Raw genomic sequence first — 72,089 nt, forward strand, 5'->3', positions numbered from 1 at the left:
AGAACTGTAAACATTCCACTTATCGGCTGAAAGAAACCTGCACAGCGAAGCTATAGCGATAATCCCATACCACACTCCTGGTCATATGGCCATTTCCCGAAGGTTGAGTGTGGTTTGAATTTTCCGCCAAAATCATCGGAAATTTAAAATTCCCGGCTCTGTGCAGGCATGCGCATTGTCGACCCCACCTCCCCCTCCCTATCCCCTCCCTTCTTACCCGGCTAGCTCGAGCCGGACGTCGTGTCACTTAGCATCGCGGAACCAGACGAGTCGGTCACTCCACAACCCACCTTCTTTTCATGCCGGTAAGTCTGGTTCCTGCTCGTGCTCGTGTGTTCTCGTAGGGAGCCCTACCTGTTCTCCTGCAGTTTTTCCCCTTCGGTGTTGTGTCCAGACACCTTTGGGACACCCCTTCTATGATTATCATTATTCTATTTTCAGACCAAACGCTTGTGTGTGGAATCCGGCTGCACAGCCAGGATCTCGTCAGACGGCCACCACGACCTCTGCTCCCGCCATGCCCCTTGTTTCTCACAAGCTGGCTTTAACCCCCTAGCCTGCGTTGTGTGCAAAGCGCGGGTTGAGGAGATTCGTGCTGCTCCTCCCAAAACCCGTTCCAAGCTAGCCGCCCTCGAACTTCTTCGGGAGGCATGGCACAGAGCTCGGAAATTGAAATCCGCTGACGACCCCCCCCCCCTGGTGTGGGCGGATCCGGCGTTAGGCGTGGAATTGGGCCTCGTTCGCCCTCGCCATCCGTCTCCCTATGTCTCCGAGACTTCCGTTGGTGGACAACCTGGGCCTCTCGGAGTACAAGGGGACGAGTCTGATGTTGCGGAGTATGGTGTCCCCGAGCGTCCTCAGGCCTCTCGGCAGCCCCATACATCCGACCATCAAGGGTCCTTAAAACCCTTACGGCTTGCTTTGTCAAGCACCCCCACGAACTCGTCTTCCTCCCTAGTTCACTCACGTGAACCCGGCAGGAAATCTCGCTCGAAAAAGAGGTCTGCCTCACCGAGGTCCAGGACGCTCAGCTTGTCCCCACCCTCCACAGCCTCTCCCCCCAACTCACCCTCCCTTCCTCGCTCTCCTTTTCCTCGCCGTAAATCCCACAAGGGCAGGGAGCCGGGGGACGAAACGAGGGGAGAGGGAACTCTGGCTGCCCAAGTGGCTGCCCTCCTTCCGTCCCTGATAGGCCCCGTCCTTGAATCGGCCCTATCACATTATCCGGCCTTTCAGACCGCGCAAATCATAACGCACCCCTCTCCAGAGCAACCTCCTATTGAACCTACGGCTCTAGCCCCCCCTCCCACTCTCCCTCCTGGTCCTTCCCTCCGCCCCTCCGTGCCGGCGACAGGTATAGGACTAGAAGGCCCCTCTCCGGAGGAACCCCCCAATCAGACGTCCGTCGGGTTGGACGGGGTGGAGGACCACTACAGTTCTTCTTTACCTTATCCTCCTACCATGACGGACTCTTGAGTTCACCCCTTCTCATGGTGTGACCTTCCCCGGTCCTGGGAGTACTCGTTTGGAGAAGATCACAAGCTAGTGGCCTGGTCTCCCGACTACTCGCTACTGGAGGGCTGGAGGAGGAGAGATGACGTTATCCTAAAGTGGGCCAACGACGCGGAGGGGGCTAAGGTTCTATATAAGATTCGACCCCTCTCCGCCCCGGCCTCCACGCCCTCCAGGATTTCCACCTCTAACACTCTGGACGCATTAGGTGCTCTCCTGGAGAACCCTCGTTTAAACCCTGATGGGCATATGTTTGTCGACAGGTCGGGGGACTCACCGGCGGTAGCACTCTCCCCAAACGCCTGGTTCCCGCAGGAGAAAGGGGAGAAAGCCTTAGACATCCCTGCTCTCGAGCGGGCCCAAGACCAACCCAAGACGGTTCCTCCTCGACGGCATATCCCTTCATCATTCCCCGTCGTCCTGCCACCACCCTTCGCGCCGGAGGGCCTGCGCGATTGCTTGTGGCACTCGGGCAGGGACCCCGCCCTCCCCCATCAACTTAGTGAACCGAAGGCTAAGTTGCTGACGACGGAGGCCTCGACCAGACAAGACCTTGCCTCTACCATCTCGACCGTCACGGCAATGGCGATGATGAGGAACTGGCTGACGACGCTCGCCACGAGCTTTGAGGACTTCCCGCGGGAAGAATTGAGGAGAGTGGGATATTTCAATCTATAGAGGGTCCAGACCTGTCCTGGCGAGAGACGCTCAGGTAGCGTCTTCACCCAGGACGGAGCCTCTTGACTAGCGCCCGAGGACGAGGTCGTTCGGAAACGACCTCGGCTTCGCATATGTTATACGTTCTACAATTGAGCGATGTGACTTTATTACACCCTCCGGGGATCGGGATCCTTCTCGCCCTACTAATTTGATTCGCGTGTTTTCTGTATGCAGAGACACCCTGGCGGCACTCTCTACCGTGGCAGAGGGTACAGCCAACATGGCGTCATCAGCCCTACCCCCAGCAGCGAGGGCCTTCACCGCGGCTCGTCTGGCAGCTCGTCAGTCTGCAGCGCGGTCGGCCCCGGAGATAGCTCGCCGGGGCGTGGTGAGAGCAGCTCCCCTTTCCCGTGGTCTGTTCGACCGGGAAAGCGACAGACCGCGTCTTCGCTACGGTCCCGACCGTCATCCAGATCCAACAACCCTCCCAACCGGAGATTCCAGGACTTCCTTCGGAGACACGCGATAGTGACCATCTCCGCTAGCACAGTTCTGGACTTCCTGTCTTGGCTAGCTGACACCACCAACAGGGCACCGGAAGGCCGACCCAGGCCATGCCCCCCACGCCCACAACATCAGAGGCCTCGCGGCATCGCTGGCGTTTCTCCGCACCCACTCTGTGGAACGGGTGCAGGACCTCGGGGGCTGGGCATCAGCAACTTCCTTCAGGACACGGTATCTCTACCACTCGACCGAGGGGTAGGGGAAGGCCCAGGAACCGCTGAGCAAGATACAATATTCTACATAGAATTTATGCACTATGTGAATTGTACAATATTATTTTTATAAAAAATAAATAAATAAATGAATATATATATATATATATATTGATATCGATATAAGTAAAAAAAAAAAAAAACAGGTCGAAATGGACATGACTTCTCCTATCCAACTTAAGCTAATCTATAGTCATGATGGTCAAGAACTTTACCATGTTGAAATTAATTTCAACGCTCACTGTGACTCAGGTCGAAATGACCATGACTTTTCCTATTCAACTTGAGCTAATCTACAGTCATGATGGTCGAGAATTTTACCATGTTGACATTAATTTCGACGCTCACCGTGACTCAGGTGGAAATGGACATGACTTTTCCTATTCAACTTGAGCTAATCTACAGTCATGATGGTCGAGAATTTTACCATGTTAAAATTGATTTCGACGCTCACTGTGACTTAGGTCGAAATGACCATGACTTTTCCTATTCAACTTAAGCTAATCTGTAGTCATGATGGTCAAGAATTTTACCATGTTAACTAATTCAACGCCCACTGTGACTCAGGTCGACATGAACATGACTTTTCCTATTCAACTTAATTTAATCTACAGTCATGATGGTCGAGAATTTTACCATGTTAAAATTAATTTCGACGCTCACTGTGACTTAGGTCGAAATGACCATGACTTTTCCTATTCAACTTAAGCTAATCTAAAGTCATGATGGTCAAGAATTTTACCATGTTAAACCAATTCAACGCCCACTGTGACTCAGGTCGACATGAACATGACTTTTCCTATTCAACTTAATTTAATCTACAGTCATGATGGTCGAGAATTTTACCATGTTAAAATTAATTTCGACGCTCACTGTGACTTAGGTCGAAATGACCATGACTTTTCCTATTCAACTTAAGCTAATCTGTAGTCATGATGGTCAAGAATTTTACCATGTTAAACTAATTCAACGCCCACTGTGACTCAGGTCAACATGAACATGACTTTTCCTATTCAACTTAATTTAATCTACAGTCATGATGGTCGAGAATTTTACCATGTTAAAATTAATTTCGACGCTCACTGTGACTTAGGTCGAAATGAACATGACTTTTCCTATTCAACTTAATTTAATCTACAGTCATGATGGTCCAGAATTTTACCATGTCAAAATTTATTTCAACGCTCACTGTGACTCAGTGATATCACGGTATGATGACGTCAGTGATAAATTGACGTCACCATGTAGTCCTATGACGTCAATTTGTGTCCCTGTGACGTCACGAGACGATCCTATGGCGCCATGATCAATCCGGTGACGTCACAGTATAATCACATGATGTCACTAGGTATTAAACATATAGAAGTCCGCTTGTGGGTGACGAGACGTCACAAATTGCCATAGCACACTATTGGATGAAGACGCTCGCCACGGGCTTCGAGAACTTCCCGCGGGAAGACTTGGGGTGAGTTGGATACATACCGAGGGTCCAGGCCCGTCTTCGTGGGAGACGCTCAGGGAACGTCTTCACCCAGGACGAAGCCTCTTGACTAACGCCCACGGACGAGGTCGCTCGGAAACGAACTTGGCCTCGCATACTCCCTTTCGGTTTCTCGCTTACCCCGAGGATTTTCACGTAACTAGTGAGAGTGGTAGGCGTACGTTGGACGGAAGCAAGCGTCTCCACACTCATGTTCCTAGACGGCTAGTTGATGCATTTGCCCACCGGGGAGGGTGCATCGGCCGACATCTCAATGGCTCTGAGTGTGTTGGCGGACGTGGAGTTCGGGGTGGACTGGGACGGGTCTGCCCTTGCTCCCACACAGACTTTATTGGCTCGGGATTGAGTGGGACACAGTCAGCGTCCTTCGGGTGCTCCCCTGCGCCAAAAGAGCGTGCTTCTCTCACACGTCCTCCCTCCTTCGGTGGCGGGGGGGGGGGGGCCTCAACTTCGCGACCCCGGCCCTTCCACTGAGCCGCTTGGGGCGCCGACGGCTGGTACGGGAGGTCGACAGGAGCATACTGCTTCTCCCGCGTGACCTGCCCGGGCCGATACCCTCAGCACTCCACAGGTTGTTGCGTCCCTGGCTTCGGTCGGGGGCCCTACGCCGGTCGCTGGAGTTTCTCCGCACCCACTCTGTGGAGCGGGTGCGGGACCTAGGGACTGGACATCGACGACTCCCTTGGGGACACGGTGTCTCTACCACTCAGTCGCCCCTGTCCCATGTGTCGCCATGGAAACGGCTCCACCCCTCTCATCTCAAAAAAGTGGAGGGGGCAAAGGGCGACCGAGGAGTGGGGAGGGGCCAGGAACCGTTGAACAGGATACAAATTTCGTATAACAGGATACAAATTTCGTATAATTTACGCATTGTGTGAACAGTGCAATGTTGTGCATGTCACATTCTTCGGCGTGGGTACTTGACGTTTCTGTCTCCCCTCTACTGAGTGATAAAATGAATAAGTCTCCCATAGGAAAGACACACGTAATAACGGTTTGATTCAGGCTTCACCTCTCCTCCCACCTGTCCTCGTCTCATGCATAGCTTCGCTGTGCAGGTTTCTTTCAGCCGATAATATTTCTTTGTCGCGGCTCGTGCCGCTTAAATTCTTCTTATCGGCTTAAGAAACCTGCACAGATTTAGGGTCCCTCCCTCCTCCCACAGGCGAAGCCTTCATTTCTCATTGAAGTGACACGACGTCCGGCTCGAGCTAGCCGGGTAAGAAGGGAGGGGATAGGGAGGGGGAGGTGGGGTCGACAATGCGCATGCCTGCACAGAGCCGGGAATTTTAAATTTCCGATGATTTTGGCGGAAAATTCAAACCACACTCAACCTTCGGGAAATGGCCATATGACCAGGAGTGTGGTATGGGATTATCGCTATAGCTTCGCTGTGCAGGTTTCTTAAGCCGATAAGAAGAATTTAAGCGGCACGAGCCGCGACAAAGAAATAATTTCACGAGGGAATTTAGGGAGGCAGCCATGACGACTCATATCTGTCCTCCCTATCAATGTTTCTTCAAAACATTCAATAACATCTCGAGATTCAGTGCTTTATATGCGTCGACTACTCTGCACTGGCACAAAGGCCAATGCATCCAAAATCCGAAAGTTTATATTACTTATGCCGAGAGAATTCTTAGACTTGTTTTAAATTACAACGAAGATGATTGTGTCACTGAATATTTGAGAGGACTAGCTCATAATTTTAGTATTTAAACTTTTAATGATACTAGTTAGCACAAAATCTAAATGCTTTCATTGTCGGTATATTTTGCAACCTTGTATTATGTATTATTAGATACATTCTTAGGAAATTTCTTTATTTCTCTTATTTTTCATGGTTTTAAAACGTACAACTAAAGTATTATTGTTTTTTTAATAATGATTTGAAATATACGGTATATATATGACATTAGAATAAGGACTGTGAATGGATAAAGGTTTGCCATTATTGTTTTGAAAATACTTATCATATTTCGTTAATTAGTTTTTCTTGTATTATCATATCCTTCTTTACAAAACGCTTTGCGTTGAACTTTCCTGACGGTCAACTTTCCTGACGGTCAACTTTCCTGACGGTCAACTTTCCTGACGGTCAACTTTCACCACGACGGAACTTTCCTTACGGTGAACCGATGGAGGTGAATTTTCGGATAATCGAATGGGAGTAACTAACCCCCGCCAAACGAATCGGATAATTGCAAGAGACTGCCGAAAATTGGCCCACTATTATCTGCTGACAGTCAACTTGAATGTTCAAATGAAGGATTGTGTGATATTTTAAACACCTATTTTAGTTCAGTATTCGTAAACGAAACACCTCAAAGTCAACTTTAAACTGAAACCTGTGAAAAGTCTAGGGTGAACTTGTATCAAGGTCATGCTTTGAAGAATTCGTTTTCTGTAGAATTCAGTACCATAAGTAATTTCTATTAATATTGTCACCTTGCTGGAACTTGCATTATGGAAATATAACATTATTAATACTATTGCGTCTCTCATATCTATGTGTAAATATCTATGAATATTAGTACAATTATTTCATAATTTCTAAATTGTATTACGTAAACGAAATTAGTCGTAGTGCTATTAAATGTGTATTATATCCTTGCATAAAGAATTATGTCCCACTGTCAATACAGCAGCTTTTTTCACCTATACTCGCATTTTAATATCAACAAACTACATGTTTACTAACAGATAATCCACTCCCACAAACACGGAACACACTAGATTACCGCTGAGCTTCGAAAGAACACATAGCGGTAATCTGACCACACCCCAGTGCACACTTTAAACATAGGAACGGAATCACGACTGAGGAAAGATTCCTCCCCGTCTTTTCAGACGTAATCAAACACCCCTTTTCAGACATAACGGTGCCCCCCTCATGAATAACAAAGCAAGCATAAGCACAAACCTTAATAACCGTAAAATTAAAATGAGCAAGAGAACCGAAATTTAGTTAGGTAAAAAAAAACAACAACGTAGATTTAAGTTAAGCTTGATCAAACACACTCACACACACACACACACACACACACACACACACACACACACACACACACACACACACACACACACACACACACACACACACACACACACACACACACACACACATACGGCCCGGTGGCGGATTGGTAAGGCACTGGCCTCACAAGCCGGAGAACCGGGGTTCGATTCCCCGGCCGGGCGGAGACAAGTTGGGTTTGTCTCCTTTCACGTGTAGCCCCTGTTCACCTAGCAGCGAGTAGGTACGGGACGTTAGTCAAGGAGTTGTGACCTTGCATTCCCGGTGTGTGGAGTGTGAGTGGTCTCAGACCTACCCAGAGTTCTGCTAATAATGAGCTCTGAGCTCACTGCCGTAGGGTGGTGTCTGGCTGTCTCGAAAAGAGGCTGCAGCAGATCCGAGGTGAATACACATACACACACACACACACACACACAGAGTAATAGACATTTGGAACAAGTTAGATGAGAAAGTAGTGTGTGCAAAAACAATGCATGAATTTAAAAATAGCTTAGATAAAATGATATATAAAGACGGGACACCACGAGCATAGCTCCCCTTCCCGTAAAATACAACTAGGTAAATTCACATTCGTCGGATGCAGTGTTGCCATTCTGCGGAAACTCGTCATCGAAACGGATAGATACGTCATCCAACGGACATGGCGTCATCAGAGGAATTATGTCCGTATTGTCCTTTTTAAATCCAGAAGTATATGGCAGAAAAAAAAAATTACAATTCGATATGTCTTGATATTGTATTCCCTAAATTAGAATAGGTCTAATCACGTACGAATATTACTATGAATGGGCGACAAACACCAGCTATTATCGCCCACTTCCGTTGCCAAGCGCAGTAACAAGGTCAGGGTCGGAACGCATTCGTGTACTTCCGCGGTAAAAAACAAACCCGGAAGACACAGTGTTATAATAGCAATATGTCTGCTATTATCTGGTGACATTCATCAATGCCCTGGCCCTGTGAGCAGAAAGAGACAGTCTAGATTCCCGGGCACGTGTTGTGAAGTAGGTGTGAGATCCAACAGTAAAGCCCTGTCCTGCGACCAATGTGACAGATGGACCCACATTCGTCGTTGTGATTTCACTGCTGACCGATATGAGAAGCTACAGTTATCTGGTGAGGACATTTCGTTTATTTGCCTCAGTTGCTCTTTGTCTGCACTGCCCGGTGCAGTGGATGACACTCCTGGAACAGACGCAGATGATATACCCGCCACTGTTCCTCAGACTGAGTCTGTTACTCAAACTCAGTCCGCAGAGATGGATGCCAAACTGAACTGTTTTTTGAGCAAGGGCCTACAAATTGTTCACTTGAACGTTTGCAGCCTGACGTCAAAGTTGGACGAGGTACGAGAGATTGCCCGGAGGACGGCCCCTGCAGTATTGTGCTTCACCGAGACCGAGCTGGACGATACGATAACGGATCCGGAGGTAGAAATCAACAACTACACCATCGTGAGGAGAGATCGTAACCGGGATGGTAGCGGCGTGGCTGTCTACATACGCAACGACATCGCATTTGATCAACGGACTGATATGATCAGTGAGTTAGAGGTTGTGTGGATAAACATTCTCTTGCCAAAGTCTAAGCCTATTCTCGTAGGTGCCTGCTATAGACCGCCCTGGCAACATGACTTCTATAGTAGGCTTGAGGATGTGTGTTCCAATCCCACAGACTTTCTGAACAAAGAAGTGATTATAACTGGCGACTTGAATACTCATGTAGAATCAACTTCGAATACTCTGCATAATGCGCTAAAGTCATTCTGTTCAATGAATGATCTGAAACAAATTATCACTCAACCTACCAGAGTATGTACCGCTGTTGCATCTATTATTGATCTTATTTTAGATCTGATGTTAAGAAAATATGTTCTAGTGGTGTAATTGATATTGGATTGAGTGATCATAAAGTTACGTATTGTATCAGGAATGTTTCCAAACAACAATTCAATCAGCATAATACCTTAAAAGTTCGTTCTCTTAAGCATTACAGCAAGGAATTGTTCTGTGAAAGGTTGTCTGCGGTTAACTGGTTTTCAGTCGTCAATTGTACAGATGTTGATCAAGCTTGGAATAATTTTAAAACTCTGTTCTTGGGTGTATTAGACAATATAGCTCCTGCAAAATCCATCAGAGTAAAACAACGTTCCGAGCCGTGGTTTACTGGTGACATCTTGAATATGATCAACAGGAGAGATAAGGCTTTAAGAGATTATAAGAAAGCTAAAGATCAATCTGTTTTCGCTATGTGTAAGAAGTTACGGAACGAGGTTCAGGTTATGGTAGACAGAGCAAAGGCAGGATATTACAAAGATTCTCTTCAAAACAACAAAAACAATCCCAAAAAACTTTGGCAAACAATCAGTTAGGTTCTTCCAAAAAATCCAAAATCCAAAAGTAGTAACATTGGTCTAAATGTTGATGGGATTGTTTCTTTCGACAAAGTAGCAGTGGCTCAAAAATATAACTCCTTTTCCACCACCATTGCTACAACTCTCGTAAGTAATTTACCAGTACCTTCAGGTCTTTTTGGCCAAGGACACATTAATAATTATTATAGGAATCAGGGTGTAACCCATGACACCTTTGCTCTGTCTACGGTTGCTAAGGTAGATGTGTATAAAATGTTGAAAACTGTTGACAGGTCTAAGGCTACCGGACTAGATAATATTCCAGCCAGATTTGTGAATGACTTAGCTGAGCAGATTGCTCCCTGTTTCACTCGCATAATCAATATTTCGATTCAACAGGGCAAAGTTCCCAATGATTTTAAATTGGCGAAAGTTATTCCTTTGTAGAAGAAAGGTAGCAAAACAGAATCCGGTAACTATAGACCTGTCTCAGTGCTCGGTATTATATCGAAGGTCTTGGGAAGAGTTGTTTATAACTAGGTTTATGAATACATTCATAATAATAACTTGTTCTATGATTTACAATCCGGCTTTCGAAAATCATATTCTACTGATACATGTTTGATAAATTTGACTGATTATATCAAAGGTGAAATTGATAGAGGTAATTGCTGTGGAATGGTTATGCTAGATCTCCAGAAAGCTTTTGATACTGTTAATCATGATATTCTATCATTCAAATTACAAGCGTTAGGTTTCAAAACAGACGTTATTAATTGGATGAGATCTTATCTAACAGGTCGTGAACAGATTGTGAATGTAAATGGTACAACATCAAAATCAGCTAAAATAACTTGTGGTGTCCCACAGGGTAGCATTTTAGGTCCGCTGTTGTTTCTTTTGTATGTGAATGACATGAAAGCTGCTGTTAACTGTAAACTGCTGTTGTATGCCGATGATTCAGCCTTATTAGTTTCTGGTAAAGATGTAAATAGGATTGAGACTTTACTTAGTGAAGAGTTAATGAATGTCAGCAAGTGGTTGATAGATAACAAATTGTCTCTACATCTAGGTAAAACAGAATCCATTCTCTTTGGCTCTAAACAAAAACTCAATAATGCCCCCAACTTAATTATCCAATGTAATGATACTAGTATTCAACCTAAATCTGTTGTTAAATACCTCGGAACAGAAATTGATCAAAATGTGTCGGGAGAAGTTATGGCACAAAAAAATAATTTAAAAAGTCAGCTCCAGAACAATTTTTTTTGGCAAGAATTAAAAAATACCTGGATGTAGAGACAATGAAGCTACTATCTTCAGCCCTGGTACAGTGTCATATTGATTATGCTTGTTCTACCTAAAAAATCTAAAATTAATCTTCAAATATGTCAAAACAAACTAATCAGGACTGTTTTGAAACTCCATCCTCGTACCCATCTAGATTATACTCATTTTAAACTGTTAAATAAGTTACCTGTTGAAAAACGTGTTGTTCAGTTAAAGTTTAATCATGTTCACCAAATTGTAAACGACTCTTGTCCCAGTTATTTGTCAGATACTTTTACACTTGTTAGAAATGCTCGTACCTTGAGAACTCGTTCTAGTCGGTCATCCGTTATTGTACCTAGGTTTAATAGTTTGTTAGGGAAAAGTTCGTTCAAATACACTGGTGCTATTGCTTGGAACTCTTTACCGATCAACATACAATAAATTGTTTCTAAAAGTAGTTTTAAAAAATCAGTTAAGTGTTATCTTTTAGACTTTTTTTCTGAGGAAAATAGTTTATATGTTTAATTTACACCTTTTATGCTAGTCATTTTTCTATGTCATTTATTTTTTTCTAGTCAGTACAGTCATATTTTTCATGTTAGTAATTTTTTTTCTAATCAACCTAGCTTTTTTATGAAAATCTTTTCCTATTTAATATGTTATTTTTTATGAGGACCACAGTGGAAATAAGTCTTTTGACTTTCTGTGCCATCCTCAGATGTATAATTATATAAAGGCAGAGGCAGAGCATGCATGCCGACAGGAGACCTTTTGGTCCTTAATATCTAGGTCGGATGCAAAAAAAAAAAAAAAAAGATAAATTCATAAAAAACTGTCAATAATTAATAAAATACATAGGCATTCATTATAGGCAGGCAACCACGATTCGTGTAGTCTGGAGCCTATTCGTCAGCGTCTGTCTGTCACTGGGCGGGCGCAGGCCAAATTGCTTCAAGTAACAGTTACAGTCCGATGGATGTCTCGTAGAGGTGGGTTGGTTGGTGCAGAGAATGATGTATGTGATGCAGCGATAGTTACAGTCCGATGGATGTCTCGTAGAGGTGGGTTGGTAGGTGCAGTCAATGATGTATAATACGAATCTTACCTGTATTGTATTTTATTGTATGTATGATTGAATCCGAATAAAATAAAATCAAATCTTATCAGTACGAGGCGATTACCTGCACTGGACTACGGAAATGCCCAGCTCAGTATTTATTGCTAGACTTCCTTGTTGCATTTACCTCTGTGACATATCACAAAACTACCATCCTCCCTCACCTACACTTATCCAGAGTGCAATGTAACCTAGGTTGGCCAGATACAAATCCTTACGTCGTATCATTACATTGCAATCATATCAATGGGCAAATCGATAGCTTTCTCAGACACATCAGTCACCCCTGTAATTTGACTCTAGTACGTTTTCCTTCACTAAATGATGAGAAAACGACGGAAATTGGAGTTACGGACAAACGGCAACAGTGGTCGGATGGACGGCGAAGATTGGAGTTCCGAAGAAAAAGTGAAATTTTCGTGGATCTCAACGTCAAGGAAGTACCTTATTGTATTTACAGGGAAGGGGAAAGCTCGTGGTGTAGTGGGAAGGTGAGGAAAAAGGAGAAGGGGAGGGATTACTGAGGGAAATGGAAGGAAATGAGGAAGGAGAGGACTTGGTCCAGGCAGGCAGACGCCATATAAACAAACGTCAATTTAGTGACGATGAAGGGACTAACAAAAATGTAAAGATTAGAAATATAGATAAGAGCAGCACAATGGAAGGTGAGGATAATAATTTCCAGGGATTTATTGAGGGGGGTGGGTGGATACCAACCTTCCTCGATTAGCAAGACTAGAGGAAAAACTTGAGAAAATGACCGAACATTGGGAGAGTAGGTTCGGTAAAATGGCAGAGATTGCGCAGAGAGTTGACAAATTGGAAGAATTAGAGAAGGTGAACAAAAACCTAACTAAAGAAATAGAAGAATGAAAAATATAGTTAAAAGAAGTAAAATATGAGAATGAGGAATTAAAGAAGAACAAAGAGAATAAAGAGTCCATAGCAAAAGAAGCACAGGGTTGGAAAAAAATCCAAGAGAACAGTAAAGTTGCATTTACAGACATAATAAAACAGCAAATGAAAGAACAAACTGAAGACTCAGTTATTAAAGTGATAAGACAGGAGAATAAAGTAAGGGACTTAGCAGATAAAAAGAATTGTATAATTATATTAGGAATGGAAGAGAAGTATAATCTTAATAGAACCACAAGAATAAAAGAGGAAAAAGAAAAAGTAAGCAGTTTACTAGAATACAGTAGAGATGATTATGATCGAAGTGGAAGACAGAGATAAGATCAGAAAGTTTGTGATAAATTATGTGCCTCCAAAAACAGCCTCGTGGGAAGAGAGTGAACATAAATGTTTGTTAGAAGGCACAAGGATAACATTAAATAAGATAATGGAAGATGAAGAATAGTTATGATGGGTGACTTTAATTGCAAAGAAGTCTGCTGGGAAGAGATGACAGTAAAGGGTGGAGACGACTCATGGGGAAATGTTCTACTCGAGATGATTATTGACCATACAATGACACAATGGATACAAGAGAACACTAGGTATAGAAATGAAGAAGAACCATCGAGACTAGACCTAATAATCACATCTGAACCTAAAATAGTGAAAAAGATTGAATATAAGACACCAATAAGTAAAAGTGACCACATATGGATTGAACTGGAACTAAACAATATAGAAAAGGAAGAATGATGCATCAAAAAACAAATTTTGATCAAATAGGAGAATTCTTTCAAAAAGAAAACTGGGAAAGAATATACAAAGAAGAAACAACAGTGGAAGAGAAATGGAATATTTTGACAAAAATTGATAAAAAAGGAGTGGAAAAATATGTCCCAAGACAAAAACAAGAAAAAGAATATGTAAAGTGCTGGTACAGCAAAAGTTGTAGGGAGTTAAAAGACAAAAAAGACAAAGCCTGGACCAAATGGAAGATATACAAAAGGCCTGAAAAATGGAAAATATATACTTGTTATAGAAATGAATATGTACAAGTGTGCAGAGAGGAAAAGAGAAAATATGAAAAAGATGTCATAGAAAAATGTAAAGATCAACCAAAACTATTTTACAGAATTGTAAACAACAAACTGAAAAACAAACAAGATTTGGAGAAATTAAGACAAGGAGTTGAATACACAGAGGAAATAGAAATGGCGGAAATTATGAACAAGTATTTTAAATCAGTGTTTACAAGGGAGAACATACAATCTGAAGAGATTGAATGGGAAGAGAAAGTCCCTCCTATGAAAGAAATAGAAGTAACAAAGAATGAAATAATGAAACACTTGAGTAATCTTGATGTCAGAAAATCGCATGGACCAGATGAAATAGCAAACTGGATTTTGAAAGAATGCAGGAATGAACTGGCAGACAAAATACATAGCATAATAAACAGTTCCTTGAAAGAAGGAAAAGTTCCAAAATATTGGAAAAATGCAAATATAGTACCTATATATAAAGGGGGAAATAAAGAAGACCCTACTAACTATAGACCAGTCTCTCTAACAAGTACAATAGCAAAAATTTGTGGAAGAATTGTCAAAAGTATATGGGTAAAGTATTTGGAAAAAAAAACTACGTGCTAAATCCAAGGCAATTTGGATTCAGACAAGGACGATCATGCGTCACCAATTTAATATGTTTCTATTCAAGGCTAATAGATATAATACAAAAAAGAGATGGATGGGCTGATTGTGCATTTCTAGACCTAAAAAAAGCTTTTGACAAAGTACCACATAAGAAGTTGCTTAAGAAATTAGAAACTGAAGGAGGAATACAGGGCAAACTGCTTAAATGGATGGAAGACTTTTTGCAAGAAAGAAAAATGAGAGTAGTGATAAGAGACAAACACTCAAATTGGGATGAAGTAATAAGTGGTGTTCCACAAGGAACAGTTCTGGCCCCAATAATGTTTGCTATATATATTAATGATATGGATGAAGAAATTGAAAGTTATATGAGCTTCTTTGCAGATGATGCAAAACTATTAAAAAAAGTAAACACGGAAGAAGATTGTGAGTCACTACAGAGTGATCTCAATAAAGTATGGGAATGGAGTAGGAAGTGGGAGATGGAGTTCAATACTAAAAAGTGTAGTATAATGGAATTTGGAAAAAGCAAAAAAAGAATAATAGGATCATATAAATTGGGTGAAGAAGGAATAAAAAAAAGTTGAAAATGAGAAGGACCTGGGAGTCATTATTATGAATAATATGTCACCTGAGAAACATATAAATAAGATTTTTGGAGAAACTTATAATTTAATGAGAACAATCAAAGTGGCATTTACATACCTGGATGAAGAAATGGTGAAGAAAATACTAATCACTTTGATAAGACCAAGATTGGAATATGCAGCATTAATGTGGTCACCAAGTACAAAAAAAATGTATAACAAAACTTGAAAGAATACAAAGAGCAATTACAAAATTGGCACCAACACTCTCAAAACTATCATATGAAGAGAGACTAGCAAAACTTGAGCTACAGACACTAGAGCAAAGAAGAGAGAGAGGAGATTTGATAACTACAGAATCATGAAAGGCATAGAAAATATTGATAGAGAGGATCTAATAAAATGGGATGATAGAAATACAAGAGGACACGGAAAGAAAATCAAGAAAGACAGCTATAGAAGAGATATGAAAAAGAATAGCTTTCCTCACAAAGTAATAGACAGTTGGAACAAGTTAGATGAGAAAGTGGTGTGTGCAAAAACAATACATGAATTTAAAAATAGTTTAGATAAAATGAGATATGAAGACGGGACACCACGAGCATAGCTCCCCTTCCCGTAAAATACAACTAGGTAAATACATCCCGGCAACGTATCTCTCCCTTCCGTCATTTCTATCTCTTCTTCCCCTTTCCCCCCTCTCCCTCAGTGGTGCCAAGATATTATATTTTTACAATGTTTGTGTAATGCGGAGGCATTCCACCTCTTCCGTAATAAGGGAAGGTCTTTGCTCTCACCACCGACAAACAAGTCCAGAGAAAATTGTTTACTTATGTCCATCCTTTCTCTCGGGGAAGCGTAGGCTACTCTCCGCCAACTGCAGTAACATAACACTACAAACTTACTCACAACGGTAAATATAACAAAAGAAAAGAGTAATAGATGTATAGAAAAATTCAAAGTTAATAAAACACCAGGGCCAGATCGTTGGCACCCAGGAATCTTAAAGTAAGCTAAAAATGAGTCTTGTTTCATAAGAAATTATTTTCAAGAGATCCATCATATCCAGAGATGTCCCAAGAGAATGGAAGCTAGCTAACGTTGCTCCCATATTCAAAAAGGTGACAAAAAGAAACCAAATAACTACAGGCCTATAAGCTTGACTTCAATCTTAGGAAAAATTATGGAAACTATCATCAGAGATGCTATCGAACATCATTTAGAAAGTAACAGTTTGATAAATGATAGTCAGCATGGATTCAGGTGGAAACGTTCTTGCATGACTAACTCGAATTCTACAACAGTCATCTCGAATTATGAAATATATATATATATTTAATACAACTAGACTTTGCAAAACCTTCTAATACCATCCCCCATGAAAGATTACTTACTAAATTAGCTTCACACAGAATAGATAGTAGCCTATTAAGTTAGACTAGAAGTTGGTTGAACTATTGAAAACAGAGTTGTTCTAAATGGCAAAACTTTTAGATTGAGAAATGTTATAAGTGGAGTTCCTCAGGTTTCTGTTCTTGGGCCACTTCTATTCATAGTATATATAAATGGTAGACCACGGACTGAAATCTATTGTCTCCAAATTTGATGATGATTCAAAACTGTACGGAATGGCAAATGATCACTTAAACCATTTAGATATTCAAGAAGATTTAGATAAACTACAGCAATGGTCTGAAAAGTGGCTAATTAAATTTAACACAAGTAAATGCAAGGTTATGCACATAGGGGAATGTCTGTTGAGGAAGGACGGGAGAGGACAGAAGACAGGGGTGAATGGAGAATGGTTGTATATGGATGATGTCGTGATGCATGAGGTGGAATGGGCGGGGGGATAGGGGGTGAGGTAGTATGTGTGAGCAAAATTTGACGCAGCCTGAAGGGATTTCTCCCCGTCTTCTCCTTTTATGCATGGGGGGATGGAGAGGGGGGGGGTCGCCGATTTAATGAAGCGGCCTTGATGTGGATGTGCTGTGTCTTGCAACACTACTTCTGACCCAGGGCAGTGGATAAGGTGCAGGGATGACCCGTCATCCAGGAGGTGCTAAGATAAGAGGGAGGGTGGAGGGGTGTGGAGTGTATTCAGGGATGGAATGGATGGGAATGATTTTATGCCTTTTCCTTTTTGGCTACCTCCATCTATCCTCCACTCTTAACTTACCTTCACCAAAAAATGATCTGATATTGCCCTGCTCTCTCCCCTCAGAACATATACATCCTCAACTCTTCCTACTATACTCCTGGTTACCACTATATAGTCCATTAATGCCCAATCTATCATGTGTACTTATGCTTGACTTTCTTACTATACACTGTACTTGCTATCTTCAACTCTCGACACATCTCCACTACATTTTTTTCCTGGAGCTCTACACTTCCCAAGCACTCTGTGAAGGTCACCATTCTAGCCTCCTGATAGGAGGGGTTTGTGACGTTAAACCAAATCAATCAATAAGTAATTTGCTTAGTGGCTCTCACTGCCACAATCCCTCCCTATCCTCCTCCACACTCAGCTACTCTCTGAAATACTCTAACCATCTTTCCCTCACCGCCTTCACTTCAGTTAACATCTGTCCATCTGCACCTTTTACCTTTTCCTCTGCTGGACTCAACCCCCCTCATTCTTTTAACTTCTTTCCATTTTTTTCTCTTCTATTTTTCAAACTTTTGTCATACTCCTACTCCATTGCATACATACATATACCATGGGCTTACTCCCTTACAAGGGAGAAAGCCAAGGCCAAGTGGCATAATTTCACTCCCACCGATTTCATACAGACAAGGATAGAGATATAAAAAGCATAAACAAATTTTTAATTAAATATATTACATTTTCATCTTTTAAAATTTTACTTTCCTTAGAAACAATAGCAACACTGTATCATGACATTACAATCTGAAAGACGCACAGCCCTATGACATACTTATGAACAAATACAATTCATTTTGTAACAAGACACTGGTCTGTAATACTTTACTTCTAAAATTAATATCTATAACCTAAATCAATGCAACATTTCCATTCTGCAGCAAATGACTAATGGGTTTATATCGAATTAGGTGCTGGTTGCCTTCTTCTAAATCCACTTCTTCATCTCTGTGAAAAGAAAAATTATTTTTACTATTTACCCATCATCCAGGAGGTGCCAAGATAGGAGGGAGGGAGGAGGGTGAGGGGAGTGGAATATATGGGAAATGAAAGTGGGCAACACAACGAGGCTCTGCCAATCCAAGATGAAAACCCTACCCTGAGGATCAAACCAGGAAAGCACGAAAGACTGGGTAGCATTAAATAGAGTAAGGACAAAACTAAAGACAACCTCCATAAATGGGGATTTAAAACCAGCACTAAATATCCATATGGAGTAATAGACAATGAGCCACATTCTTCAGGAATGTCAAATGGGTCCTCACTGCTCTGAACCAGACCATAACGAAGCAAATAACACTGCCCTAGAGAGATGGTTCTGGCACAATTAAGATATGATGATGATCCTCACCCATTCTTTTAGTTCTCAAGATGCTATGGAGAAAACACAGTAATAATAATAGGCCATTTAAGAAGATTAGGATATAAATCATGGTTAGAACAAAATTTCAATAAATAAACATCATGCAATGTTGTCTATTCAAATATCAGACCAGCATTACCTCCCTTCGCCAGATTCATCTTCTACTAAAACTCCGGAACTATCTTGTTTCACCTTGAGGAAAACATATGCATCCAAATTAGGTTTAACTCCCATTTTTGTGGCATCAAATGCTTGGATCTTGTCTGGTACATGTTGTAAAACCAGAGTCTGGAAGTGGGACTCCAGGCTAGCAGCATACCTGATGACATAAAAAGAAATACAGTTGATCATCTAACCCTGACATACTCGTACAGCACTCTAATATCAGTGGTCATTTTTTCTTTATCTACCTATATACCAAAAGGCTTCTTCTCCTTATATGGGAGATAGCTAGCAAAGGCATGCATCCACTCTCCACCCACCCTTTACCCCTTGTGGATGAAAGGTCATTTCTGGTCCCTGCCCACTGCCTGTGTCAGAAGTTGAGATGCAACTAAAAAAGAAAAGAAAAGAAAAGAAAAGAAAAGAAAAGAAGAAAAAAAAAATATATATATATATATATATATAAAACCACGATTAAAAAACATTTTTTTGCATCACAAGCAGAAGTAATGCAGTAAGACAAAGTCCCTCCACAGCAGAGCCTGAGTGCTGAAGCTGTGTAGTAACTGCAGTAGAGATAATGAAACCTGATCTGCAGACTTCTGGTCTACCCGTATTTCTATTAAAATTAGTTAGTCTTTGGGTGTGCAAGAAAAGAAAGTTACAAGTGAATGGGTGAAAGTAAAATTAAGATATCATAAAAACTTGTATATGGATGATGTTGTGATACATGAGGTGGAATGGGTGGGGGGATGGGGGGTGAGGTAATATGTGTGAGCAAAATTTGATGCAGCCCAAAGGGATTTCTCCCCGTCTTCTCCTTTTATGCATGGGGAGACGGAGAGGGGGGAGGTCACTGATTTAATGAAGTGGCCTTGCTGTGGATGTGCTGTGTCTTGCGACACTGCTTCTGACCCAGGGCAGTGGACAAGGTGCAGGGATGACCCATCATCCAGGAGGTGCTAAGATAAGAGAGGGTGGAGGAGTGTGGAGTGTATTCAGGGATGGAATGGGTGGGAATGATTTTATGCCTTTTCCTTTTTGGCTACCTCCCTTGTAAGGGGGAAAAAGCCTTGGTATATGTATGTATACAAACTCTTGACTGCTCTCAACAGCTTTCCTCCTATTCCACACATCTGCAATACCTCTCATACTGCCTTCCTGTCTGCCCTGCCATAAGCCTTTTACAAATCCATAAAGGCCCAAAAAACACCCTTTTTAAGCTTTTGCACATCTGCCTTACCACAAAAACCTAATTCATGCAACTCATACCTGTCCTAAACCCACACTGTTCCTCTCCTAATCCTCTTGATCAAAACCCTCCCATAAGCTTTCCCAACTACATGCAACAAACTGACCCCTCTGAAACTATTACACCCACACTTGTGCATTTGTTTTTTATGTTTGTGATGTGTTGTTTGAAAGACATGGATGTATCGTATGTTACACCAAGAATTTTCGGTGTGTTTGTGTGTGGTATTAAGAGTGTTGTTGATGTAGAGATGAGGTATATATTTGTGTTCTTTTGTCCAGTTGGTGAGAGGTGTCGCTGTAGATTTGGTTGGAGCTATTTTGAGTCTGTTTGTGATGAACCATGTGTTGAGTGTATCAAGGTATGGCTGGATTATTTCTGCAGCTTTGTCTGTGTTACGATGTGTGCATGTGATTGTTATGTTGTCTGCGTAGGAAGAGATTTGTATTTCTGAGGTGTCTGGTGTGGGTAAGTCATGCATGTATAGATTAAATAGTGATCCTGTGGTACCCCATTCTTAGTGTTTCTGATGTGCGATGGTTGGCCATTATATGACACGTAAGCATTCCTACCTGCCAGATAATTGGCCAGCCATCTTCTGGTGTTATTGTGCATGTCTGTGTTATATATTTTATTTGTTAGGATGTGGCGGGGGATAGCATCAAAAGCTTTACTAATGTCTAATGTAATAAGAAGTGTTCTGTGGTGGGGCCTATCTGAATTGATGCCATCTAAAATTCTTTGTGTGAGGTTTATCAGAAGAGTGTTTGTGGAGTGTAGTGGCCTAAAACCGTGTTGTGAGTCAGCAAGGGGAATATGTGGTGTGACAAGTGTAAGTATTAGGCATTCAATGACTTTAGAGGGGGTGCAGAGAAGTGTGATTGGGTGGTGCGATGTTGGGATTGTTGGGTCTTTGTTCGGTTTTGGAATGGTGATTATTTTACCACGCTTCCACATGTCAGGTATAGTGTTGTGTGAATAGCTGTAGTTTGCAATGTTTGTGAGTGCATGTATACCTTGTGGTCCAATGTGTTTTAGGTGGATGTTGCTTATGTTATCAGGGCCACAGGCAGATGAGTGCTTGAGATTATGTATTATGTGTTTTGTCTGACTGTCTATGAAGGGTGTATAGTCTGAGTCTGTGGGAAAGTCTTTCTTACGTCGAATGGTGCGTCGGTCGTCAGGGTGAGAAGTGAGATGGCTTGTCTGTGCAAAATGAATTATGAGTGCGTTTGCTTGTTGTCTGATTGAGGGTAGATTATCTGTTGCTGTGATTATAGCTGCGTGAGAGCGTGTAGTGTTACTGTTGGATAGTGTAATGCTGTTGAGTGTTTTGAACAATTTGCTGGTGTTTGTTTTGTGATCAAGTGTATTGATAAAGTTTTGCCAATTTTGTGTTTTTTGTTTGTGTATTTTATTGGCAATCACAGTGTTTAGTGTTTGTATTTGGTCTGCTATGTTTTGAGGGATAGGTGTGGGGGTATTGTGTTTAAGCGTGTCTCGTTGTGTGATGAGGCCTTGGATTTCTGGTGTGAAGTTGGGGTTGTGTGATTTTCTGTTGCCTCTAGGGATATATCTCTTGTCTGTGTTTTGTATGATTGTATTAAAAGTGTGCACAGCATTGTTTATGTTAGTGATTGGTGTACTGTTAAGTGTTTCAAAATGTTGTTCTGTCTCTTCAGTAAAAGCTTCCCAGTTAGCTCTCTTGTAATTGGTGTATGTGTGTCTGTGGCCAACTGGGGTGCATCTTGTTTTGGTGGTGATGATGATTGGAAGGTGGTCAGAACCAAGGGTTCCGACCACTCTCCATGATGTTGTTGGGGTTAGGCAGGGGGAGCAGAAGGTGATATCTTGCAGAAGGTGATGTCTTGCTGTGGATGTGCTGTGTCTTGCGACACTGCTTCTGACCCAGGGCAGTGGACAAAATGCAGGGATGATTTATCATCCAGGAGGTGCCATGATAAGAGGGAGGGAAGGTTGAGGGGAATGGAGTGTGATAGGGATGGCATGGGTGGGAGTGGTTTTGCCTTTGTTTTTTGGGTACCTCTCTCATAAGGGGGGAAAAAAGCCTTTGGTATATGTATGTATGTATATATATATATATGTAGTCAACACTTATGACATATATCTTTTCTATGTAATATCAATTGACACTTTCACTTACTCTTTGGCATATCTCAACTCCTCTGGGGAAATAGTGGCCATAGATTCATCTGTTATTTTCTCTTCTCTTTCAAGGAGATAATGTGTGTATTGTTCAATCTTGCGTAAACGTGTTCTCAAATAGCTGCATATCATGAAACGAATCCTATCAATCTGAAAATAAAAATATTGCATAAAGAAAAATTCTATCATATCAAATTTTGTGACTTTCCTCTCAATCCCTGTTATCTTACTTATCTTTTGGCAGGGGAAGTGGGTCATTAGATGGGAGGTGGAATAATGAGGGGAGTGCAGTAATGACAGAAAGAAGAAGGATTAGGAGGGGAACTGAGGGAGCAACTGGGAAAGAACAGTGTTGGTTTAGGAAAGGAAGAGGGTGTACAGATCAAGGGTTTGTGGTAAGAGGCATGTGAGAGGTATTCTATAAAAGTTAATGTTTTTTTTTAGCTTTCACAAAATTGAAGACGACACATAATAGGGTTGACAGTAATTTCAACAATGGAAGCAAACCTGATGTTGTATGGCTTTCTTCAATTAGGTGAAGTGAGCCATACCTTTCATTGGTTAGTGTGCCACCGAGGGCATTGGCAGTGGTCATGTTTAGTTTTGCACTTCCGTAACATCCTGGTGATGGGTTTCATGATTTTACAAGAGCGGATCTCACAATGCAAAGAACCAGCACCAAAGTTTGCTACAAGATCAATAAGATAATCATAGGAACCCAATGATTTCTTCAGAAAGCATCAACATGGAAAATAATAATGGATAAGTTCATGAATACCCTTTTCATATACATACAATTCAATTTTGATAGACAAAACTACCTCCATCTTGTGTACTGCAACTCTGAAGTCATGCTTTTTACACTTCTCTAGATTCTTTGTCATCTGCTTCAATTGGTCCAACATGCAGTCCACTAAATCTCCATGATGAGGTTCCAAATTGGGGGATACCAACTCTGTTCTCCATGCCTGTTAATTAAAATTGAAATCAGCAACTTCTCTGAAAATGAAAATAATGGAACATTCTAAACTCAATGAGATGGAGAGAGAATACACAGAACAAACATTAAACTGTATTCCCACGTGTGTCATAAAGGGTGACTGGAACAAAGTACGAGACCAGAGACCACCTTAACTCTATTCTGTTCATATAATCCTAGGAATTGGGTCATTAAATGCACATGGATGCCATACAGATGAAAGAGTAAATGAGAAGATATTAGTAGCATGTTTGTGCAGAGATGGATGAGTTAGTGCAAAGTAAAACTAAACTGAAAGGGAAAGGTTCAATAATGTTTAGGAGCAAGGTGGGGAGGGTGTTGGGAGTAGTGAGGAGGAGGGATGGAGTGGCATTGTTGATCAGTGATGCAATAGTATGTGGTGTCATGGAGGATAATATTGGCAAAGGTGAAACTGGAGTAGGAGATATGGGGGATTTGTGAATGAATATGGTTCAGATAGTGGAAAAAATGAAGAGGGGGAAGCATTTTTGAATGACTTAAGTGAGAGTTTAAAGCATGTCTAGAGAAATGTACACACTAGTGTTGGGGGACCTTAATGGTACCGTAGATTAACTGGTAGATGGAGTAGTAAGGAGGTATGAGGAAGCAAGAAGGAACTCTAGTGGAGAGATATTTGAGATGTGTACTGAAAAGAAAATGATACTAAGCTCCCATCAGTGTGGTGGTGGTGGTGGGGGGAATCAAGAGGGTGCTAATGAACCATGAAAAGGTGCCCAAAAGGAGAATATGAAGAGTTCTGGATGTAAATGTTTTCTGTGGAGAGATCAGTAGACTATCCAATTATCGTCTGTTACATGGGAAATCTAGAGCTGTGGTTAATTTGAAGAAAAGGGAAGAAGGTAGTTGGATGTTGTTACATACATATACCAAAGGCTTTTTCCCCCTACACGGGGGGTAGCCAAAAAGAAAAAGGCATAGAAAACACTCCCACCCATTCCATTTCCTACGAGTATATATTCCGCTCCCCTCTACCCTCCTCCCTCCCTCTTATCTTGGCACCTCCTGTTGTTAATCAAATTAAATAAGGAGAAAGAAGGAATACTTGGTGAAGTAGAGGGAAGCATGGGAGGGGGTGAAATATGAAATAGAAACAGAAGTAGAGGAAAGATGGGCATGCTTCAAGGACATGCTAGTGCATTAAGATGATATGTGGGATAGGTGGGATAGAGAGGTAAAGAATATGAAGAATGGATGGAAAGAATTTTGAATATTCAATATAAATCTAGCCATGTAATGCATTGGTGGGGTAGCAAATGGCATTACTGGACAGGACCACCACACACTAGGCGGGTAAAATGTCTGCAGAGGTCCATCCTATTCAATAGAAACAACACCATTATTGGTGGCATTAGTAATCTACTTTGCCATGTTTAGCACCAGAACGGTAGGGGACCAATTGTGTTGCCATGACAACTTTTTTTTTTTCAAGTGTGCACTTACATGATTTAGCATTACAAAATTAAATAATAATCTTGTAAATTACATCAACTTAATATTTTTCTTGGCAGAAATCAATAACAGAAAAAGTTGTTAAGAGTGATACACAAACAAAAGGAGCTAAGGCAACTCCTTGAGAAACCATCTTTGTTTTGATGGATTCAGGTCAAAGAAGATGACGATGAATCTAACTACCTCCACAATAACAGGTACTGCATTACTAAATGCAGGTTAGGTTAGGTTAGACAAATTTATCATACTTTAATTTATTCGACATGCACATCTAGTGGTTTACTATTAGGGTGGTCAACGAATGGAATACTTAGTAACCATGTAGTGAGCGCTGAAACTATCAGTTGCTTTAAGAAATGGTTAGACAACCTTATGGATGGGGATGACAGGTGGTAATGGACATGGAACTGCCTAGTGTAGGTCTTATGGTCTCTTGCAGTTTCCTTCATTTTTATGTTCTTATCTATCAAAACAAATACGGCATCCCAAGTAACTGACGTGGCTCTGTTCACTTGTGTATCACTTTTAGCAACTTTTTCTGTTATTGATTTCTGCCAAAAGCATATATTACACCGATGTATCATAATTTACAAAATTAAAATTAAGTTTTCTAATGCTACATAGCATAGGTGTGCACTTCTGAAAATTTACCCTAATTTCTAAAATAATATATGCCGCCGCCTTCTCTCCATCATCAATGTTTATATGGATGACCAAGGAGAATATGAATACATCACATACATCAGTTACATGATTATGCAGCCAAAGAAAATCTATATCACATACTTGGGGTATACTTGGGTGGGTTTAGTGGGTATCACTCCACAGGGCCAACATGTAGTGTGAGAATAAACACCGTGTGAGATCGAAACCTTTATTGGTATGACGTTTCGCTTGTTACAGCTTTTTCAAGCGAAACGTTGTACCAATAAAGGTTTCGATCTCACACGGTGTTTATTCTCACAGTCTTGTCGGCGTTTGCCATTGTGTTTCAACATGTAGTGTCCGTCGCCACAACTCCACTGTTTTTACCAGAGCGTTCTGCCCATCTGGTTGTCCAGGGATATCATCTAATTCTGCCAGAAATATATCTAACTGATACTTGAATGCCTCTGTTGAGCAACCTGTTAGGTCAGTTCTTTTGGGATACAGCTGAGCATTGAATGCCTCTGTTGAGCAACCTGTTAGGTCAGGGTTCTTTTGGGATACAGTTGAGCATTCTCATTGGTTTATATATGAAGCTGTTATTGAGTACAGCTCTTCCTCTAGGCACTGGACCAACAGTGCAGGCACACCCTCTACAGCCCGAGTAGGTTACATTTACTGGATTTGCGAGATTTGGCACCTTTCTCTCCGGTATTTTCCAGAGGTATACACCATGTATATACCAGGAGGTGCTCAGATGAGAGGAAGGGTGGGAGGGGTGTGGAGTGTATTTAGGGATGAAATGGGTGGGAGTGTTTTTATGCCTTTCCCTTTTTGGCTACCTCCCTTGGAAGGGGGAAAAAGCCTTGGTATATGTATGTATGTATACACCATGTATCTGTCTCTCCAGTAAATATAGTTTTAGCATCTTTTATCTATCAGAACATGTACAGTTTTTCAGATTTTCTATGTTTTTAGTAAACGGTCTCTGTATTCTCTCTGTTACAATTGCTCCGTAACTGTGATCAATTGTCCAATCTTGGTAAAACCAGGGGCTTCCACACGGTTCATGTTGTGATTTTATCCTGTGACACAAAAGTCCTCAAAATCCAGTAAGACAGTTGGAAACGCCTTTTTGCTACTTGGTTGTATGCTCTTTGAGACCACAGTATCCTGATAGTGTAACACCAATGTCATGAACATGTTCAAATTCTGTGCAGAGTCAAGATAACTTCTAGGACTATATTCCTTTGAAGAGTTCAAGCTTATGACCTGAAATCTGCTTCCATTGAATTTCATGTTGCTGGTTGTAGCCCATTTATACACTTTGTTCAGATCTTCTTGTAAACAGTCTACATCCTTTTGATTGTGTATTGCTCTGAAGATCCTGTGTCATCTGCAAAATTTACTATATTGCTAGAGATATTATCTTTTATATCAAGCATAAGGATGACAAATAGCATTGGGCCAAAGACTGTTCCTTGTGGGACTGAATTAAGCACACTGCTTTCCTCTCCATGAACTCCAACAAATAGTTTCCTCTTCGCCTGATATCTGAAGGTCGTGAAGCTTATATAGCAGTATCCCATGATCCACTTTGTCAAAGGCTTTACCAAAATTGAGGTAAACAGTGGCAGTCCCATTTTCTGGACAGCTTATATTGTTTGACATATAAAGCATAACACACCTTCATTTCAGAAGAAGAAGAAGAAGAACGAGGAGAAGGAGGAGAAGGAGAAGGAGAAGGAGAAGGAGAGGGAGAAGGAGGAGAAGAAGAAAAGAGAGAGAGAGAGAGAGAGAGGGGAGAAGGAGGAGGAGGAGAAGAAGAAGAAAAGAGAGAGAGAGAGAGAGAGAGAGAGAGAGAGAGAGAGAGAGAGAGAGAGAGAGAGAGAGAGAGAGAGAGAGAGAGAGAGAGAGAGAGAGAGCCATGTGGTGGACCTCTGTGGAAATAATACCTCCAGGAATCCTAACATACCTATCTCTTCCTTCCTTGTCTAGAGAATATTTTCTTTCGATGCTGGTAATTTTGAGCAAGTTTCCAGTTCGTGCAGGACTGGTTTGAGTGAGTGTCAGTTACCAGCTCCCCATGTGCTGTACTGTCAATACTGTTTTTGTGTTCTGGAGTATAGTAGATACAGCTTTATTGATATTGGGATAACTAAATACTGGTTCAGTGAGACTTCTCATTAACGGACGTTAACTAGCTGTGTTTGTGGTGTTTTTGCTGTGTTTTTGGAGTTGTTTTTGTGTGGCATAGTGATTGCACGCACTAAACAAAAGCACCGAAAACACAGCAAAAATACCGCAAACACAGCTAATTGATGTCCGTTACTGAGAGGTCTCACTGTATATGTGTAATTAAGTTATAATTTGGTATATTGAGTAACCTAAACTAACCAAAATAATGCCTGCTTAAACTGACATCTATGATCCACTTGGAAATAAGCTTACACGTTTTTTGTGTTACCCTTGGCAATTGTAATTCTTATTTCAAACTATGTGTTCTTTTCATTATCTGTACTTCATGTATATTGATTCAATGCCAAATAAACTTACTTATTTCTCCACTGAAGCTGATGCCCAGTCAAATTGACCAGAATGCTTAAGGAATGTAAATTTGAAATCTGCAACCAGTTAACCGAAATATTTAATAAATCAGTGGACACTGGTTTTGTGCCTATTGCTTGGAGGCAGGCAAATGTTGTTCCTGTTTTTAAGAAGGAAGATAGATCATCTATATGCAACTACAGGCCAATCAGTTTGACATCGGTTATAGGAAAAATGCTTGAATCAGTAATAGTAAATAGACTCAGAGAACACATCGAAAGACATAATTTAATTCGTGATTCACAGCATGGTTTCTCCAAGGGTAAGTCACGTGTGACTAATCTTCTATCCTTTTACACTAAAGTATATAAGGCATCAGATAATAATGATAATTACGATGTTATTTACCTTGACTTTGGCAAAGCGTTCCACAAGGTGCCACACCAGACTACTAAATAAAATCAAAGCCCATGGTATAGGAGGAAAAGTGTTAGAATGGATTAGAGCTTGGATGAGTAACAAAATACAGTGGGTCACCATAAATGGAGTAAAATCTAGGTAGGACAATGTTACTAGTGGGGTCCCACAGGGTTCGGTTTTGGGTCCCTTGCTGTTCATTTTGTACATAAATGACTTAGATGATGGGATAAATAGTGATGTTAGTAAGTTTGTGGATGACACTAAAATAGGACGCCTAATCAAGTCAAGAGACGACGCAGGATGATCTTAACAAATTGTTCACATGGTCGGTGAAATGGCTAATGAACTTCAATATCTCTTAAGTGTAGCATGCTAAATGTAGGTCTACACAACCCTGAAAATAGATACAGCTTTGATAACACGCTTTTTGAGACAACTGAGTGTGAGAGAGACTTGGGAGTTCTGGTGAGTCTGGACCTTAAAACCAGGAAACAGTGCATTAGTGCCAGGAATAAAGCAAACAGAGCATTAGGTTTCATTGCCAGGATGGTAACGAATAGAAGTGCAGAGGTAATTATTAAACTCAATCTAGCGATAGTTAGACCTATCCTTGACTATGCAGTACAGTTGTGGTCTCCGTCCTACAAAATGGACATCAATTCACTAGAATCAGTACAGAGAAGAATGACCAAAATGATACATAGACTCAGAAATTTGCCTTACGAAGAGAGGCTTAGGCACCTTAACTTACACTCTTTGGAAAGACACAGAGTGTGGGGTGATCTAATAGAGGTGTTCAAGTGGATCAAAGGCTTTAACAAGGGTGAGCAAACAAGGTCATCATATTAAAACCACAGGGCAGGACTCGCAGTAATGGTTATAAACTGGACAAATTTAGACTTAAGAAGGAAATAGGCAAGAATTGGTTTATTAATAGGGTGGTCGATGATTGGAATAAACTTAGTAACATTGTAGTAAGCGCTGAAACTATCAGTTGCTTTAAGAAATGATATGACAACTTTATGGATGGGGATGACAGGTGGTGATGGATACGGAGCTGCCTAGTGTAGGCCTTATGGTCTCTTGCAGTCTCCTTCATTCTTATGTTCTTATTATTTTTATAGAATCTGATGATGTATTGGATTTTGTGGTTTATTTAGGAGTGTTTGTTAAATCAATTATGCTTGTATTTTGTATGGAAATATTGTACGGTATTATGAGTGGGTTGTTGTACAGTACTACCTCTCATTAACAGACTAAAATGTCCGTTGATGTGAATAATCCGTTGATTTGGAGTGGTTTTTGGGTGGCATAGTGATTGCACGCACTAAACAACAGCACCATAAACACTGCAAACACAGCTAATTAATGTCCGTTAATGAGAGGTCTCACTGAATATATAATGTATTAGAGTTCCATTCTATGGTGTTGTTTTCTCATCGCATTTGGTGAGCTGTGTTTGTGTGATAAGATGAGAGAGGACTCATCCAGACAGTTGAAGAAAAGAAAAAAAGAAGGGTAACATTTCAGAATCACATAAACACGCATTTAACATGAAATTTACAATGTCCAATAGCTTCCGACCTAAACTAACCATTCCATGGAAAAAATAGATTTTTCAAATGTAAAAAATAGACCTGAAACATGGGTTTGTATGATACTCAAATAGAACTAAAAGAAATTGGTGTCCCACCAATAGTTGGTGGAATAATACTACTTAATAGATGCGGGCAAATCGACTTGTGCCGCCACCATCGCTTGTGTACTGTTTACGCCATTTTTTGTGGCCTGTTGAAATAAGTATGTCTCAGTTTGAATGCTTGCATTGTTCAGCGCATGCGCAGGGTATTCAAATTACCTTGTTGTGCAAATATATGCCCAATTCTCAAAAAAAAAAAAAAAAAAAAAAAAAAAAAAAAAAAAAAAAAAAAAAAAAAAAAAAAAAAAAAAAAAAAAAAAAAAAAAAAAAACACAGATTTAAACGGAAATTTGGTTATCAACCTTGGCAAAATAGATTTCCAAGTAAAAATATTAAGGTAAGGCATCAAAAACAAAATATTTTAATGTAAGAATATTGTTTTTTAACCTATTTTCTCCCAGAAATGAGCAGCTTAAGATCATTGGTTATTCTACAGTTGAGCTTCATTTCAATACCGGTACATGTAGGCATATTATGTGATATGTCCAGGTTGTGTTTTTGTTTACACATGACATGTCTGAGATAGTCTAGTAATAGTCGCAGAGGGCGTTGTTCACAAATAATACTTACATTGTTATGGTATGAATTTTAAGGTGTTGGACAGGCTATAATTTATGCTTTACCTATTACATAGCCAGCTATTGCCATGACAGGAAGTATATGATTTGAATGTTGTCTTAACTTGTGTACCAAATTTCATCAAAATCTGAGGTGGACCATTTGGCATGGAATGACCCTGAGGAGATTTTAGGGACTCATTAATGGCGAACCAGTAGATATCTTCATGAAGCTAACTATTTTTGACCTGTGGCTGCGATTGATTTTGACCTAGTACCAAAAATGTGGGGGAAAAAAAAAAAAATTGTATTTCCCTTATTTTTCAAGCTATCTAAAAAATTTGAAAAGCATTTTGTTTCTAATAAAATTGCCTTTCATATGCAACAATAATTTAAGGGTTAAAAAATTGAAAGAAATGTGCCCGTACCTATACTTAAGATTGCTTAACAGGCTCAATCATTACATTAACAGCAAACCAGTCTTCAATCACCATATATAGGGCATCATCCATAAAAGGAAATATCGGTCAATTTATAGTTTCACTCAACCAACGATTTTGTGATGTAACTTGTGTATTCTGGTGAGAAATGTTGTGATATGAACGATGGTGTACATCATTTCTGTCGTAAATGCGTACTTTTCAAGTAATGGGTTATTAAAGTTATGCACTTATGCCTAAATCTCCTCCCCAACGATCTGGGGGAACCTGTGGGAAATCGTGGTTTTTGGGTGGGGAGCACTAATAAATCGAGTAATGCATGTTGCAAAACAGGTCTACAATCAATAAGAACACATCGAAAATATATGAAAATAAATTTTACCTCTGAGGGCGGGATTAGGGTTGGCTAACGCATGCAGCCATGTTGTTCAGGAGCGTTACCAACGAATCGAAAAATTTCTCACTATATCCGCTACATTTAGCGAAGGCCACTCAGCCCGCACAAGAGTTGCTAACCGTAAATTAACCTAACAAAGTACATACATACATATACCAAGGCTTTTTCCCCCTTACAAGGGAGGTAGCCAAAAAGGAAAAGGCATAAAATCGTTCCCACCCATTCCATCCCTGAATACACTCCACACCCCTCCACCCTCCCTCTTATCTTAGCACATAAAGTAACGTAACCAAACCTATCCTAACCTAACCTGCTAACTGTAAACTAATCTAACCTTACCATATCTAATGTAACCTAACCTTAGCTAACCTAACCAAACCTAATGTAACCTAACCTAACCTAACCTAACCTTACCGTATCTAATGTAACCTAACCAAACCTAGTGTAACCTAACCTAACCTCAACATAACGTAACCAAACCTAACCTAACCTGTGATAGTGTAGGCATTCTGATAGGCTAGGGTAAATGTAGCGGAAAAATCATAAATGTGGCAACGCTGGTCAAAATCGTTGGTTGGGTGAAACTATAAATTGTCAAAATATTCATTACGTGAAAACTATGTATTTGTGATGAAAATGGTGTACACCATCAATCAAGACACAACATATCTCATCAGAAACATATAAGCCACATAAGAAAAACGTTGGTTGGGTGAAACTAACAGCGAGAAATTTAGCGATTTGTTGGTAACGCAGCTCAATAATAACATTGGTACGGTGGTGTTAGCCTGCAGCACTCCTGCCCTCAAAGGTGAACTTTATGTATTTTCATATATTTTTTATGTGTTCTTGTTGATTATAGACCTGTTTTGCAACGTGCATTACTTAATCTATTAGTCACAGTGCTCCCCACCCAAAAAATCCGATCTCCCACTGGGCCCCCCAGATTGTTGGGGAGGCATAGGCATAAGTGCATAACTTCAATAATTAATCACTTCAAAAGTACGCATTTGCGATGGAAATGATGTACACCATTGTTCATATTTACTTGATGGAGTTTCGAGGGCAGTCCTCACAGCTGTAGTAGTCTACTGCTGCTGCCAGTCCTGCTGTCCTTCCTCACAAGGGCCAGTTGGTCGGGTAATGTTTGAAGAAAACCTACTGGTAGCGTGTATCACTTTTCTCACCAGAAACACATAAGCCACATCACAAAATCGTTGGTTGGGTGTAACTATAAATTGTCCGAAATATCTGATTTTATATAAAGCCATACTGTACCTATAAAGTAGAAAGTTTAAAAAAATTGGCAAGCATTTTTATGATTTGGTTTTGACGATACTGGTAAAAATGGAATGCTGCCTCTCCCAAAGAATAGATTCAAATGAAACATTGATATCACATTAAAAACCATATGGAGCACTATATTAACTGCCGTATGGCATCTTCCTCTTAACATCCAATTGTCATTATAAATTCATAGCTACAAAGTGCGAAGCACTTTGTGGAACGTTTACCTAAGAAATACCAGTTTATCTTGCCTCTTCCAATTTTTGAAGAACCTCTGCCGCAGTCATTTCTTCTCCTTCCTCATCAGACCCTTCGATGATATCATCATCGTGATCTGCCATCGTTAATCTCAAAGATATTGTACAATTCTTATATTTGCCGATTCCTGTAGGATTACTGACTAGATATTGACAACTTGTTTACTCTTGGCCTTTCCCGCCAAAATAGAACCAAAACATTGTATTATGCTAGATTGAGCAAATAGATATTTCTGTTACAAACAAAATTAAATTAAAACATTATATACATTATTGATTTAGAATAAATCTATACTATATAATTGTAATTGGTTTCATATTATTCTAATGTATAAATTTTACGTTACCACGGAACATAATTGCCTCTGTTCGAAACACAGTACCTGTCTCTCATCGATCAAGAACGCATGTTCAATTTTTACAATAAGCAGGCACAATTGACGGTCTGATGCACTGATCTAGATCAGTGGTCTGATGGTTCTTGCAATATTTAGTAAACTTGAAAAAGTCGTTACTGTCCATCGTAACCTTTGTATATTTTGTATATATCATTATATGTTTTGATATCTCGCAGAAAACTTAGTCAAGTAGGAACCTTCGTTATCATGTATTCCATATGTTGATTAAGTTAGTCGATAGTTTGGTTAAATCTCTTTTCAGGAAATTGTGGAGAGATGAAGTTATTGGTGTTTGGTCGCCCTAGGTTTGGTTTAGATCAGGGTCATTGTTGTTTGAAAACAGGTTGGCGTTGTGGGGCATTACGTAAATTTGTCATTCTAGTAGTATGGCAAGGGGAGTTTTATATTGACAGTTTCGATGGTAATTTCCTGCCATAAAGTGGTCGCTTGTGGCCCTGTACTGCTCGGTCGTGGAGTCGTAAATTTGTAAAAGAAGGGAGCAGGTTTTCGGTAATGCAAGTGGAGTTAAAAACGACAGCATTGTTGTAGTTGTTCAGTTTTTTCTTGTATCTCGATGTTCCTGATCAGAGTTTTTTGCCATTAACCGGGTGAACTGAAAATAGATCACTGTATTCTTCCATTTCTTTTTATCATTTGAGCTCAACGTTTCGTTTAATAGACATTTTCAAGAGTAAACTGAAATAACACAAAATAGCATTATATGTATTAGCTTTATATATATATATATATATATATATATATATATATATATATATATATAGAGAGAGAGAGAGAGAGAGAGAGAGACATTAGGACAAATTATGGGAAAGGTGGAGGGGGAAACACGGGTCTTTATCTGATTATCGAGTTTATTCCTGACCGGTTTCGTTTAAAATATCTTCTTCAGGAGAACACTCCTCTGAAGAAGCTATTGTAAACGAAACCGGTCAGGAATAAAATCGATAATCAGATAAAGACCCGTGTTTCCCCCACCACCATTCCCAAAATATATATATATATATATATATATATATATATATATATATATATATATGTATGTATGTATGTATGTATGTATGTATGTATGTATGTATGTATGTATGTATGTATGTATGTATGTGTATGTATGTATGTATGTATATATATATATATATAATATGTATATATATATATATATATACTAGTATATTTTGGCAGTAAATTTATATATACATATATATCTATATACATATATATATATATGTATATATGTATATACATATATATATATATATATATATATAAACATACATACACATATACATACATACATATACATATATATATATATATATATATATATATATATATATATATGTGTATATATATATATATATAGAGAGAGAGAGACATTCTGACAGGTTGACGTAAGCGGAATAGGAAACACAGGAGTCTTAGTCTTGAGTTTATTCCTGACTAGTTTCGCATACCTGCGAAACTAGTCAGGAATAAACTCAAGACTAAGACTCCTGTGTTTCCTATTCCGCTTACGTCATATATATATATATATATATATATATATATATATATATGTATATGTATATGTATATGTATGTATATATATATATATATATATATATATATATATATATATATATATATAAACACATGCATATATAGGACAGGTGCTACGAAACGCGGGGCCCAGTTGGAAAACTGATGGCGGGGTCCCCACTCTACAAAAGTAGAAATGTATGTATGTGTTTATATTTTGTGTACTATGCTCGTCTTTAAAAAATAAATGCTTAATATACAAATTTTTTGAAAGACAATAATAACATTTTAACTTTTAATGCAAAGTAGCACAATTAGACAAACTGCTTATACAAAGGTCTTTTAGAAAAAGACTTTTCTTGCTTTTTCATTTGCAAAGTCTCTCAAAATATTTTCAAGTTCAATTGTTTGAGCAATGTCATTTTCTATAGATAGCATTGCCAAATTGTTTAATTCCTCTTGTGAAATTGTTCACCGTAATTGTTTTTAATTAGTTTTAGTACTGAACAACTTTTTTCACTTGATGCGACTGTTACAGGCATTGTTAAGTAGATCCTCAAAGCAATCAAAACGTTAGAAAATGTTCTAAATAGATTGTTTACTACCAGGTATTCAAACAGAGCATGAGGCTTAATGATACTGGTGGGAAGAAGTTTTCAAACCTTCGAGTTCTTCAGCCAACAGATAGCCATCAACGTCTTTAGTTTTTACTGAGCTACCTCTCCATCAGTGCTGTTTTGTTGTGGTGTCTGTTGATGCTGCTTTAAAGTCTGTTGTGCGTTTCCTTGTTTCCACCTTCTGTATACTTTGAAAGTTATTTAGAATCCCAAATAATTTTACATGGCATTTAAGTTGTTCAAACCTACACTCCATGGACTGAATAGCTTGGGCTAGCACTAAGTTGAACCACTGAACTCTGTATGTTTCTTTTGGACCCCACCCCCGACAACACCCCCCAGGGCAACTATATATAATACAAGATATTATATTTATGTATCTTTATCTAAATATAATAAAACAGCACCTCATACAACAGATATGCACAATTGTATATAACCACTAAATTTGCCATCTTTAGCACTAAGAGGTGAAACACATGTATAAGATATCATCAGACCATGTTCCACAATTACTCTCTCAGATCAATATCTCATTTCCAACTCATAGAATGTCCAACTCCACAAAGAAATTCTTCCATGGTCTTCCTGCTGCTCACAAAGTCCACACACAGATTTCGCAGCCGCTCCCGTCTCACCTTCGTTGCCCGCTTCACTCGTTTCCTTGGAGACTCCTCAGTGGAATCCCTCAACAGTGCAGCTGTGGCAAGGGCCTGGTCCTTTCTGATGCTGTCAATCGCCTTCCAAATGGTTGGATGATCATAGCCAACTAACTCTTTGAATCCAAGATTCCATGCTTCACACAGATTGTTGGTGCAGTCCTTTCCATACAGTGTCACTTGATGAACATTCCAAAGACGAGGAGGAAATAAAGGTGGGATTCTTCTCATGCGAACTGGAGGTAAATCTCCGTCAGGTTGAGCAGGTGGCTGGACGCGTCGGAAACCTACGGAGACATATGTGGCATTAAAGTAACCGACCAGACTGTCAAGTCCCTCCACACCAGGAACGTTCTCCATAAGGTACTCCATACCAGTGGTGACCTCTTCCTCAGGTGGGAATGCCAGTGCGTTAAGCATGCCACAGAAATGTTTGACCCTATCATCAATCCTATATGCATTGACCAATCCTAGGCTCTATATTTTCCGCCATATACTTTATGTCAGGTGGTAGAAACAGCCACGGGAGGTCACAAGAGGCCCCAAAACAGTCTGCACAGCATTTGTCATGGCCTGTTCAAAGTCTGTGATGATGGTTGTCATATCTGGGTTGAAGCTAAGTTGGTCACACTTATCAAGAATGGCCTGGAGAAATTCTTTATAAGATGCTTGAGAATTCCCAGCAGGAATGTATATACACATGTGATGGCTGTGTTTTCCAGGGGGGCACGAATGGCATATAACTGGTGGAATAGCCTGGGAGCTGTGGAGAATATGCCATCCGTAAACCAGGTTGAGTTCCGGCACAAATGTTTGAGCCCCTCATCAGTTGCATATACAATGATCCTGTTGGATAATGAGACATTGTCATAAATAAGGAAACTGCTGTTGTCTGGTGGCCCCGTGGTCTCCCATTCTCCCACAATCCTAAGTTCTTACAAAGAAGCAGGATCTTTTGGAACACATCCCTTCTGCAGACGTCTGGCAGAATGCTTGACAGATGCAATACGCCCTATGGCTGCTCACACCTCTACAGGTTGATGGACAAGTGCATCTGCTACAATCTGTCCTGGCCTTCAGCGGTTTATAGTAGCTGTGTCCTTTATGACTGTTTTCCTGGCCTTCAGCGGTTTACAGTAGCTGTGTCCTTTATGGCTGCTTTTCTGGCCTTCAGCGGTTTACAGTAGCTGTGTCCTTTATGACTGCTTTCCTGGCCTTCAGCGGTTTACAGTAGCTGTGTCCTTTATGACTGCTTTCCTGGCCTTCAGCGGTTTACAGTAGCTGTGTCCTTTATGGCTGGTTTCCTGGCCTTCAGCGGTTTACAGTAGCTGTGTCCTTTATGGCTGCTTTCTTGGCCTTCAGCGGTTTACAGTAGCTGTGTCCTTTATGGGTGCTTTCCTGGCCTTCAGCGGTTAACAGTAGCTGTGTCCTTTATGGCTGCAGGATAAGGATCATGGCTGTGGGGTGTTGTCGCAACTATTTCCTTCATCTGTTAATCTGTGTGAGCGCTCCCCTTACACGAAAGGGCACTTCTCTGGGAACATTCCCATCGGATCCTTGTCTTATTGGCACTCTTCTTGGTAAACACACAACCTCCTGCACATAGCTTGGGCCCTCCCTTATTTGATGATCTCCACGGGGCTACAGATTTGAGTGTAACTTCTGGTGAAAGTCATGCTCCTTGTATAGGGAATGTTTATACTGATACTAGGAAAGGTGAGAACACGCATGACAAAACTCTGCTAAGTAGTTTCACACCTATTCCATGGAACTCTGTTATTTCACACCTATTCCAATGAACTGTATCTTTAGCCTGGGGTTTGTTGTCCTCTATTACATTTTTAAGGAAGATGGTTTTATCCTAGGGAGGGTTTTGTCTGTACCCGTGCTATGACTGCTTGTGTTTGGTTGGTGTCGTTACGTTTGTGTACTGTGTAATAGCGTATTTTTAGTCTGTCGGGTTATCTATCGAGTTTAAAAGTATTATGGCTGGTGTTGTTGTGTTGTATATGTTACAAAGCTAGTTTCTTCTGTCAAATGTCCACTGTATTATGTTGTGTTGTATAATGTGTATTTGTTCCATGTTGTTGAGGTTGGAAGTGTGTCGTTGTTGTTTAGTCGGCGTTGCATGTCCAGTGTGGTTCGTAGTCAGTGTTCTTGTTCTGGAGGTCGAAATATCCTTGTTTGAGATTGTTGAATTTGGTTTCTTTTATTTTTGTTATGGGGTGGTTGGTTAGGTCTATTTTGTCTTGTGCTATTTTTTCTATTATGTCTTTTTCTTGCTGTGGTGTTGTGTATATCATTTTTATTTTGTGGTTGTGTATAAGCAGTTTGTCCGTAATTGCCTTACTTTATATAAAAAGTAATCATCTTTCATTTTTTGTATATTAAGCATTTATTTTCTAAAGACGAGCATACTACGCAAAATATAAACACATACATACATTTCTACTTTTGTAGATTAGGGCCCCGCCATCAGTTTTCTAATTGGGCCCCGCGTTTCGTAGCACCTGTCCTATGTCCTATGTGTGTGTGTGTGTATATATATATATATATATATATATATATATATATATATATATATATATATATATATATATATTATATATATATATATAGGGAAGAGGGAAAACTAGGGAGAACATAACAAGTTTATAATCTGACGTCTCGGGTACAACTATTCTTTGAAGATTCCGCAGAAGATCTGAAGCAACATTGTGCAAATATACGTAGATTATCACGCTGATCATCGTACCATTCGCGTAGTTTCGGGTTTCGAATACCGCACTCCTCTCAGATTTCCAGTTGTAATTTTTAACAACCATAAAAACCTCAACGATCACACTGGGCTACTATTTCTCCAACATCTGATCAATCGGCAGTTCCTCCCACCTCCATTTTCCCGTATTTTTTCTCCAATTATATAAAATGTCATTTGATCTGCTGATTTCTTTAATCAGGGTTACTAGTGTCTCGTCTCATTTTTTATTATTTGAACGGCCTTCTTTAATTATCTATCGTTTCTCGAGTATTATTACCTACTATTACTTGTATTATGTACCCATCTATGCAACACTTGCACTTGAAAGCTTTTTCATCAGCATCCACCACTTCTATTCTTGGGGACTGTGTGGCAGAGACGGAGTCTAGAGATTAAGAGGAATTGAGGTGAGTAAGTAAGGATGGAAGTGTATGTGTAATATGTATAATTAATAATTCATGACAGAAAGTTCCACTAATTTTTAGTCGTATTTTTAAAACATATTGGTCAACTCGACATCTTCTCCCCATACTATTCAACACGTCATGGAAGACTGTGTTACACACAATCACGCACGCAAACAACACAACATACACTCCGTAAAGGATTTGTGGGAAAACCCCGTTTCGACATTGGCATTCCTTGGGGAGACGGGACTGCTAGGACAGTCTAGGGAACAACAACAACAACAACAAAAACAAAAACAAAAACAACAACAACAACAACAACAACGACGACGACGACGACGACGACGACGACGACGACGACGACGACGACGACGACGACGACGACTTGACATTTTCACTTCAAACTTGCATATTTTATATAGTCTCTACGGGCGTACCAATATCTTGTGCAGAAAATATATAATATTGCGAGCATGACAAAAATATTAGCACAACTTATTTTTGTATGTTATTTTTCTTGTTCGTTCGGTTTAATCAGAAAAAAAAATGCAAGTTCTTTTATAAACGAATAGCGTACATTTTCATGACATTTTTGCGGGATTTATAGTCATGCCTGAATAATGACATTTCTCTAACTTATCTTTGGTGGTCAAAGAAAACGAAAAGAAGGGGATGTGATTGGTTACAAGTTCTGAGTAATCAGTAATCTTAACCTTACAAAGAAAGAGCATGCCGATAGACAATATGGTGCCGGCCTAGTATGTGATCTATAGCAACTTAAAGTTGAACTGAGAAGGTTTTAGATTTCTTTATTTTTTTGTTATTTCATGCATGAAAATGTAACTTAGAAATTAGGACACTAAAATGCACGTTTCTAGCATTTTACAGTCTCGATTTTTTCCAGATTGCATGATCTTAAAATTGCCAGGTAGTAGACGAACTTTTCGATGTCGTGGTTACATTTTCCTCCTTGCATGAACAAATGAACAATCCATGCACTGTGGATGGGGTCACCTTGGTGGTCGTGTGAATCTTTTTCCAACAAAATGAAATAGTAACCAGCCCTGCTGGGCATGCTGGGACCTGGTAGATAGTGCCAGGCCTATGAATGTCTGCTAGGTATTAGGCCTAATATGCACATCTAATGTATGTATGAGTGTGTGTGACCAAGGCCACACACACTCATACATTGAATCACCCCCTCTTTTCCTCACAATCATATACGCTATTAGATATCACCATTTATTATCCGTACTCAGTTATATTGAGAAGGGTGCATTCACTGAGATGTGCATGCGCAGTTCATATACGTGTGCACATCTTGTGAATTTATGTGTGTGTGTGGTTGGGCCCACACACACTCATATGTACAATCACCCTCCAAACGGGCTCACATCAAAAGCCCGTGGGAGCTTCACTCCCGAATTACTTAGACTAGACTAGACTAGGCCTAATATTTCATGCCATTCAAACTTTCAACCGCACATCTGATGACAAACCAACGAAATTATGTGTTTGGTTTGGTTGGCACTCATGTAGTTTGATGAGAGTAAAACGCGAGTATAGGTGAAAAAAACTGCTGTCTTGACAGTGGGACATAATTCTTTATGCAAGAAGGATATAATACACATTTAATAGCACCACGACTAATTTGCTTTATGTATTACAATTTAGAAATTATGAAATAACTGTACTAATATTCATAGATTCACACATAGATATGAAAGACGCAATAGTATTAATAATGTTATATTTCCACAATGCAAGTTCCAGTAGGGTGACAATATTAATAAAAAATACTTATGGTACTGAATTCTACAGAAAACGAATTCTTCAAAGCATGACCTTAATATAATTTCACCCTAGACTTTTCACAGGTTTCAGTTTGGGGTTGACTTTGAGGAGTTTCGCTTACGAATACTGAACTAAAATAGTTGTTTAAGATATCACACAATCCTTCATTTGAACATTCAAGTTGACTGTCAGCAGATAATAGTGGGCCAATATGATTCCTAATAACATTTTTATCTCTCACATGTAACTATAGAATTCTTTGGGATTCTCTTTGAATTTATCAGTAATGTTCCTTTCGTATTATCGTTTTCGTTTTTTTTTATACATGTATTATTACATAACTTTGGTAGTCATTAGGTGCACCCGAGCACTTGTATTTCTTATAAGCCTGTTTCTTCTTAGCAATACTTTATTCGGTTTCTTTGTCAAGCCATTCGGGGGAGGGGTCTGTCCCACGGGATGTAAGTATAAGTCATCTTAGTAAGTGTATTTTGAAATATTTCCTACAGCTGATCTACAAGTCATTCACTTAAGGGAAAAGGGGACAGGTGTGAGTGTAGTAGTTTCAGAGGGATCATTTTGTTGAATGTAGTTGAGAAGGCTTATGGGAGGGTCTTGACTGAGAGGATTAGGAGGGGAACAAAGGGAGTAATTGGTGAGGAATAGTGTAGGTTTAGGATAGGTAACGGTTGCGTGGATCAGATTTTTGTGGTGAGGCAGATGTGCGAGAAAGCTTTATGAAAAAGTAATAATATATTTGGAAAAGGCATATGACAGGGTAGACAGGAAGGCACTGTGGGAGGTATTGCAGATACATGGGATAGAAGGAAAGCTGTTACGAGCAGTCAAGAATTGTTACAAGAGCCTGTGTGAGAATTAGAAATGAAAAGAGTGGGTGGTTTGAGGTAAAGGTGGAACTTCACCAGGGATGTGTCATGTGACCATGGCTGTTCAACTTATATGTAGTTGGGATGGTATGAGAGGTAAATGCAGGTAATGGATCGGGGATTGGAGATGGTTAAAGAAAATGGAGAAAAATGGGAGATGAGCCAGTTGTAGTTTGCTGATTACACTTTGCTTGTAGCAAAATCAGAGGAGGGACTAAGGAAGTAATTGACAGTTTGAGAAGGTATGCGAAAGAAGGAAGTTGAAGATAAATATGGGTAAATGTAAGGTGATGAGATGTACAAGAGGAAAACGTGGCAGCAAATTAGAAGTGTGCAATAAGGGAGAAAGACAGGAGGAAGTGGATAGCTTTAGATACTTGGGCGAGAATGTGGTGGAAAAGGGAGGAGTGGAGGTGGAGGTAGAATGTAGATTGAGAGAAGCAAGTAAATGCCTTGGTGGATTAAAAGGTATAGAGAGGAATATACATTTGGTAATGGATACTAAAAGGAAATTGTATGAAGGGGTGATTGTGCTGACAGCACTGTATGGGGCAGAAACATGGAACTTTAGAGAGGAAGAGTTTAAATATGTTTGAGATGAAATGCCTGGAAGGTATGGTAGGGGTTACTAGGTTGGATAGAGTGAGAAACAAGGAGGTGAGGAGGAGAGCTGGGGTGGAAAGGGAGTTGGGAAATAGGGTTGATGAAAGAGTATTGGGATGGTTTGGACACATGGAAAAAATGAGTGAAGAAAAATTAGTAAAAGAGGTGTAGAAGGCAGAGATGGAGAGAGTGAACATGAGGGGGCAACCAAGGATGAGATGGATGGATGGGGTAAAAGGGGCACTGGGAAAGAGGGGAATGTGTTGAGAAAGGAAGTAAGAATACAGAAGACAGGGGGTGAGTGGAGAATGGTTGTGTATGGATAATGCCGTGGAAGGGAGTAGGTTGGGGATGAGGGGTGAGGGAGTTTGTGTGAATGATATTTTGACACAGCTTGAAGGGATTTCTCCCTGTCTTCTCTTTTTCTGCATGAGGGTACAGAGGGGGGGGGGCTCGCCGATTAAATGAAGCGGCCTTGTTGTGGATGTGCTGTGCCATGCTACATTGCTTCTAACCCAGGGTAGTGTGCGAGATGCAGGGATGACCCGTTATCCAGGAGGAGCCGAGAAAAGAGGGAGGAAGGGAGGGTTGTTGAATTGGAGTGGAGTATGTGGAGATGGAATGGTTGGGAGTGGATTTATGCCTTTGACTTTGGCTACCTCCCTTGTAAGGGGGAAATAGCCCTTGGTATAGGTATGTATGTACAACCATAATTATCTTACATTTGATAGATTTTTGTGATGTGCTTAACTTACATTCAGATTCTTCACGGTATATAGAAATGTATAGTTTGTAAAAGCAGGCAACCCCTAGATTCTTGTCATGCTCCCCAAGCGGAAAACCTCTTCTCTAGGCAATGGATTTGATCAGGACCAGACAGACTTCCGAATGTCATAATCTCGACACCTATTATCTCAAATACCAAAATCCTGAGAGACCAAGATGCTGTACCAACAAGCCCAAAATACCAACATGAATCATATTGGTGGGTAATAAAGTCTGAAATGGACCAAAAATGAGCTTAAAATTTATATCAAACTACCGAATTGGGGCTTCAGATACCTTTAGTGGTATCTATAAGTTTCAATTAAGGTTTTTATGTATGTAATAATGCAGTGCATCATGGAAAATCAAACTAGCACTCAAAATATAAAGACAAACATAATTTGTTGTTGTTGATATATGCAAATTGATGTGTAAAGCAATTATGAAATAGAAATGCATGACTAATATATGATTGCATTTCCATTTATTTTGATTTAGTTTCTTTCCAGATGTTGAATTGTTGTGCATAGTGAGTTATTTATCTGCCAAAGTTACCAGGCTTAATATGATACATAATACAATCAGAGGTGGGCACAATTTGAAAAAAAAAAAAACAAAGTCCGATTAGCGATTACAAAAAAAAAAAAAAAAAGACGATGTCGATCTGGATTAATCGCAAATCGCTTTAAATTTTCGGCAATTTGTTGCAATTATCCGATTCGTTTGGCGGGAGTTAGTTACTCCCATTCGATTATCCGAAAATTCACCGGCATCGGTTCACTGTAGGGAAGTGGTGAGAATCGACCGTCAGGAAAGTTGACCGCCACGAAAGTTCAACGCAAAGCGTTTTGTAAAGAAGGATATGATAATACAAGAAAAACTAATTAACGAAATATGATAAGTATTTTCAAAACAATAATGGCAAACCTTTATCCATTCACAGTCCTTATTCTAATGTCATATATATACCGTATATTTCAAATCATTATTAAAAAAAAACAATAATATTTTAGTTGTACGTTTTCAAACCATGAAAAATAAGAGAAATAAAGAAATGTCCTAAGAATGTATCTAGTAATACATAATACAAGGGTGCAAAATATACCGACAATGTAAGCATTTAGATTTTTTGCTATTATCATTAAAAGTTTACATACATACATACATATACCAAGGCTTTTTCCCCCTTCCAAGGGAGGTAGCCAAAAAGGGAAAGGCATAAAAACACTCCCACCCATTTCATCCCTAAATACACTCCACACCCCTCCCACCCTCCCTCTCATCTGAGCACCTCCTGGATGATTAAAAGTTTAAATACTAAAATTATGAGCTAGTCCTCTCAAATATTCAGTGACACAATCATCTTCGTTGTAATTTAAAACAAGTCTACGAATTCTCTCGGCACAAGTGATATAAACTTTCGGATTTTGGATGCCAGTGCCAGTGCAAAGAGTAGTCGACGCATATAAAGCACTGAATCTCAAGCTGTTATTGAATATTTTGAAGATACATTGATAGGGACACCAGACAAGAGTCTTAATTGCTGCCTCCCTAAGTTCTCTCGTGAAATGTGGAATGTTTACAATTCTACCTTGGGTAACACGCTAAAAACTAATAACAATGTAGAAGCATAACATGGGCTTTTGAGGAGCAAATGATGTCTCTTATCCCAATATTTGGGAAAAGAAAATTGAATTTATAAAGAATTAGGAGTGGTTAACAGTTGTCAAGATTGGACGTGCACCTAAAAAGGGATGAAAAGATTATATTACTGGATCATAGCTAACACAAAATTTAAATGCTTACATTGTCGGTATTGTATTTTGCATTCTTTTATTATGCATTGTTAGATAAATTCAAATGAAATTTCCATATTTTATGGTTTTAAAAAGTATGACTAAAATATTATTGTTTTTATAACAGTACCACATATACATTCATGGAATTGTAATATACCGTATATATATATATATATATATATATATATATATATATATATATGTATATATATATGTATATATGTATATATATATGTATATGTGTATATATATAATATATATGTATATATATATATATAATATATATATATATACACATGTATATATATATATATATATGTATATATATGTATATATATGTATATATATAATATATATATGTATATATATATATGTATATATGTATATATATATATGTATATATATAATATATATATATATGTATATGTATATATATATATATGTATATATATGTATATACACACATATATATATATAATATATATATATATATATATATATATATATATATATATAAAGAATCATCAAGATGAATTAATAAAAAGGTTGCCATTATTGTTTTGAAAGTATTTATCATATTTCATTATCTTTTCTTCTTGTATTATCATACCTTTCTTTACAAAACTCTTTGCGTTAAATTTCCCTCACGGTCAACTTTCCTGACGGTCAATTTTCCTGTGAATTAATAGAGACTGCAATATTCCTTAAGTTTCCAGAGGCAGTTTGCATGGGTAGACGAATGATTTTGAAATGCAGATGATTGAATTTCAGTGTAGTTCAATGTGGAGGCAAAAATTGATTGACATTAGAGCTATGATGTGGGTCACCATGATTACGCGTGTAGATAGAGTAAATGAAAGTCAAGGTTAAGTGGTATTTGGTATCATCAAGTTACCAGCAACCAACACAAACAGCTAACTCCGTTGCTCACCCTGGTTCTTGGGTTTGCGGCATTTCTGCCCGGACGTCCAGAATTGACACGTCTAACTTATCTACGCAGGGAAATTTTGGAAATAGTATTCCAGCAAATCCAGTCCATAAAAAAAATGAAAGAAAATGCAACAACTCTCCTCGCCATTGACTCCTCGTTTTCTGTGATGAACATTGTGTGTGTGTGTGTGTGTGTGTGTGTGTGTGTGTGCGTGAAGGCGGAGGAGAGGGAGAAGGATTGCAGCATGAAGTCTGCTTTTAACAAAAGCACAGCTCCGAGCAAGCATTAGTAAGTGTCAACTCCTCGGAGGAACAGGTAGCGTACCAAACTGAAGTCTGCGCTCTTGTCTTTATTAAACCTATTACAATTGCGTTTACAGTGTTTACAATTGCTAATAATGTATCATGTTGTTATGTTAGCTGTCTCTTAACGCACAGACCCACACGGCACATACACTTACACGCAAACACATACGGCACATCACTTACACGCAAATACACACGGCACATACACTTACACGCACACACATACACTCAAATACACACACAAGTGATCACACACACGCGTTCGCGAAAACACATATACACACTATCTCATACATATATATATATATATATATATATATGTGTGTGTGTGTGTGTGTGTGTGTGTGTGTGTGTGTGTGTGTGTGTGTGTGTCTGTGTGTAGAGACATTGGGACAAATTATGGGAAAGATGGAGGGGGAAACACGGGTCTTTATCTGAATATCGAGTTTATTCCTGACCGGTTTCGCTTACAATAGCTTCTTCAGAGGAGTGTTTGCGATTTGCTGGGTAAGACCACCCGCTTGCGCGGGATCGGTTTTTGTGTGGGAGGGGAAGAATGTCTGCAAGAAAATGAAAAGGTATAAAAGAGGGTTTCTGCCATCGGGCGATTAGAGATATTTAGTCTTAGGGAAAGATAGAGAAATTGGAAATAATTATAGTGGTTGGTAAACTGAAATGAGAAGATGTAGTAGGAGAGAAAGTTGGAAATGAAAATAATTGCAGTAGAAGAAAAAGTTTATGTAGTTGTTTGTGCATGTAGTTGTGTTAGTTTTGTTTGCGGTATGATTTTGTGTGTATTCTGCACTTAGAGGGTTGATGCCTCCAACGGGAAAAATGTCCCTAAGGTTTGGCCTCGGGGCAGAACCCCAACACGGGGTCCCCAGCACGGAGCGCCGCGGCCGGCGACGCCGGTAAGGGCGAAGCCCGCGGCTTGTCATTATTAGATTTTTAAGTTTCTTTCCTGCTTCGCTGGTTATTTTTAGACCTACTGGTCGTATTGCATCCCCCAGGGATTTTGACATGCATAATTTCTTCGTCTGGAAACTATTTGCTGCATATCCTTAGTGCCCTAAGAAAAAAAAAAAAAAAAAAAAATTCCTACCTTGGTCCGTTCATTGTGTGTGCTGTAGAAGTGTATTTACTCGTCTTTGTTGGTTCTTGGTCAAAGCCCTCAGCCGAGCGAGATCCAATTTTTTCAATACCGCCTCCATTTCCTCTAAATTGTTTTTTGGACAAGAGCTCCTTAATCGTTCCCCTTTCTGATGCATTTATTCCTTCGACCAAAGCGAAGATGGGCTGGAACACTCTTATTTATTTATTTTATCATTAATATTATGATTTTATTCATTTGTTTATCTTTCATTTATTTATCATTATCATTATTATTATTTTTTCGCATCCGACCTAGTTCTGGACCAAAAGGTCTCCTGTCGACATGGTCCTCCTTTATAATCCTTTGCAAGTGCTCCTGATTCCCACACATACTCGTATTCTCTGGGATATCAATTTTCGGCATATAGTTTCTAAAAACTGTTTTTCTTTTATCATTCTCCTTGGAAAATATTGTTCTGTTCATTTGATCCCGTGAGGTGATGGTGTGATGTGTGATTTTATTGCTCCATTTAGCAGGTGGTGTTTATGCCTATGTGTTAATGTTTGTTGTAGAAGAGTAGAAAATATAAAGAAAAAGATCAACGCCGAATATGATGTGCTATAGAAAGTGTATTATGGCCACACAAAGGCCACATACAAAACGGAGCAATAAAATCACACATCACAAAAACACACAACACCAACATATCACGGAATCAACTGAAAACACAGTGATAACTTTCAAGAATAGCGACAAATGAATAATTGAACGCTTGGAGGCAGTATTGATTAGAATGGACACGCTCAGAAATAAATTAAAAGAGTTATTCTTAGAAAAAAGATCACCAACGCCAAGTATGTTATCATAATTAATAGAAAGTGTATTATTGAAAAAGTGGTCCCAAAACTAACTAACTCTAACTCTCTCTCTCTAACTAACTCTCTCTCTAACTAACTCTCTCTCTAACTAACTCTCTCTCTTACTAACTCTCTCTCTTACTAACTCTCTCTCTACCTTACTCTCTCTCTAACTAACTCTCTCTCTAACTAACTCTCTCTCTAACTAACTCTCTCTAACTAACTCTCTCTCACTCACTCTCTCTAACTAACTCTCTCTCTAACTCTCTCTCTCTCTCTCTCTCTAACTCTCTCTCTAACTAACTCTCTCTCTAACCAACTCTCTCTCTAACTAACTCTCTCTCTCTCTAAAACTCTCTCTCTCTCTAACTAACTCTCTCTCTCTAACTAACTCTCTCTCTCTCTAACTAACTCTCTCTCTCTCTCTCTCTAACTCTCTCTCTCTCTCTCTCTCTCACACACACACACACACACACACACACACACACACACACACACACACACACACACACACACACACACACACACACACACACACACACACACACACACATATATATATATATATATGTATGCGCGCGCGTGTATGTGTGTGTGTGTGTGTGTGTACGTGTGTGTACGTGTGTGTACGTGTGTGTACGTGTGTGTACGTGTGTGTGTGTGTGTACGTGTGTGTGTGTGTGTACGTGTGTGTGTACGTGTGTGTGTAAGTGTGTGTGTACGTGTGTGTACGTGTGTGTAAGTGTGTGTGTGTGTGTGTGTGTGTGTGTGTGTGTGTGTGTGTGTGTGTGTGTGTGTACGTGTGTGTACGTGTGTGTGTGTGTGTACGTGTGTGTACGTGTGTGTGTACGTGTGTGTGTACGTGTGTGTGTACGTGTGTGTGTACGTGTGTGTGTACGTGTGTGTACGTGTGTGTACGTGTGTGTACGTGTGTGTGTGTGTGTGTGTGTGTGTGTGTGTGTGTGTGTGTGTGTGTGTGTGTGTGTGTGTGTGTGAGTGATCGAGCACATTGGTAAATAGTCCAGTAAGCGAATGACTGAGGTTGGACAAAATTGCTTTATTTTGCTTCTCAACTGATTTCGGTAGTAAATTAGGTCTACTCTTCAGAAAAAAAAAAATAGTCTACCCTTGTCTGCTCACTGCTAGTACTCTAAATTTGCCAAAATCCAAAATGGCCGCCGCTGTGGGTACCGATTGCCAAAAAAACGCGTATCTTCCAAACTACTTTGATTGTAAGTGCAAGCAAAGTAATTAATCTTATGTTTTTTAGGTGGAGGAGTTCATTTACAGTGGTATCTTTCATCTGTATGTGACCGATTTGAAGATAATCGCATGTATACTCAAATGTGTCCGATATAATGGTTATATTTTCCACTCTATTCTTTCTTATTTGTAAGTCACAGCATGTATTCACTGTTATGACATTTTTCAAGATTGGTAATGGCTTTCTCTTCATTTTCACAAATAGCTTGTGCATGGAATAACAGTATATTTATGGTGGAGGAGATCAGTTAAGCAGACATTGCATGTGTTATCTGTAAAGAACTTATGAACTTGTTCAAGCCGGATGATTATGCGCAATTGAAAGAGAAAGGGTGTTCTGGCATTAACAACACAAACAAACAAAGAAGTATAGATGTACCTGATTTGGTTTATGACGAAAACCATGATATTTTTGTTCACAATGTAGAAGTAGGCATACAAATCCAAAAACTATCAAATATGCCAAAAAGCGTGTATCATCTGAAGAGATCAAACCAAACCTGAGATCAGCTAAGGGAAATATTTTTGATTTCAAAACTCACTTCCTCTTCTGTGGAAACATGTCTAGCACAGAAAAATCCTTCTAAAGCTAGTTACAGATACAGCCGTGTTATGACACTGGGGTTTCAAGAGAACATTCTAAGCCACTGTGATATCAGAGAGGACGAATGGGCTTTGGGGGTCTATTCACGCCTCTCAGTGGTAAATGATCTGCCAGCTGAGGAGGTCCCGTACCATCACACTTGTAAGGACCTGTTCATGAAGGGAAAGGCTCCTCCAGAATTTGCGTCTGAAGAGTGCACTTCTTCCACCAAAAGAAGAAAAGTGGGTCGACCTAGAAACACATCTAAACTTGTTGCTATTCAATATGCAATTGAATCTTTGGAAAAGAATGATGACGAGACCATTACATTGCAAGACTTGCACCAAGTTATGCTCAGAGAGAGTGGAATGAACGAAGAGGAAGTCTTCACTCCCAAACAACTGAAACGAGAGCTGGAGAACCACTATGGGACAAGGGTATCAATTACTACCATCAGACAATGCCCTAATGTCGTAACCCTGACGTCCAATGCTAAATCCATCATTCAAGAGGCCCATGACAGAGCAAGTCAAGTGAAGGAACTCTCGGATATGGACAAACTCATTGAAATTGTTGGGAAATTAATAAAAACAGAGATAAAGTCAATGGAGCATCATAAACGGGAGTATCCTACAACAGAAGACATAGGCTTTGTCGAATCAAATGTTGCATACTTACCTCATTCATTGCGAACTCTCCTAGGCAGCATTATCAAGAGTAGGAACGCAAAGCTGCATATCGCCTCAATAGGCCAGTCAATTATGCAGTCCACTTGTCCACGCTCATTCCTCCCACCCCTACAAGTTGGTCTCAGTGTGCCACTGGAACACAAGTATGGTCACCGTGATCTGGTTGATATGATCAACAAACTTGGCTTCTGTTCCTCATACACAGAAGCAAATAAGTACAGAACTAATGCTGCTGTATTGCAAGGCGATAATCTCCCAGAACAAGTGGCGCAATCATTTATCCAATACTAAGCAGACAATGTTGACCATGCCTCCAGGACCTTAGATGGTCACGGATCAATCCATGTAATGGGTGAAATGGCAACACTCACGCCAGCCATCCAGAGAACCAGGAGAATTCCACGACTCAAGGTGGACATGGAGATCGCCAGGCAGTTGTCGAAAGTAAATCTGGTGGAACAAAGAGATCCAAAGGCAGTTCTTTCCAAAATCATGTATGCCAATATTGAAATATTACAGCGAGACATACAGAATGACAACCTTGATATTATGTGGACAGTGACCTTCCACTTTTAGAAACCGAAACCTATGTGGTCAGGGTATATGCAGATGCTGCATCGCAATATCCCACATCCTGGGAAAAGCTCCGACATATTTTTACCAATTATAGATCTCACACAGTCTGACCCTACCTGTGTACGCTCCACTTTGGAATATGTTGTTGACCATGCTAGTAAGTACAACACTACTCCAGTCATCACCTTCGTCCAGCAGTTGTGGTGGATTGCCTTTATGATCATCGATGCACAGCCTACAGACAGTCCACTGCAACAGATCGTCCTCGTCCTGGGTGGATTCCATATACAGATGAGCTTCTTGGGTTGTATTGGTGGTCTAATGGCTGGTTCTGGATCGAAGGAGGCGATGTCCCAAGTATATGCGGAAGGTAGCGTTGAGCACATGCTATCTGTTTAGCAACTCAGTATCCAGATGATGTAGTGTATGTTCTTGATGGTGGTGCCCTTTTGCAACGGCTTCCATGGCCCAACCAAACAACATATGCCAACCTGTCTAGTCTGTATGTGCGGCATATTCTTCACCACTGCAGACATGCTGTCGTTATATTTGATGGGTATGGAAGTGGTCCCTCTACCAAGGATGAAACACATCAGAGACGTTCTAGCGCAAAGACCATCGGAGCAGAAATTTATTTCAAGCCAGAAATGCAGCTTACCATGACGAAGAAAGCATTTCTTGCGAACCTCAGGAACAAACAAAAGTTTCTGTACTTCATTGGCAGTGAACTGGAGAAAGCGGGAGTTGACCTTCACCACAGTGCTCGTGATGCCGACTATGATATTGTGTCAACAGCATGTACTGTAGCTAAGAAGACATCTGTGGCTGTTGTAGGAGATGACACAGACCTGCTAGTCCTGCTGTTGCACCATCTCAGTTCCAGACATCATGCCGTCTTCCTGCAGACAACCAACAAGGTCATCAACATCCGGACACTACAAGATCACCTACCTTCCAGCCTTACTGCATCACTGCTCTTCTTACATGCCGTTACAGGATGTGATACAACATCGAGGCCATACAGCATCGGCAAGGTCAAAGCAATGGCCAAATGTCACCTACTCCAGGGCCATGCTGATGCATTCATGATGCCAAATGAAAGCCATGATGAAATCACCAAGCATAGTCAGGCTTCTCTAGAAGTCTTGTACAGTTGTAAGCCTGGAAATAGCCTTGACCTTGAAAGAGCAGCCATGTTCAGTAGGAAGGTGGCGTCCAGATCAGTGTATCTGCCTCCCGAATCTCTCCCACCCACTTGTGATGCAGCCAGGTATCACGGTTACCGAGTATATCACCAGGTACAGACTTGGTTAGGAAATATCCTTGATCCAATCAAATGGGGATGGTTTCTTCAGAATATGAAGCTCAAGCCAGTGAGTATGCGAAAAGAAGCAGCTCCAGCATCCTTGCTGAAACTAGTCAAATGCAACTGCCATGGCAGGTGCGACAAAAACACCTGCTCCTGTCGCAAGAACGGAATGTCGTGCACACTGGCTTGTGGACACTGCAAGTGAATTGCATGCACCAATGCTGGAGCGAACAATGAAGAGTTTCTAGATGATTAAACTGTTCGCTATTGACTCGTTGTTATCATGTTCAAGTAAAAAAAATATACGGTACGTTCAAGATGACTAGATTGTAGATAGTTGACCTTGTATCACTTGACTCAATTATATAATTCAATGAAGGGCTCTTGTCCGAGCCATGGTTTGAACACATCTCAGTCCATGGGCGTAGCTAGAAAATTATATTAAGGGGGCCCAGAATTTGCATGTCTCCACGTCAGCGAGAAAGTGGAAAATAATTCCAAAAACTCAACGGAATTCAGCCCCCTAAACCCCCCATCTGGCTACGCCCATGTCTTAATCGTATAAAAAATATTGTAAATTAATTCTCTGACCCCAAAAGTATAAGATTTGACACTCTGTTTGTAATTACAGCCCTATTAGTATCGAAGATACGCTATTTTTGGGATTCGAAACCCACAATGGCGGCCATTTTGGATTAGGCCAAATTCATAATACTAGCAGTGAGCAGACAAGGGTAAACTATTTTTTTCTTCTGAATAGTAGACCTAATTTACTATCGAAATCAATTGAGAAACAAAATAAAGCAATTTTGTCCAACCTGAGTATTTTTTTGTTTTTTGCTTTAATTACCGGGCTTTGAATATCCAAACTGAGCATCTGAGCATATTCATTATCTTCATTTTCAATTTGGAAATCAAATCTAGAGTTTTTAATGTGTAATTTTGATTTTTTTTTCAATCAACTTCTACTTTCCACACTTTTTTTTCCCATGTTACCAAATCATTACAATAAAATTTCATCAGTCTTATCTGCTATCTCCCTTTCCAACCCCGCTCTCCTATTCATCTCATTTCTCGATCTAATATTGTAGGTCCTACCATACTTCATCTCAAACACATTTAAACTTCTCCTTTCTACCTCCATTAATTTCTAGTTCTCTGCCCCATACAGTATTGTAGGTACAATCACCCCTTCATATAATCTTCTCTTTGCATTCATTCCCCGATGCCTCTTTCTCATAATTTTTTTCAATCCTCCAAGGCATTTGTTTGCTTCTCTCAACCCACAATTTACCTCCACCTCCACTCCTCCCTTTCCTGTCACGTGCGACCCCAAATGCCGTTCACCTCCTTCAGCCTTTCTCCATTAAAACATACTTCCAACTTGCTGACACCCTCCACATTACGTCAAGCCACCTTCGTTCTGACATCACTCTTTCATTCATCCAATAGTATTTTACTTCTCAAACAAGTGCCACACCTTAAGGGTGTGACTTTTCCTCTCTGCGCCAATGATTTTTCTCCTCCTCCATATTTTTCTCCAATCAGAGAGGCTGTTATACTCTTCTAAACGATACCACCACGTAAGCATTATGTCGTAACAAAAATGGCTTGTCCACTAACAATTACAACAATCAAAACAATATTTCACACCAGGCGACACTCCGCATTTTGTTACATATACAGCATATAGAAGGCGCGAGTCTGACTCAGCTATCCTTGTCGCCTGTCGGCCGTCGGCCGTTGTTTTCATAACAACTGATCCTGGATTAGCATTCGTTCTCCATCTACCACTCCATCTACTTTATTTTCTACTTTCATCTATACTTCCATCTACCGGCCTCTTACAGGGCCCGGCAGCTACCGTTGGTCGTCCCGACCAATGATTTCTGTTACCCTCTTACAGGGCTTGCTAATATATACTTGGAATTCATCCTAATAAGCTAACCTACCATTGCGTAAAATTAAATCAATTATATATTAAAGATATAAGCAACCTTCCAAAATGTAGAATGTATGCAATTAATGGTGAATGTTAGAATAATACAAAATGCATATTGAAATAATACATGGCAATCAACATGCATGTCTAAATAAAAATTAAGCAGATTAAATGTAAATAACATGCATGTAAAATTTATAAGGCATAAATCAAAATAAATTGCAAACAAAATCACTTGCAAACAAATAACAATTTGCAAAATTCAATGGTGAATGGTTTTATCATCTTTTCAAAGATGATAGTAGATAATTTGCAAACATATTTGCAAAATTCACTACTTTAGAGTTATTGTTAAGTGTCTCTTCTTGCATTTCAATTCTTATTTTTTTCCAACACACTTAATTCAATTTTTAAAGACAGTCTTAATGCTTCATAATTATCACAATACTTATGTGAGAGGTCCTAAGGTTCCAAGTCTGACCACAGCAGAATCAAGGTCTCCATGTATCTGCTTGACACCAAGTTCCAGTTGTTTAGGTCTCCCATCCCAAGTACATACAAATGGCAAACAATATTATCTGTAAAATACTTCAAGATTAATATTCAACTCACAAAGAATATTATTATAATATTCTCTATACTCTTCAGGTTTCTCAACATTGATACACAGGGTATCCCAACTGTCATTTTCAATTAAGTCACTGATCTGCAATTCAATTTTCTTCATGTTTTCTAAATGGCCTATCACTTCTTCCCTTGTTTCTAAATTTACGAGGTTATGTCTATTTCCACCTGCAGAATGAATTACCCTATATGGTCCTGAGTACCTTGGTGAAAGTTTATTACAGGGTGAATGTAGTTTGACCATGACTAAATCTCCTATTTTCAATTCTAGTTTTTGTGCTATTTTGTGTTGTTTCTTCATCTCTTGTGAATACTGTTGCATATGTTCCATAACTCTTTGGTGAATATTTTGAAAAGTATTTATTCTATTCAATATGTAATCATCTATATTATACACAGGTTTCTGGTCTGCAGTCAAAATTTCATATGGAAGAGTTTTGTCTTCCCCAAAAATTATAAAATGAGGTGTATCACCTGTTGCTACATTGATTTAATCATTCAAGGTACACTTAACACAAGGAATCCAAGTATCCCAAATTATACTATGTGGACTTATACTTCTAAGACAAGTAATGATTTTCTTATTCAACCTTTCTACAACCCCATTACTTTGTGGATGATTCACTGAGATACTGACTTTCTTGATCTTAAATAACCTACATGATTTTTTCAAGATTTTGTTATTAAATTCTGTTCCATTATCTAAAACTAAGATCTTATGTGTAGTGAAATTACAGATTGTCTGATCATAGATTAGTGAAGCAATTGTTTCAGCTTTCTTATTTGGAATGGGTTGTAAAATACAAAATCTTGAGAGATAACAAATAGCAACAAATACATATTCATATCCATTTTCAGACATAGGTAACTCCAATGTATCTATGTGAACTCTTTCCCAAGGTTTCTGTGGAATGGGATAGGTAAGTATAGGAGCAGGTTTTGGTGTATTTCCTTTCACATTAACACATTTCAATTTTTTTCAATATAATTATATATATCTTTCTTCATACCTGGCCAAAAGTATTTAAGTTGTGCTTGTCTATAAGTTTTATCCTTTCCTGGATGTGAGCTACAATCACTACCATGAAGTAACTTCAATATCTCTTTTACAAGAGTTTGGGGGTATTACCAACTGATTTACTGGCCCTCTAGAAATATCTTTCCCACTTGCAGCTGTTTTTCTATACAAAAGTCCATTAATCAATCGAGGATTTCCTCTAGGGTACATCATATACTTGATTAATTTATCACATGTAGTATCATCCCTCTGTTCTCTTATTTGCATTTCCTTCTCTAAAGGTACTATGTCCTCGAGACTCCAAACAGCATTATTCAACCCAGGCCCAGTCATTGTTGACTAATGTTTTTAGAAAGTGCATCTGCTGCCACATTCTACCCGGAATATATTCAAATTGAACTTCATAGCACTGAAGTATTGCAAACCATCTAGCAAGTCTGCCCCTTAGATTCTTATGCTTAAATAAGTTCTGAATAGCTGTATGATCAGTCCAAACTCTGATTGGATATCCTAGTATCATATCCCTAAAACTTTCTAAGGAATAAATTACTGCTAAAGTTTCTCTTTCTGCTATAGAGTAGTTTCTCTCCGCACTATTACAAAGTCTTGATGTGTAAGCAATCGGTTTCAAAGTTCCATTTCTCTCTTGCATCAGTATGCCTCCTAATCCTATGTCAGATGTATCAGGAATTATTAAAATGGGGGAACTTGTGAGTTTATCTTTCAACTTGTCAAAAGCTTGCTGCTGTACAGGTCCCCATATGAACTTTGAATCCTTCTTCAACAAAGAACTTAATGGATTTGCAATGTCAGCATATCGTTGAATAAATTTTCTATACTATCCTGTCAATCCCAAAAAGCTCCTAACCTTGTCTACATTGGTCGTAACCGGAAAATTCTTGACTGTGTCAACCTTTGAATTCACTGTACTAAGTCCATGTCTGTCTATCTTATGTCCTAAATAAATAACAGTCTTGCAAGAACTTACATTTTTTAAGTTTTACTTTTAATCCTGCTTCAACTAGTCTTGGAAATATCAAATCTAATTTCTTAAAAAGCTCCACTGCAGTCTGAGAATCTATTAAAATGTCATCTAGAAATGCACTGGCAGTGTTTCCTAACAATCCATCTAGAATAGTATTCATTAATCTCATGTAAGTTAATGGACTATTACATAACCCAAATGGCATTCTCTTGAACTCATAATGTACTGTTGAAGTAGAAAATGCTGTGAACTCTTGAGTCTTCATTCAACTCTATTTACCAAAAAGCTGATTTGATATCTATTGTACTAAAATATCTATTCTCAGTTCCCAAACTTCTCAAAATGTCACCGATAATGGGTAATGATAACCTGTCACGAACGGTGTGCTTATTCAATTCCCTATAATAATCAATAACTGGGCGCACAGTACCATCTGACTTTGGCACCAAAATCAAAGAGAAGTTCCATTCACTTTTACTATGTTCAATGATATCCTGTGATAACATTTCAGTGATCAATTTATCTACTATTGCCAATTTAGAGTGAGGAACTCTGTAGGCGGGTACGTAAATAGGCTGTGTTCCTGGTTTTAATTTAATATGATGTTTTAAAACAGTTGTTTTGCCTAAGGCGTCCCCCGGCAAAGCAATTGCTTGATTGTGCCGGGCAATTAGTTGATTGTAATGATTCTTTATATCTATTTCTCAAATCTATACCTTCTTGAACTGAACAGATTGATGAAATTGGTAATTCTAACTCCTCACTATTCTCATTTAAAATCTTAATGGGTTTAGTACACACCTGAAAACATCCTATTTGTGTACCTTTCCTTATAACTATATCCTTATTCATAGTGTTAATTACTAGTACTTCTACTCTGTTCTTATTTGACTTATAAATCCCTGAGTCCCACTTCAACCCTTTTATCTTAATTGATTCTGGGACTGTAATTATTTCAGAGTCTACACTGACTCCTTTCAAACACACTTCCACCTTACCAATTGACATGGGATGCAACAACGTCGACTTTATCACACCACCATCTACAATTAGCAAAGCTTCAGTTGTTGATAATTTAGTAATTTCTGGGATTTCCAGAACATCTGAGATGGGTCCACAAGTTGCTTTACTTTCTGTTGATCGGGACCACTCGGCCTCGTTATCTAAAATAGAAATGTTATCTAAGGATTCATTGATTCCTGCCACTGGCCTTAAGTCTGGTTGATTAAAAAATGGGATTAACTGTTACTTCACTAAAATCCCTAAGTCAGCAGGGCAAATTACCATATTTTCTTTTCTCATAGTTGCAAATCCTATCAATAAATCTCCTGGAAAAACAGAATCTTCTACCACTATCACTGGAATGCACAAATGTTCATTTGTATATAAGAAAACTTCTAGCTCAACCTTACCTAAAGTTTTTAACTGATTTCCAGTTACTCCTTGCGATGAGTAACGGATTGGTTCCAACATTTTCACTCCTGAGTTCAACTGGTTTAAAACTTTACTGGTAATTACATTAACTACAGACCTTGTATCAATAGATATTTGAATAGGCTTATTGAACACTCTACCCGCAATGAGAGGTCCTACAGAAGTTCTTCTAATAGTAATTATCAGTTTGTCAGTTTCTTTCATCTTTCTTGTATTTCCATATTTAACACAATACCGTCTATCGGTATATATATGGGCAGTTCTGAAATTATTCATTCTGTGTATGGGGGTTTTCCTCTTAGCTCTGGGGGTATCCGAATATTTCTGCATTCATGAGTCCTATGACCTATCTTATTATGATAAATACAGAATGGTGGGTTCCTATATTGATACTCACTATGACCCTCGTATTTGCAATTTCTACAAATAATTCCATAAAAACAGTCCTGTGCTTTGTGTCCACAGGTATTACAATTAAAACATAGAATTCTAGCATCCCTGGATGGACTTCTAACATGCCTTTTATGTCCTACTTCAGCTTTTCTCAACTCTCTAGAGTTCGTATGTTGGCCCACGGTCATTACATATGGGTTTATCGTTCTGGTCTCACTGTATCCTTGAAGAAGATAATCTAATTTTCCTAAACTTATATTTGACTTAAGATCTTTATACAGCTTTTCTGCCAATTTGATTACCTGAGAAAATTTACATTTTGTCACTAGATCTTTTTTATCCAGTCTGAATCTTTCACGATAGAATTCATGTCTTTTGACCATCTATCTAATGTAGCTAAGTATTCTGTGTCTGTTTCACTTGTTGTAACTTCTTTAATTATTTTTTACCAAAGACCTGATAGGATCCTGGTCACATTTGGACAAAAAATGTTTAATAAACCCTTCTTATATACTTCATATTGGTTGATCTCTTCCATTTGCTGGAAATTAATGATAAACCTAGCCCTCCCATTTTTCAGGGTCTATATTCTCTTTTAGAATTTCTATTTTTCTTTTTTCATCAGTAATGTTTTTACTCACAATAAGAGTGTCAATCAAATTAAGGTATTTGTTGACCCCATAGGTATTTGCTTCCCCAGTGAATTTTGGAATGCTTATATTTGAGGTATGAACCTAATGCCTCAACACGTTCGCGCTCTAATTGTTCATACCTTGCTTTAGCTTGGCTGCCTCCACGTAGTGTTGCTTACGACGTCACTTGACGTCCTTCGTCAGCCTCGTCGTTCATCAGCCTCGAAGATCGTCTTGTAGATGATCACCTTGAAGATCGCTTTGTTCTATTCGTAGTAGTAGTTGCTCGTAGTGTTGTAGACCCTCGTTCCTTGTCCTCTTCCTTTGAAACCAACTCACTTGGTTATGGTTGTGGATGATGTACTCCCGTAGACTTGTCTTGCACCTCTTCACGCACCAGGCTCTTCTCTTCGGAGGAAGTTGAACATCGTCCCGAGCTGCCGCAACTGTCATTCCCGCGTCCGTCGTCTCCTCTTAGAGCGTTTCTATACTCTCTAGAATTTGTTATAAGGTCCCATGCCTTGGTTTTCTTAGGGGTGAATAAAATAGGGTGTAGTTTTTTCTTTGAAGCGTGTTGGTCTAAATCAGTACACCCCGAGAATCCCGACCGGGGCTCTCTACATACACGCCAAGCCACCTTTGTTCCGACATCACTCTTTTATTCATCTAATAGTCTTTTACTTCTCAAACAAATGCCACACCTTAAAAGCGTGTCTTCTCCTTTCTGCACCAATGATTTTTCTCCTCCTCCACCTTTTTCTCCAATTAGAGAGGCTGTTATACTCTTCTAAACGATATCACCACCTAAGCATTATGTCGTAACAAAAAATGGCTTGTCCGCTTACAAACAATTAAAAGACAACAATGTCGCAACCAACAGGCGACATTCCGCATTTAACTACCTCAGCACTTTTATATGTATACAGACGCGGGTCTGACTCAGCTACCTTGGCGCCTGTCGGTCGTCGGCCGCTATATCATAACATCCTAATAAAAAGACTATAAAATTTCCTGCCAGTCCTTCTACCTCCTCGATCTACCTCCGATCTACCTTAAATGTCTACCTTTATCTACCGGCCTCTTATACTTTCTCTCTCTCTCTCTCTCTCTCTCTCTCTCCACTTCAAAAGCAACTAGCACTAGAGACCATCGACAGTGTATCCTCAAAGATCCCTGCAGTTCATGTCATCTACGTTGATGGCTCAGTACAGGCTGATGGAAGAGCAGCAAGTGCCACGTAGTCACCCACCTTACAGCCACCTGTGGAAGCTGGATGGATTGGACGTAGGTTACCTGTCACATCAAACTTCACTTTTTGTGAGCTACACGGAATCCTCGATGCAGTAACATATCTTGTAGACTGTGACGTCAATGGTGTGATCGTTTGTGACTCCTAACAAGCTCTACACGCCCTCTCCTCACCCATACCCAACTACTATTGTGTTGTGCAGGCCTTACTGACTCAACTCGCCGTTGCTCACGAAGCATCTATAGCCGTGTCTTTCATATGGATACCTTCTCACGTCGACCTTGCTGGCAACGACACGGTGGACCGTCTTGCCAAAGCAGCTTGTGCCTTCGTCTTAGACAACGAACGCGTAGTACCGTTTTGCCAAAACAGCATGTGCCTTGGTCTTAGACGACGAACGCGTAGTACCCTCTCTCCCCTGCCTCAAAATCAGAATACACGCAGCCACTCACGCCATAACAACACGCCGAAGGGATGCGGAGCGAGTCACCAGTGTCTCTATACAACACCACGACCACTTCCTACCCAGCCGCCACAAGTATCGCCGACGCGGACCCATGGTACAGAAACACAATGTTGTCAGTGCTCGGCTCAGACTGGGATATCGACTTGTGTGGTAAGGCTCCTGGGCGGAAGATGTGCCACATTACTCATCATGCAGACTGTGTAACCGCCCTAATGCCAACACCCTTGAACATTACTGTCTCCAATGCCCCATTGTGACAGACAGTATTCCACAGAGACAAGACGTGATAACTGTATGTAAATATTTATTTAGTGACGTTAAATTAGATACACTCCTAGCTCGCCAACCCCATTTTGGGGGATTTTGATTGTTAAATCCAACCATACCTCCTTTTGTATATCTTCACATAATACTATAACTAATATACCAAGGCAGCCTATACCTACGTCATGGACAACGAACGCATAATGCTCACTCTATCATGCCTTAAAACAAGATACGAGTACACACAACCACTCATGCCATGTCGACACACCGAAAAAATGCGGAACGGACTACCGATATCCCCATACAACCACCTCCTACCCAACCGCCACAAGTAACACCGAAGCAAGCCCATGGTATGGAGGCACAATGTTGTCAGTACTCGGCTCAGACTTGGGAATCGACCTATGTGACAAGGCTCCCAGACGGATGATGTGCCACAGTGATTACCATGCAGACTGTATAACCGTCCTAACGCGAACATCCTTGAACATTATTATCTCCAATGACCCATGGTGACAGACAATATTCCCCAGAGACAAGGCATGATGATTGTATGTAACACTTACATAGTACCACTATCTCGCCATCCCCATTTCGGGGGATCTTGAATGATTATTACATTATGTCTCCCTTTAAAGAATATATGTAATAGATGACATGTCCTCTAATACAATACTGTAATTAATGTACTATTGTTTGCCGCCCACGGGCGTAATAAATTTATTAAAACCAAAATCTCTCTCTCTCTCTCTCTCTCTCTCGCTTGTGTTTTTGGTTGTTCAAATGAATCCAAGACATTCAAAATCTTGCACACTTTCGACTTGTAATACATATATGTCTTCATCATTTCGGGAAACCTGGATAAAATTGAAAGAATAGGGAAATGCTAGGTATAATGTTGACATTTTAAGGAGTTATATCTGTATTTCATTATGCGTGACAAGACTCAAAAGATCGGAAGCACTTTTACAATACCACAGAGTGTTGAACATGTTGCAGAGTTTCTTGAGTATGGTTCTTTTCATTTTTTTTTATTCCAGTGAAAAGAGGCACATGTTTCGCTACTTCGGGTAAAGACTTTATGTCATAAGGGAATGCTGAATTGTGGAGATTTCCGAAATTAGTTCATGATATCAGGCATTACAGTCCTCTGATGGTATCGAATCACTGACTGCAAAGTACACTTTAGTTCCCAGTCGCGTGTGAAGAGAGATTCTATTGGAAATAAACGTCATTAGTTGTTTATACGATTCATGTATATTTCTTTTTTCTTTACTGTGAAGATCATTTCTTTTGGCTCCTTCATCTCGCCACAAAGCCGAGAACTTCCGTGACTTTGAGAACACGGCAGCAACAGGAAGAGACCAGTACCTCCTCTATTATGAGAGCGAAGTCATCGTCATTCTGTCGGGGTGAGTTAAGACATATCCTTAGATGGAAGCTTATCGCACTGCATTTGATGTTTCAGATTGTTGCACTGTACCACCATTTTCTTCGTATATTTGCATGGATGACGAATGGACACCTTCCAAACGTCCATATGACCTACACGCACACGCACGCACACACACACACACACACACACACACACACACACACACACACACACACACACACACACACACACACACACACACACACACACACACACACACACTTTCGTCGAATGGACGGCGAGGATTGAAGTTCTGAAGAAAAAGTGAAATTTTCGTGGATCTCAACGCAAAGGAAGTACCTATTGTATTTACAGGGAAGGGGATTGCTCGTGGTGTAGTGGGAAAGTGAGAAAAAAGGAGAAGGGGAGGGATTACTGAGGGAATTGGAAGGAAATGAGGAAGGGGAAGACTCGGTCCAAGAGGCCAGGCGTCTCGTAAACAAACGAAGGACCGATGATCTTAGTGATGGGATTAACAAAAATGTAAAGATTAGAAACATAGATAAGAGCAGTACAATCGAAGGTGAGGATAATCATTTCCAGGGATTTAATGAGGGAGGGGCGGATACCAACCTCCCCCGACTGGCAAGACTAGAGGAAAAACTTGAACAAATGACCGAACATTGGGAGATTAGGTTCGGTAATATAGCAAAGGTTGCGCAGGGAATTGAAAGACTGGAAGAACTAGAGAAGGCGAACAAAAACTTAACTAATGAAATAGAAGAATTAAAAAGACAGTTAAAAGAAGTAAAAGAGGAGAATGAAGAATTAAAGAGGAATAATAAAGACAACAAAGAGGCCATAGCAAAAGAAGCACAGGGTTGAAAAAAATACAAGAAAACAGTAAAGTTGCATTTACTGACATAATTAAACAGCAAATGAAAGAACAAATTGAAGACTCAGTTACTAAAGGGATGAGACAGAAGGAGAATATAGTAAGAGACTTAGTAGATAAAAAGAAATGTATAATTATATTAGGAATAGAAGAGAAACATAACCCAGATAGAACCACAAGAATCAAGGAGGAAAATGAAAAAAGTAAGCAGTTTACTAGAATTAGTTCAGGAAGATGAACCTGAAATCATGAAACAAATTGAAGATAAGTTTAGTTTCGGAAAGCATAGTACAGATAAGATTAAATTCAGGTCACAAACGACGGCAAAGAATATCTTATCAAAAACAGGGAAACTAGCAGCAAGTGAACGATATAAAAAGGTATGGATAAAAAGGGAAATGAATAAAGAGGAAAGAGAGGAGGAAAAAATGAAAAGACATGAAGCTAAGGAAAAAAACGAGAACAGAACAGAGTCAGAAAAAGAGAAATTCTATTGGAGAGTAGTGAATATGAAAGTAAGGAAATACAACATACTAGAGAAAAACAAAAGGGAAACAGAGAATACAATGGAAGTGGCAGAAAACTAAGAGTGTCTTACACAAATATAGATGGATTAATAACAGGATTGAATGAGCTGAATGATTATTTGAAGGAAAAAGAACCGGACATAATGGGAATTGTAGAAACAAAATTAAAAGGTCCACTACCACCCAACAGTGTAGGACATGACGCATATAATTATTGGATTAGAAACAGAGAGACAAAGCAAGGGGGTGGAGTTATGTTCCTGACTAAGAAGGATATAAACGTGAGGTGTGTCACATATGGAAAGATTACAGTAGAGATGATTATGATCGAAGTGGAAGACAGAGATAAGAAGAGCAGAAAGTTTGTGATAGATTATGTGCCTCCAAAAACAGCCTCGTGGGAAGAGAGTGAACATAAAAGTATGTTAGCGGACACAAAGATAACATTAAATAAGATAATGGAAGATGGAGGAAGAATAGTTATGATGGGCGACTTTAATTGCAAAGAAGTTTGCTGGGAAGAGATGACAGTAAAGTGTGGAGACGGCTCATGGGGAAATGTTCTACTCGAGATGATTATTGACCATACAATGATACAGTGGATACAGGAGAACACTAGGTATAGAAAGAAGAAGAACCATCGAGACTAGACCTAATAATCACATCTGAACCTAGAATAGTGGAAAAGATTGAATATAAAACACCAATAAGTAAAAGTGACCACATATTGATTGAACTGGAATTAAATGAGGAAAAATACATGAAAAGAAATGAACAATATAGAAAAGGAAGAATGATGTATGAAAAAACAAACTTTGATCAAATAAGAGAATTCTCTCAGAAAGAAAACTGGGAAGGAATATACAAAGAAGAAACAACAGTGGAAGAGAAATGGAATATTTTGACAAAATTTATAAAAAAGGAGTGGAAAAGTATGTCCCAAGACAAAAACAAGAAAAAGAATATGTAAAGTGCTGGTACAACAAAAGTTGTAGGGAGTTAAAAGACAGAAGAGACAAAGCTTGGACCAAATTGAAGAAAGACAAAAGGCCTGAAAAATGGAAAATATATACTTGTTATAGAAATGAATATGTACAAGCGTGCAGAGAGGAAAAGAGAAAATATGAAAAAGATGTCATAGAAAAGTGTAAAGATCAACCAAAAATATTTTACAGATTTGTTAACAATAAACTGAAAAACAAACAAGATTTGGAGAAATTAAGACAAGGAGGAGTTGAATACACAGAGGAAATTGAAATGGCGGAAATTATGAACAAACATTTTAAATCAGTGTTTACAAGGGAGAACATACAACCTGAAGAGATCGAATGGAAAGAGAAAGTCCCCCCTATGAAAGAAATAGAAGTAACAAAGAATGAAATATTGAAACACTTGAGTAATCTTGATGTCAGAAAATCGCATGGACCAGATGAAATAGCAAACTGGATTTTGAAAGAATGCAGGAATGAACTGGCAGACAAAATACATAGCATAATAAACAGTTCTTTGAAAGAAGGAAAAGTTCCAGAGGATTGGAAAAAAGCAAATATAGTACCTATATATAAAGGGGGAAATAAAGCAGACTTTACCAACTATAGACCAGTCTCTCTAACAAGTTCAATAGCAAAAATTTGTGAGATAATTGTCAAAAGTAGATGGGTAAAATATTTAGAAAAAACAACGTGCTAAATCCAAGGCAATTTGGATTCAGACAAGGACGATCATGCGTCACCAATCTAATATGTTTCTATTCAAGGCTAATAGATATAATACAAGAAAGAGATGGATGGGTTGATTGTGCATTTCTAGACCTAAAAAAATCTTTTGACAAAGTACCACATAAGAAGTTGCTTAAGAAATTAGAAACTGAAGGAGGAATACAGGGCAAACTGCTTAAATGGATGGAAGACCACGAGCATAGCTCCACCTTCCCGTAAAATACAACTAGGTAAGTACAACTAGGTAAATACACACACACACACACACACACACACACACACACACACACACACACACACACACACACACACACACACACACACACACACACACACACACACACACACACACACACATACACTTAAGTTTTGTTATATAAAGTATGATTCTATAAGTTATACTATTCAGTAATCAAATTTACTATAAATGCTTATTTTGTTATGATTTTATTATCATTTTCATTTATTTTTACTAATGTTTTTTATGTTGTTATAATTTCATTGTTATATTAATTCTATTTTTCTAGCCCACACATAGCCCCTTGTAACTACGGTTTGGTTAAGCTTCTTTTCTACTGACTGATTGTCCACAGCATTTATACGCCAAGCAATCCTCGTGCTGCTGTCCCTGAATGCGCTGTTTCTGCTGTTTGTGATGAAGGACAAATCTCAATACCTGTTCCAACTAAGTCCATCATCCACGCCTCATTTGACCTCACAACAGGAACCACAGCTTCAAGGTGAGCTCTTCATCTGGAATAAGTGTACTAAGCAAAACAGGTAAGATAGTCCAGTCAATCTAACAGAATTTATGGTCCATGATGAAAATAATTGGAACAGAACGTTCTGTATGATGTTCCAAATACTTGATTACATTACATAACAACTGTAGAGAAAAACAGAAATGGTGGTGCATAATCCAGTCAATCTAGCAGAATTTATGGAAATAATTGGAACAGAAATTAAACCTACTGTATGATGTTCCTAATACTTGATTACACCACATAACAAATGTAGAGAAAACCAGAAGTGGTGGTACATGGGTAAACATAAACATATTAAACATAAACACCAAGCCGAGTAATAAAATGTTCTGACTTTTAGAAAATAGATGTTTCTTGACGTTTGGGAGCCGTAATAGCAATAATAGGGCTACTGAGGTACTAAAGATACACGAAATCACAATGGACTCCACACCATAGTACTGTCACAACAAACCACCACACTTAAACTGGTGGCGGGAAATGATCATGGCGGCGCTAAACGGCTGTACCCGGAAATACGATGATGATGTACACCATTGTTCATATCACAGCATTTCTCACCAGAAACACATAAGCCACATATCAAATTCTATGGTTGGGTGAAAGTATAAATTGTCCATACGATGCCGTGTTTTGGGTGTTCCGCCGGGTTTTAGAAGGCACGTAATTGTAGCCGATTTTTAGGTGTCGCCGGGTCTTAGATTGCCGAGTTTGGGACCTTTGACCTGTACTTCATACGCCTAGTTTTGTATCTAAAGAGTGATTTTGTTAAGTACTGTGCTCAAAATATTTCTAAATTCAAATTAAAAGACAAAAAAGAAAAAAGAAAAGAAAAATGGAGCGTAGTCAAAAGGCATTTTTTTTTAAATTTCCTTCAAAAACATTTGTCAAATAAAACTAACAAAGAATTATTTTAATTGTATCATCGTGCAGCTGAATAAATTAGCTTTTGAATGGTGTATCATAGTTTGAATTTTAATCTATATTAATGCGTTGAAAAAAAGAAAAAGTACACTTCCTTCAAATAAACATTAAAAAATAAATAAATAAATAAATAAATAAATAAAATAAAATAAAAAGCTAAGAAAGAATAACTTGGGTTATGCCATCGTATAGCTAGATAAATTAGCTTTTGAATGATATATCGTAGTTTCAATTTAAATGCCCTAGATTAAATCCTTTAGATTATTTTTTTCGATGACGCCCAAAACGCGTCATCAGAACGTGATGGAAGGGTTAAACATGTTAAAGACCTCCATGTATACTTGTCTTTCATTCACTGTCCACAAAGGTATCTTCAGACGCCATTCCATTTGTGCACCCATCTCCTTTGCATTCTCCACATGCAGCTGAACATTCCAGGTCATCACAACTAACACCACAGTCGGACGAAAGAAAGAGTTGCGCAAGCGAAACTATATATTTCGATTGCTAACTGCAATCCTCTTCAGTAGTACAAAGTGGAAGGAGGATGCTATCTTAAATAGCAACCTCTTACAAAAGAAAGGGAACTTGGAAAATGATAAACGTCACTACCCCAACCCTATGTGACCTGAGGATGACATGAGGTCGGGTCAGGGGGACGGGGAGGAAGCTTATTGACAATATGTTTGGTGATGAATAGTCCTGATATAATGTCTGGGGTACATTGACCCTTGGAAATATTCATCGTGGGCAGATATTCAATTAACGTGGATTCCACCATTTTCCTTCTAAACCCACAGCTTGATGTATAAATAAGATCAGATTTCTCCCAGTCCATCCGGTGATTAAATCTATTTACATGTTGAAACACGGCTGAATTTTCTTGGCCATACTTAATCGACCTCTTGTGTTTATTCAATCTTGCCCTTAAGTCTCTACCCGTCTGGCCTATGTAAATCTGATCACCGGATGGACTGAGGTCAACAGCTAACCAGGTGTTTTTGGAGGGATCATTTTTGTTTAGTGAGTCGGCTAGGGTCTGCAGGTAGTCAATATCCGAGGTGGGGTGACGGTAAAACGATCCTAAGTTCCTGCAGTCCTGTACCTGTACCTTTGTCCAAATTAGTTCCGAGTCCGAGTCAAGTTCGGTTGCTGGTGTAGCTATATGTCCTGGCTTCGTTGCTACGAGGTTTGTTAGGAAAGTATCCGACTTTCTTATTTATTAATTTTATTTATTATCTTATTCATTTATCTATTTATTTATTCTTATGTTTTATCTATTTAATCAATTTACTTATTTATTCATTTATTTGTTATCTTTATTTGTTATTATTATTATTACTACTATTATCTTATTTCTATTGTTTATTTATTATTATTATTTATTTATTTATTCATTTATCTATTTTTTGTGCAAAAATCTGATAAATTTGAATCAAGCGCGCTTGCATGAGCCGACCTTATACCTTTGTGCGCATGCGTGAATTTTTTCCTGCCTGTCAGTTGCTGGCAAGTAGCATTTGCGTGGTACAACCGGTTTAAAGACGGCCGCATAACGATGGACAGCGAGCCACGCTCCGGTCGGCCATCAACATGCCGAAATGACCAGGTTATTGCCAAAGCGAACGCTGTGGTGATGCGGGACCGTCGTGTGACTATCCGAGAAATTGCAGAAGAGGTGGGCATCAACACATTCCATTGTGACCGAAGATTTGGCCATGAAGAGAATGGCGGCGAAATTCGTGCCGAAGCTACTGACGGCGGAGCAAAAGCAACTTTGTGTTGAATCTCACAGGACATGCTGGACCCCACAAACAGTGCAGTGACCCCGACTTCATGAATATCATAATCATTGGTGACGAGTCCCAGTCGTCACAGTGGAAGCAATGAAAAGCCGCCGAGAGCACTACACACTATCTCACGCAAATGCTACTTGCCAGCAACTGACGCTATCGACAGGCAGGAAAAAATTCACGCATGCGCACAAAGGTTCAAAGTCGGCTCATGCAAACGCGCTTGATTCAAATCCATCAGGTTTTTGCAAAAACAGATAGATAAATAGATAAATAAATAAATAATTGAAGTCGGATACCTTTCTAACAGACCTCGTACAAGAACTCAACCGTGATCGCCGTTTTGTCTGTCCTTCCTGTGAAAAGGCATTTGTCATGGGTTGCTTGCTTGGTTTGGCCTGAGTGAACGTAATGAGTGGAACTTGTCGAGTCTAGGAGTAAGTCGAGTTCCAGTTGGGAAGCAAACCCACGACAATAACGTGGAACGTAAAGGTAATTTAGGTAGATGAAAATACGTTCCGAGGAAAGGCTCAATTTGAGACTGAATGTAAGTAGGAATTATAAGGATTACGGTTGAGGAAAGATAGACGTCTGCACGAAACTTAATTAACTATATTCACACAAAGAAAAAAATAAAGTTTTACTGATTAACATTTACGAACATACACTCACAGTATACTGAGGAATAACATAAATACACTTTCCTAATAAAGAAAACATACAATTCACAAATCACCGAGTCTTAACAAAAATATATAATGCACACAAAATAATTAATAACCCTATAGAAGTCCAAGGAATTGGTTAATATACTATACTTGCGAACAAAACAGCAAAGCACCAATATACAGCGATGAAGGGAGAGGCCTGGGTTGTGTGCGAGTGGGGGTGGACAGCCGGGGTGGCTCTTTTTATACCCGAGGGAGGCGGGGCCAATGTTTCATGGCAAGGTTCGAACTCATACGTTCATATATTGTATGCTGGCCTCGAGTCATGTTCGAAGCAGTGAGTAGTAGGCGGGCGATTTGAAAATGGGTTTGATTCACGGTTGGCTATAACACATTGAATAGGGATAGTCAGCGGGGAAGACTTCATTGTCAAAAATGTTTGGTTTGAGCCATGTCTTTGTTCCTATGATAATGTCCGGGTCAAAAGTCAAAATGGTGAAGGGCGGCTCATTTGTAAGTAATGCTGCGGAAGTTTATTATTAGTGTTCTCAGTACTGTTGTGGTTGTGTTATTGAGTTTAGTGATTGTATGGAGGTATTTGTGAGACTACTGATAGGATTTGTGTTTTTGGGGTTTGGCAGTGAAACTGGGGTAATGGACCAAGATTTGGTCTTGTTACAGGATTGTTCTCCACCCTCTTCCCTCCCTCTTATCTTAGCACCTCCTGGATGACGGGTCATCCCTGCATCTTTTCCATCGCCCTGGGTCAGAAGCAGTGTCGCAAGATGTAATTTATTCCATCCATCTTTTGTTCAAATTTATTATTTTGTATCACTTATTTTTGTATCTCATGAATGTTTAATATGTTATTCTTTAATATGTTTTCTCACACACTATTCTCATATCATCAATAAGTGTGACATCTCGCATCATCATAAAATGTGACTTCTAGCGAAACCGGTCAGGACACCTCAGCCACTCTATTCCCACAAATGTTCGATTTCTGATTTTTAGTTTAAGGTACATTTCACACCATGGTTTATTGGTTTCACACAAGTCATATGATACTCACAAAATTATAAATTGTACATTGTAGAACAACACCTCACTCAATTGTAAACTCCAACGGACCCCCACAAAGAGGGAACGCGGAGTCAACCAACTATGTATACTGCCAGCTTTATTCCCAGAGTATCATTCCTCTGAAGAAGATACAAGCGAAACCGGTCAGGAATAAACTCGGAACGAGACCCGTGACTCTCTTTTTCCACCTTTTTCATATATATATATATCTATATATATATATATATATATATATATATATAATATAATATAATATAATATAATACAATATAATATAATTTGTAGCGTATAAATATATATACACGCATGTTTG

At 39.4% G+C, this 72,089-nt stretch overlaps 2 protein-coding genes across 2 annotated transcripts; one reads left to right on the plus strand and one right to left on the minus strand.

Moving 5' to 3' along the window:
• Positions 1 to 235: 235 nt before the first annotated feature.
• On the plus strand, positions 236 to 1,491 carry LOC143019445 (uncharacterized). Its single transcript, XM_076175079.1, has 2 exons — positions 236 to 305; positions 442 to 1,491. Exons 1-2 carry the CDS (start codon positions 300 to 302, stop codon positions 1,474 to 1,476), a joined length of 1,041 nt encoding a protein of 346 aa, XP_076031194.1. The 5' UTR covers positions 236 to 299; the 3' UTR covers positions 1,477 to 1,491.
• A 16,688-nt stretch (positions 1,492 to 18,179) lies between these two features.
• On the minus strand, positions 18,180 to 33,374 carry LOC143019521 (DNA replication complex GINS protein SLD5-like). The gene is made up of 5 exons (XM_076175205.1): positions 33,185 to 33,374; positions 23,293 to 23,439; positions 22,470 to 22,621; positions 19,031 to 19,210; positions 18,180 to 18,476 (listed from the first exon to the last, which is right to left on the minus strand). The coding sequence occupies exons 1-5, from the start codon at positions 33,272 to 33,274 to the stop codon at positions 18,380 to 18,382; spliced, it is 666 nt and encodes a 221-aa protein (XP_076031320.1). The 5' UTR covers positions 33,275 to 33,374; the 3' UTR covers positions 18,180 to 18,379.
• Positions 33,375 to 72,089: the final 38,715 nt, after the last annotated feature.

This window comes from Oratosquilla oratoria, chromosome 37 (genome assembly GCF_046742065.1).
Source record: "Oratosquilla oratoria isolate Oo_2021 chromosome 37, ASM4674206v1, whole genome shotgun sequence".
Classification (NCBI taxonomy): domain Eukaryota; kingdom Metazoa; phylum Arthropoda; class Malacostraca; order Stomatopoda; family Squillidae; genus Oratosquilla; species Oratosquilla oratoria.

What these genes read in the sequence shown, in the direction of transcription:
- LOC143019521 (XM_076175205.1), bottom strand. Translation starts at nt 33,274, where the DNA reads ATGGCAGATCACGATGATGATATCATCGAAGGGTCTGATGAGGAAGGA. An exon ending in TTGCAGTACACAAGATGGAG is followed by an intron (nt 22,622 to 23,292) that starts GTAGTTTTGTCT and finishes TTTTATTTTCAG; the next exon opens with ATTGATAGGATTCGTTTCAT. An exon ending in GAGTTGAGATATGCCAAAGA is followed by an intron (nt 19,211 to 22,469) that starts GTAAGTGAAAGT and finishes TTATGTCATCAG; the next exon opens with GTATGCTGCTAGCCTGGAGT.